Source organism: Rhea americana, unplaced genomic scaffold (assembly GCF_003343005.1).
Source record: "Rhea americana isolate MKP2758 unplaced genomic scaffold, rheAme1 scaffold_251, whole genome shotgun sequence".
Lineage (NCBI taxonomy): Eukaryota > Metazoa > Chordata > Aves > Rheiformes > Rheidae > Rhea > Rhea americana.
Window position 1 is genome coordinate 996,470 of NW_028186370.1, and position 71,807 is coordinate 1,068,276.

A 71,807-nucleotide genomic window follows, 5' to 3' on the forward strand; every position below is an offset into this window, starting at 1 on the left:
TTTAGCTCCGTAAAACGGCTCACTGCAGGAGTGTATGAACACAATGTTGCCACATAGGAAACAGTGGGAGAAAGTAGCTCAGGAATGAATAGACAAGGGAAATAAAATGAATTTTCCCTTCTCATAGGAGTTATGTCAGCTTAGTCATAAGATGTCAAAGCATGGTATGGCTCTGTGGCTTCACATAAATATGCAGGCCTGTTGAAAGGTGTGGTCACATTCATCCTTCTACAGTAGCTGTTCCTTTCTCCCCCTTTTCACGTGAATACCAGTGCTGGAACATTCATGTGATGAACTGGGTCAGGAAACTGATCCAACTGAAAACTGACCTAATATACACAAGGGTTTGGGTAGAGATACTTTAAAGTCTGGGTAAGACTCGACTTTAAAGAATATATTTGTGATACTTTCAACTAGACTGAGTCATGTTCGTATGAAGCTCCTGGGATGACAGACAGGTTAATTGAAGTTAATTCCCTGTTTGGCTGCTAAGGAGGTAATTACAAAGCAGTATTGTTTACTATAAGTTGGCAATATATAACAATTGTAATGTGGAGATGCTGCTTTCAAGGAAGAGATGTGTTAACTTAGAGATTCATTAAAATCCTTTTTTCTAGACTGCTGTTATGTAGGCTATATTATTTTGGTGGATGACTCAATAAGGACATGGACTGAAATCATCTCCCCTTCTCAATTAAGCTATTGCATAATAAAAGCTTTCTGTAGTTTTGGGGCTGGCCTTGAACTACTGATGAGACCTAAGCAATTTCATATTCAGCTATCAAAGACTTTGTTTTTCTGGTCTACTCTCCTTTGCCTAGACATTTTAAGTTATTCTTTGGAGACTTCTACAAAAAGCCGAAATAAGAGAAGAATCAGATGTAACTGAATTTCCTTGCATTGTTGTCATCAAGAGATATGATGACCTTTTCACCACCTCAAAAATGCAGTGGCTCATTGATGTGATACTGTGTCCCTAGTTCCACCTGTTTCAAATATTAAATAAGGAATCATTTATCATTGTAGTTGCTTCAGATAAGATTCTGCATGGTATATTGATCTTGGTTCTCCTTGGATAGGTTTACTTCATGAAAAATGTGTTTCCAGCCCTGATTTCCAGCAAGAAATAATATATTTAAAGGAATTAAATGTAATGGAAAACAACAGAGACTGAGCCATATGCAACTTCCCTATATTTTAATTATTTTCTTACTTGGGATTTTAAGCATTTGGTGAGGAGGAAGAAGAAGACATAGTGAAGATCTGGGACTTTTTCTCTGCTTTCTTTAATATTTCTGTATCTAACCAAGTTGAAACAACCTATACAAAGGGATTTTACATTCAATCTTTTATCATGTACAATTTTGTACAAAAATATTTACCAGTAGAACTCACTATGTCCATATGAGCTGAGCAAGGAATAAGAACTGCTTTTTCATGTTATTTCAGAGTTACAAAATAAGCATTTGGAACTGATTTTTTTTTTTAATTGAATTAAGTGTACATTATTGATCTTGGAGCAAATTAAAAAAAATGGTTATTTTTTTTATTTCCCATAAAAGCCTCTGCCAATTATGGTTCTCCCTCAGTTGCTCTATGTTTAATAGTACTTGATGGATTTTTCTTTCCTTTATTTTTCTATTTGCTTTTTGAATGCATGTAATCTGGTATGCTCAACATCCAATGTCAAGAGATTCTTCTGTTTAATTAACTGTTTTGTGTGAAAAATACAACCTTTTGTTGCCTGCTACTTAATTATTTCAGTTTTTCTGTTGCTTTTATATTATGATACATAATGAGCAGTTGTTTCATATTTCTTTTCAATGTACCCTGCATGATTTTTGATTTTCAGTTTTGTATCACATACTTTCTGTCATTCTTTTCCAAGCTGGAAAAACTTGCCTGCTTAAGTGAAATACACTATGGATTTTGTCATGCTTATTTTCATAATCGTCAGCCTTTTTACGGAATCTGAGCAGCTTTCTGCAGCATGATTTCTCTCTTCTCTGTTACATCATAGCTGTATATAAGTTGTATTCTATATTAGTTTTGAAATAATTGCCAGATAGGATCTGTGGACCTCTGTGGAATCTATTTAAACCAGCTGAATTTGTTTTGTTTTGTTCTGTTTTTTTTCCAACCTCCATTCCTCTGGTGGCAAGGCAGTTTCATTCTCAAAACTTTTATAATCTTTAATTTTCAGCAAAGCCTGCAAACTCTCTGGCAAGCTTTTTTCTAGAGATTTTTAATATTTACTGAAAACTTTAGAAAAATACTTCTTTATAAAAATAAATTATTTTTTCATAGCCTTTAAGTTATTTCTAAAGATTTTGTGGGGAGGCTTGTCTTACAGTTCTGGATTTCACTTCCCAGAATTTATCCATTTTCTGTTTCTTCTTTTGTGCATTTATTTTTAGCTTTTCCAAAATATCATCTTCTGATAGCCATTTTTATTCTGTTTTTTGTACAGATTTTGTGGGACCTTTTTTTCAATCTTATGAAGATTTGGCAAAAACACACAATACCTATCACTTTGGTATATTTACATATATGGCATGTGAGCATTTTTTTTCTGACAACTTCTTTCCTTTTTTAAYACATTTTTTCATTTTCAGGTAGCTCTAACTTTTGAAATAATATTACTGTGATGGATTTTGGAAGATGAGGGCTGTCTTTGCAAGAGCTTTGAGTTCACTCATCATAAGAGTTATGATAGCGATGATAGTTATTGGCAGCTTGTGCATTGTTTAGGACGAAGTCAAGACTTGTTCTTCCTCTTGTACATTCTCCAATTCGTTGGTCCAACAAGCAGCAGGAGTGTTTAAAAACTTTACATCAGCTTTAGTTCCTGGCATGATACTTAACTGTATTATGGCGACTTGAATTCTACAGTTAGTGTCAGTTTTCTGCCCTCGCTAGCTTTCCTATCTCCTTCAGCGTGTTAGAATCATAGAATCAGTAAGGTTGGAAGGGTCCTCTGGAGATCATCTAGTCCAACCTCCCTGCTCAGCAGGGTCACCTAGAGCACTGTCGTCCTAAATTAGTACACAGTAATTAGCCCTACTACTGCTACTATTCCTAATTAGTATGGAACTGCAATCCTTAGAGTGGAGTGCCTAATCACTTTATTTGACTCTAAGCTTTTCCTAATGTATAGCATGTCTTTCCACTAGTGCAGCTGGCTCCATCACTCCTAAAAATTTTATTCTCTGTTATTAGTGCTCCTCTGGTCATCTTCATTCCATCAGGTTTCTCACATGCCTACTGTGTCAGCGCTTTCTCACCCTTGTATTTCCTTTGTGTATCTTAAGAAGGCGGCTTTTAGTACTTAGAAATGTGTGATATAGATTCAGTTGCTTATTTTTGTATATTCTGTTCAAATAGCCTTTAATTATTCAGACTACTCTTTGCCACTTCCTTCTTGAATGTTGTCAATCTTTGCTCCATCTTCTAAAGATGCAGGCCTTTAATGACATCCTTCTGTCCGCCTGCCTGAAAATACAGCATTATCTTTAAGCTGTATCCACCTAATTTGATTTTTTGGCTTCTGTGGCGCCTGTGTTTCTTATACAGGCTTCATATACTCCATTTTTTTTCTCAGTTTCTAAATCCTTCCCTACACCTTTTTAACAACTGCAGGTTGCAACCTGTTTTTCTAATCCCACATTTGTCACTGGGAATATTTCAAAGTTAGTATTTATTCATCTTTAATTTTATTTCCTCCTCCTTCTTTTGTTGTTTGTTCTCATAGGGAATGATGGAAAGTAGTCAGTGATGATGATCCATAAGTGACTATTTATAGACAATTTTGGCCTCAAGCAATGTCACACCATGTGTTTCTCACAATTGATAAAAAATTTCTGCCTGCAGTCTTGTCTGTCTGCTACTCTAGCTTTTMTATCAGTTTGGGATCTTTTTCCCTAAAATAGGTATTGTAGGTGCAAAAGAGTATGTGGCCATCACCTGGTAAACACCTGGCGATTGGGAAAGCATCCATCTTCACCCAGGTTGATGTCTAACCAACCACAAAATTTTCCTTCTTTTAGGCAGTGCTGGAGATCTTAGCTTGGAGGTGAGACTGGTTTACCTTGTCCCAAGAAATCTCATCAAGGAAACTGTTATAGATTTAGGTTTCTCTCAGGAGTCTGTTATGATATAGTGTTAGTTTTCCCCTAGTAAGCATTTTTGTCACACAGTTTAGGTAAATAGTGAAGCAAAACTTCGTATCATGTGGTGCTTGGGATACTTCAAGCTGTCAGGTATATGAGAATACTGTAAACAGCTGGAAACCTGACCAACAAACCATCAAGTTTAGACTTAGCTGCTGGTCACATAGACTTGAGGGCATATGTAAGATCAGCAAGGTTTTCCTGATTATAAAATCATTGTCTGACATATCTGCCTTACGGAATTAGAAAGAGGATTAATTGAAAGAGATTGTGTTGGTCAGTACTGCAATCAAGAGATTATTTTTTAATGAAGAATTTTGTTTTTTCTGCATTCAAATGTTTAGTTTTTATTATGACAAATGAGGAAGACTCAAAAGAAATAAGATATCCACAGTCTAAAAAGTGTTGTTTATGTGGTTTTATTTATATAATGAAATACCAATTGGTATTTGAACAGGAAACCATAGGAATGTTCTATTTTTAGCTGCCTTGTATTCTTCTTTCTAGGCTAATAATCTTTTTACATGTTTTTGGCTTTAGTTAAGTAACTTTTTCCTATAAACTGTTTCTCTTTCCCCTTACCCTTCTTTCAGATATTTCTTCTGATTGTTTTCATGTGCATAACATTACTGATTGCCAGTCTTATCTGCCTTACATTACCAGGTAAGTCTGTTCCATAAAACTATATATTTTAAATTACCATTACCATAAAACTATATATATTAAAAAACAACAACAAAAAAACTAGACATTCTCTACAATAATAGATGTTTTGAAATCTTATCTTAAAGTTTAAAGAACAACATATGGAAAAGTAGTGTTTCATGTTTGATGAAACATCTTCATAATGTAGTAGCCTAAACCTGAAATGATAACCTTTATTGAAGCTGGAAATAATACCTGTACCTAAATTACAGCTCAGTAGAGAAGGGACTGGCATTTCCTTTGCTCTGTTGTAGATACTTTTTTTTCTTAAGGGGAGGGACCCAGGCTTTGAGGCAATCTCTGTAGTAGCAATAAGAGAATTAGTATTCTTGCACGTTTTACTGTTTAGAGAATGAAAATACATAGATAGCTAACAGTCTTCTATATTATATCTTTAAGTGAATACTTCTGAAATTGTATCATGACACCTCACTAGAGCCTTTCTAGCATAGCCTTTAGATGTGATACAGTATTGATACACATGCCAATGTCCAAATATGCATGAAYAACTACTTTAGCCAAATCAAAAGCACTTTGTAATGGTTTTTCAATTAATTGAAACAAATTAATGCATATAAATTTGCTTGAACGCTGTTGGCTAGGGAATTCTAAAATTTGACAACTCTAGGACCAGGTCGTCTTTGCCTCCTTGTTTTTAATGCTCCTAAAATCAATAATGTATTGAGGTCTGAGTTCTGAATCTTGTGATAGCTTTAATTTAGTACATACAAATAATTGTACTATAATTTCATTGAATAGAAACACTGTATTAAAAAATTAAATGTAGCAAATGAATGGGAGAGCTTCAGAAACCCCATCGGTGAGTCTTAAAGCATTATGTGAGACAGTGAAATTACTCAAACATAACACTTAAAATTTAAGTTCAAACTTATGCACTAATCTGTGATTGCCTTTGAGGTTCTGAAGATTAATATTTAGGCTCTAAATAGTGTATCATTCAGTGTTTTGCTTTGTTGTAGTTTAGATGACATCATTGTAATGTAATGAAATTTTAGAATAAATACTCTACATGCATATTGGCATTGTCTGCATAACTGTTTAGAGCCTCACACATTCATGCCTTATGAACACAGTACCAGGATGTTTTATGTTGAGTACTATTTGTGCATTAATAACTAACAGCAAATTTATAAATGTTTTCATGAGCATCTTTCCTTAATACATCAAAAACCATTACTCTATTTAACAGTGTTTGTGTTTTCAGTATTTGCTGGTCGATGGTTAATGTCATTTTGGACTGGGACCGCCAAAATCCATGAACTGTACACAGCCGCTTGTGGTCTTTACGTCTGTTGGCTAACTATTCGAGCAGTAACAGTGCTGGTTGCCTGGATGCCACAGGGTCGTAGAGTGATTTTTCAGAAGGTCAAAGAATGGTCCCTCATGGTGAGTGGGATTTTTTGTGGTTTTTGTTTGTTTGTTTTGTTTTTTTACTTTCAGATTACTCTGTAAACTATATTGCATTTTCCTTTAAGCCCATCCTGAAGTTTATATAGCATATGTTCTTATTTCATAGACCTTTGGAGACCATTTAGCAGAATATTAAGCAATCAGTGTAAACAAGCTTTTATGTATATGTTTAAATACACATGTATGTTTTTCTCTGTTCCTTTAAAAGTGAAAATGTTGCATTATATTTTCTCATACATTATGTGATCTCAATAAATATATTTACATTTTCCATATATATCTGGAAACTAAACTATTACTCGGTTAGTAAGTTGACATTATCAAATAAACTAATAAAACTGGTAGATGATGACAGATGTAATGTGTCTAAAAAAARGTTTGTGTATTTTCAAAAAGATCTGTGATTTGTCAGGTCTGTGTTGTTTAAATGAAATGTTTTTAAAGAAAAAAATCCTGTTATCATAAATTTGCTGTCATGGTGAAAATTTGAACTTACCTCACCCTTTTGTCTAGGTTTGGGTTGTGAGGATTTCTATAGTGTTTTTTTTGTTGTTGTTGTTTTGTTTTGTTTTGTTTTTTTGCCTAAATAGAGTAATTTTAAACATCCATGGCATAAATAGCATCTTGTGAAACACCTGCTTACAATASCTTTTTGTGAGACTATCACAGACAGAAGAGCAGTGTATGTGTGTGTGTGTTATATTTTATCCTTCTTTGAATATCTCATTCTCCATTTTCACTTAGGAAGTCTTAAACTTGCCTAGAGGAAATTGAGAGAAACTGTAATACTTGTCCTTTGTCCCTGTCATGTTGTTAGATTATACTACTTTTGTATATGGTTTTTGGTTAATGAATTCAAAGTAAAAGAATTCTAGAACAAAGAATGAAATTATTTTTGGGGCAGATATATAAATCAAAAATCTAGGTTTTTTTTTCCAGCTTTATCTATTTGAGTGCTTTAATTAAACAAAGATCATCTGACAATATGTTTAAACTTTAAAATGTAGTTGCATTTCTTGGCTTTTATTTATTTATTTATTTTAGATAATGAAGACACTGATAGTGGCTGTGCTGCTAGCTGGTGTGGTTCCACTTTTGCTTGGTCTTCTGTTTGAACTGGTAATCGTTGCACCTTTGAGAGTTCCTCTGGATCAGACACCTCTCTTCTATCCTTGGCAGGTCAGTTGCTCGGTGATTGGTATGTCAGGCTTTTCAGTGTTCTTGTTCTTCTGCTGTTGATGCACTCCTTTATGTAGGAGTAAGAGGATTCCAGGAATTCTGGTTTCTCATTGATTCAAGGCTTCAGAACATTTCATACAGATAAGTTTCCATGTAGTAAAGAAAAGACAGTCTGGATGTGAGTATTATTAGACCCAAAAGGTATGTTTGTTAATCTATGTGTGAAGAGCTGAGCTCTCTATGATAACCTTAGAGGATCTTTGCATTTCACTAATCAGATACACAGGGATTTTCAGTAGCTTAATATTCAAATTATGTACAGAAGTTAGTGTAGCTATATATATGCGTGTATGCACATGCATAACTCTTCAGACAGCTTTCTACCAACAGCTGGGCAGCAGGGAGTTTGGTTGCTTTTTTTTCCCCATACAAAGTTGTAATTCCCTGATGATACACACTATGAATGAAGTTTGATATGCTTTAAGATCATTCTAATTTAAACTGAGATGTCAAATCATTAATACAAGATTTTGAGATAGTAATATTTTGCTTTACTTCTTAAAAAAAAGTCTCATAGGCAGAGATATAAAGGAGTGCAAATGTCTTCCTGCTAATTTCAATGGAGGAAATGAAAATACTATATATTGAGTTGATAGATGCTTGTATCACTTTATACTTAAACTTGAAAGCTTTTAACTCAAGGAAACTTAATTGAGGGAACTCAGAAGACCTAGGAAGTATATTACTAAATAACAAGAAAGTGTTCGAAGACACTCAATTTCTAAGCTGTATACAAACAAGCTTTTATTAGCTTTAAGTATTCACGTGTCTTATATAGAGAAGAATTTGTCTACCAATTGAAATCTTCCCTTATTTCTTAACGCGTGCATTCTTTAGTGGTGTCAGTTCCTAAGTAAGTTACTAGTAATCAGGACATCGTATCACTGCAGCACTAGMAGATTGTAATTTTCAAACCTTTTTGGAAAGAATGTGTAATGCTAGAGATTACCTACAAAATCTTAATTTGTCCATGTTAGTTCTGTAGAAGTTTGGAATTGAGTACAGTGGAGGGGTTTATTTTCATGTGGTAGAGCTTCCTCAAAATATCAGATTAGAGAGAATTCAGGCTTATTCTAAAATAACAAGAGTTATTGAATGGGGAACTTGAGTTTAGAAGGTTTATGTGCTTTAGCAAACATAAAATGTACTTTAAAACAATGTTAACATCTTTTTTGTAATGAGTTTTTAAAATTTTGAACACAGATTATCAACAAACTGTCTTTAAAATAACTGAATTAAAAGAAAATATGCTTTCCCAGCAGTTTAATGATTTATACTGTGTGGGTTTTGTTCGTTTGTTTTAAATCAAGAGTCTCCTGTAAATGTGTGCAACTAATCTGGAAAGAATTGAATCATTTTGTGAGGTCTTTAGTAAAGACTCGTAGTTGTTCTTTTTTTTTTTTTCCTCCAAAGTTCCATGCTGTAATGGTTGCACTGTACCTTAGAGTAAACTTTTCACTAGATTGTATGACATCCTCCTGTAAATAGCACTGCAATGCTTTGTTTAGCAGTGCTCACATCAGGTAAGTTTTTGTGAACAATTAAAATTTAAAAGGGAAAAAACAGGCAAGAAAAAAACTTGTTTCYTGGCTTGTGAGAGGATCTTTATATCTTGTATTTTTTTTTTTAAGGAATTAAAATAACTTGTTTCTGCTTACATGTTAATTAACCATTGTTAATTAGTTTGTACCAGAGTACTGGTCAGTTTCTGTAAGTAAGTGTAATGCTTTTATTTTGTTTTTGCCTTTGGTTTAATACTATGTTCATGGTTCCAGGCACATCAGTATTTTACAAATAGCAGTTAAACATGAGAGCATCCTCTCTCTTTAAGAATTTGCTTAATTTGCTGTCTCCTTTGGAACAGTTTCCCTTGGGAGAAAAAAAGAGTTTTCTAAATTATACATTTCTAAGTAATATTAACAAATTGCTCTAAAAAGTTTTGCTATAAAAGTATTTTGTAAAGTTGATACGTCTGTTTTTACAAAATCAGGACTGGGCTCTTGGAGTTCTGCATGCCAAAATAATTGCTGCCATAACTCTGATGGGTCCCCAGTGGTGGTTGAAAACTGTTATTGAACAGGTAAGAAAGAATTGTCCATGTGAATTACCTGTATAATGCTTTTACATGCATTTTTTTAACACGTTAGAAAATGGACTTCCTGTTGTAATATCAGCACAGCTAGTTTTATAGAATCCTTTTAAATTATGTAATCTAATCCATTAATCTACATTTAACAGTAAAACAAAAATAAACCCCATTCCGAGCCATCCTTACAACTGTTTGCAGCCAAGCTGTGGGTCAGAGATCATTCTCCAGCTGTATTTGCCAGCCATTAGAAATCAGTCTTTTCCATGATTAGTCTAGCTGTGTTGCTACCTCTCAGCTCCTGGTAGTAATTACAGATACTCAAGAATTGTAGAGTCCCAGTCTTCAGCCACAGACCCACAAAGAGGGGCTCTCGTCTGCCCAGCCAAGGCAGATTGTTCTGTTTTCTGTAAGTGTTATTTTAAATGCTAGCATCCACAGGATCCTCTTTAAGCTAGTCTTCAGCAAGTTAACAGAACAAAACAATTCCATGTTACCAACAAAACTCCCTTCTACAGCTTTAATGATCTTTCAGCGACCCTCTTGTATTCCTGCTGCCAAATCCCAACACTATTCCATATTAAGTTTTTCTCCTGAGCACTACTTGCATGATTTTCTGGAACCATCATGACACAGAACATTGCAGAAAGATTTCCCTTCTTAGACTGTGGTCATTGTATTTTTCATCAAGTTAGGAATTCCCTTTGCCTCTGAGGAGAGATGTGTAAAACCTTGTAATGATTCCTGTAAGCATAGAGCATGCCTTTCTTGATTGATCTTTTCTACTTCTAACTTGTTCTTCTTAGGTATATGCAAATGGGATTCGTAACATTGATTTACACTTCATAATTCGTAAACTGGCGGCACCCGTAATCTCTGTTCTGTTACTTTCCCTGTGTGTACCTTACATCCTAGCTTCTGGTGTTGTACCTTTATTAGGTATGTAAACATTTGGAATATTTGTTTATCATCTGATGGTTGTATTTGTGTAAATAAAACTTGAAGTTCTAGGTTATTAGAAAAAGAAACACTATTCTGCCAGTAAATTTAAAAGCTTAGTTATTGCTGTTTTTTTCTTAAACTTCAGGGGTGAGAAATAGAATAGGTTATTCTGAGTGGATGTCTAATAAATTAAAGTGCAGAATAAAAATATGAGACAAAATAATATCTAACAGCAGAAATGTAGGTATCTAATGAGCCTGGGAAATATATGTCTGGTTAGTTATCCTGACAGTCAATTTTTAACTTTATTCTTTTTTTTTTTTTTAAGAGGTATATTAAGCTGAGGATTTCTTTTTTTGACTTCAGCATTTTAGCTTATATTACGGTCCTGCTCTGTTTTGCAGGAGTTACTGCTGAGATGCAAAACCTAGTTCAGCGTCGAATTTATCCTTTTCTGCTCATGGTTGTGGTTTTGATGGGAATCCTTTCCTTCCAAGTCCGCCAGTTCAAGCGCCTTTATGAACATATTAAAAATGACAAGTGAGTATATATTAGGGTTTTAAATTATTTTTCTATTGTAAATTGTGGTAACAGCCTCAGGTTGAGTGAATTCAGATGTTATAGAAACTTAGCACTAAAAGGAAGTGCACTAATAAACACTAGTAAGAAGCTTACTAGACAAACGACTGTCAGAGGCAGTTCTAAGGTGTTTTTGGCAAATGTTTGTTTTGCCTGTTCAGATAAACAAGCATAGGGACAGGCTGTCTTTATAAATGGAAGACTTTTCATTATGTCTCACTTAAATCTTCTCTGCCACAAAAGCAGCTAGTTACACCTTTGTCTCCCTATCTGTAGTCTTGAAGGACAAGTTAATATATTATGTATTTGAAGGTTAAATCTCATGCTGATCTGCTGCTTACAAAAACATATCTTCAGTGTTTTCTGTACTTTTTTAGACCTTTAAAAAAAAAATCAGAAAAGCATTATGTAAAGGTCAGTTGAATGGATGCGCATTGTTCTTACCAAATTTTTGGTCATTTTCTTTGTTTTTCAAAATTATTAGTATTTTTTTTCAGATCAACTGTCTGATGAAAGCACTAATTTTCCCATTGTTTTTCTGGTTATGGTGATTAATTTCAAAGTGTGTATGTATGGTGTTCTTACTACTTATGTTCAGAATGCTTGCCATTCCCAAATCCTGTAAAACAAAGTCTTTTCTTGAAGTTGATCTTGCTTCAGATATTAGTAAGGAACTGTCCCAACGCATGCTGGAGTACATGTGATTTAGTCTTTTAGATTTGAATGCGGCTAACTGATTAAAATACTCAATATGCTTTTTCCCTCCCCTTTAGTTTGGGGAAATCCCCTTTTCAGATTTTTAATCTACTCCCTTCTGTTCATAATATTTATTCTTCATTTTTTAAAAATACATCTGATTATCTGAATTTTCTTAATGTTTTTCTGAAGTTGAAAACACCAAGACATCAGATGTTTAAGAATTTTCAGCAAACATGTCTGCTCAGTTAATCTGTTAAGTACAGAAACTATCATTTGTCATGTTTCTCACACTTCTATATATTTATAGGGCCTTTTTATTACTGCCTTTTATGTCTCTTCCTATGTAGTGTGGGGTACAGGTCTACTACTGTGGGGGTTATTTGGAAAAGTTAATTTTAGACCCTAGCTGCTAGTATTCCTAAGTTTTTCTGTATTGGAAAGAAACAAGTTATTCTGTGTAATATTCATACCCTGAATTACCCTAGAACAGTTTTTCTTTCCACTACTTAAAAGGAGTCTAACCTCAAGCCTAAAATAGACTTTTCTGAATCTTCTCTGTGCCTTCCTTCAATATTAGAAAGGTATTGATAAATTAAAAGTGTGCTTGGGACAAATGTGGAAACTTATAGAATCTAGAAATTAAATTAAAATTATAACCTGAGAAACCCCATTTGATACTTTAGCTCCTTTTACTCTATCGGTTGATTTAAATGCTGTTCCCCCCCACCTTTATAATATGCTGTCGTAATTGTAGCTGGTATTTATCTTGGCAGGTGGATTCTGAGGTAAATGTTAATATCTTTCAGGCAGAATGTAGCTTGAATTGCAACTTGGATTAAGATTTTGAATTGTTTTCTTTTGTAAAATATGTCATGTAAACTGTAAACACAAAGGTATAAAAATATTTGTAAGTGGAAATTACTTTGATATTAAATTATTATTAAAGAAAGTATTGTAACTCTACAAGGATGGTTATCCTTATAGAAAAGAAACTTGTACRTTACAACTTAAGTTAATGGTCAGATTGCAATGAGCAAGTAAACATAGTTATTCTACCCAGTGGAAATTTGTAGTCTAAAATTAGTATGCTTAATTAAGTCTTTCATGTAACAGATCTCAAAAGTTTGAGTGAGTTTTGTGACAGTCAAAATTTGCCAAAATATGTAATAGTTGTTTTGGTCACAGTAAAGAAAGAAAAGGAGTGGCARTGAAGAAATACCTAAAGGAAATAGTAGGTTTCAGATGAGGAATTCATAGCAGTATATGGCTGTTCTGCATAAGTTATTTGGTTTACTTAGAAAATCAGTTAAATGGGTCTTTTGTTGTTTTAGTCTGTATGCATACGTATGCTGTCATCATCATTAAAAATCAGCTTAGCTTAAGGTGGTGCTTTTGTATGCGTACATATATTGTCATTGCTAATGTTGTAGTCTTAAAACATGGTAAGACATTTCCCTGCTAAGGGGCTGGAAATACAAATATTCAAGCAAACAAAATATGCAAGCATTTCATTTTTAAAAAATTCAGATTACACATATCTGAATTGCATGACCCTGGAGTTAAGGCTGTAGACACAAACTTGTAATGCCTGTATTTCATTCTCAGCTCCCTGAAAGTTGGGGGTGGGGGGGAATATAAGGGTTGAAGACAGCCATTTTAAGTGGTTCATATGTAGATTAACAAGTTTTATTGAAATAAAGAAGCTACTCCTGCAATAAAGGCAATACAGTGAATTTATGTTACATTATTGTAGTAACTTTGTTAATTGCTTGCTGTTTTCATAGGTATCTTGTTGGGCAACGACTTGTGAATTATGAACGAAAGTCTGGTAAACAAGGCACATCAACAGCTCCACCTCAGTCTTCGCAAGAATAGAATGGTCATGTTAAGCATCCTGACCTTCCCTTTGCCTTTACGTGTCCTTTTTCATAGACATGTCTTCAATCTTTGGATATCTTTCCCAATAATAATCTCAGCAGTGTTTTTGGCTTCTGTTTGTAGCATCCAGATAGCAGTTAAGGCTCTGTTCCTTTATCTGCATTTTCTGATGTTATCAATGCTGTCTGAGGTCTGTATATGTGTAAATAGAAGTATCCTGACACCCTAAAACCTTGGATTAAAAAGAATGTGCATTGTACATCTTTAAAAAAAGTATATTAATTTATTAAATCTAGCTGTCACTTTATTTTGGACTGCTGTTCTGTTGACAATGTGCCACAAAGCAATAGCGCGAAGAGGCAAGATGTTTTTATAAAATTTGGAGATTACTTTATGGTGTTCATAACAGTTCTTATTACAGTAATATAGTATGATTTTTCTTGAGTAGAAAGGCCACACAAAGAATATGAGAAATAACTGTCTTACAGTAAGCAGTGAAGTGGCTGTGATGAGAATATAATGAACTATGTATCTTGCTGTCAAGTCTTTTTTATTATTTTGTATAACACCAAAGCTGTTGTACATTTTCTATTGCCTGATTGTTTTTCATGTGTCTCGGTTTGTAATATTGTACAGTATCAAGAAATATTTCCTCTTCTGAGAATTCAGACTGTACTTGTTGAGGCTCAGTTGGGTTTTTCTGGTTGTTTTGGGGGTTTTGTGGTTCTGGGAATCGGAAGTTCCTGCACTAAAACAGTAAGTTAAAAACAGACTAAAGCTAGGTATAGAAGTGTTTAAAGATACTGAGGAAAGTTGGACAGATTCACAAATTTTAGCCCATTTCCTATCAAAGGTAGAATTTTTTAGGCCGTCAAGGGACAGGATGAAGCTTGTCTGATGTGTCTGCACTGGAACAAAGAGAGCAGATTGTACGTAATAATTGTGTGACCTGGTCCTTAACTAAAGAGGTAAAAGACTTTTCTTCTGTAAGCTRCCAAAGCTGCAAATTATAGTGAGAATTTTATATTACACAATTATGTTAAACAAGAACAACAAAATCTAATTACTTTCAGACTGAGTCACTGAAATTTTTTTACGGAAGTAATCCTGAAAAAGTTTTTGACCACACACCATGTATTACCTACGGGGAGGGGAAAGGAAATCTATGTATGCTATTAAACAGGAAAGGAAAAGTTAGCTGATTTCTTTTCACACAGTCAAAGAAGAGCCACCAAATCAAGCTAAATAAATTGTGGTATTTCTATATGTAGATACATTTTTTTTCTTTTTTTTTTTATGTAGATGTATTAAAAAAAATACATAGCAGTAACATAAAGCTTTAAGTAGAGTCAAACCACATGCTTAGAATGCAGTACCTTTTCTACGATTATATGGGGGAAATACGAGTATCCATTACAGTAATCAGAAAGCTGATAGAACAATTAACTTGCTACTGAATACATTCTCCTTCAGTATTCTGCACTTACTGTATGTGTGTGCAGATTAATAATGTGAGAATCCGGCATGTGATGGCTGTGATGGTGGTAGTGCATTTTGGTGTCTAGACTCTTACGTTAGTAGGCAATGAGCACGTGCCAAATGCGTAGGAATCAGCGGCAGGAGGATTGGGCTATCACTATCAGAAGGCCAGAAATTACTGTTTTACAGAATTACTATTTTTCTGATAGTTTTGAACTACAAATACTACACTTTGGAGTAATTACTAGGAAATTTCCAGTAAAATGGAGTCATAGCAAAATAGTCCAAACATTTCTCTCACTATTACTGACTAAAGGCTAAGTTGAGAATTCATACCTGATATTTTTGATGCGCATATATTTTGCATTTGAATATTTATAGTGGTGTATATTGTGGGACAAATATTTTTTCCACTAGTTTAAGTTCACTGATAAAGCATTCTTATTTATGCCAAAATTCTGTCCTCTACATATCTTTGGTTTAAAAAGAAGAAAAAAGAAAAAAAGAAAAGCTCCAAAACAGTCTTACCCCTCAGATATTGCCAGCACTATTGTGCTTCATGTAGAATTTGCAGTAGTGCAGTTTCTTGTAACTTTGTGTTTTTATCCAGACAAACTGGTCTTAATATTAAAATTTATTAAGAAAAAGCCTTTGTGCTGTTTCTTACTACTGTTATTTTACAAATCATAACAGAACAAAACTAATTTGGGTCAGTCACGTAAGCTACGTTAAAAGAACTGCAGTTCACATTACATTATTTATGCTTGTTCTTTATTAATGAGAACTGACTTCAAATCAAACTGTTGTACTTGCTTTTGCACTGCTTTACAGATGATGTTCGTTGCTGAAACTGTCTACTCTAAACTTTCAAAAAACCTTATCTCTTGATCTCCTTATTTTTAAGCTTGTCTTGGGAAAGAAGGTGAAGACTGTATAGAACAAGAATGAAGTAATGCTACTACTTTATTTTAGTCTGTATTATTGTGTTGTGTGTTCCCCTCTGGGATAGAAACTTGACAGTAAGCAGGTTAACTCTTTCCTATTAAGACAGCTGACGAGCTCTGTACCAGTGGCTTTCAGCTGTGCTAGAGTAATACAGCATGCAGTGGTCTCATACTTCTCTTCAAGTGGGAATAAGCAGTGTGGCTTTTACCACAGTTTGTGTTAACCTTAGATCTTGGATGGACATCCCCTTTGTGGTGTTGAGTATCTAATGCTGTTTAGCAGTTCTACAAGCCTTTATCAAAAACCTTCAAAACCTTCAGGTGGCTTTGTAGCTATATTTTGCATACTAAGAAAAGAGTTAATTGCAGCATGACTTTGATTGTTCATACTCAAATATTTTGTATTGATTAAAACTCTGCATCTTCTTTCTGCCCCCCCCCCAAAAAAAAAGTGTGTGTATATATATATATATATATATATATATATATATATATATATATATATATATATATATAAAAAACTAATTTCTGGCACTTCCATAGTAAGATGCCAGCTCCATCAAGGATTGCAATGTTAGTATCACTTTTCAGTTGATCACATTATTTCTTTCCTTGCTTTCACCCCCAGCTTCAGCAAAGGTCCTCACAAAAATCTGCACAACAAAGGCAGTATTCTTCAGGCAAGTGTAAAAGTTCTTTGCCTACCAAAAAAAAGAGAAGAGAGAGAGAAAAGACARTGGTGGCTTGATTCTACTGCTTAGCGTGCTGATTAGTATCATTTTGTTTCCTTGATCCTCACGATGTATGCATTGATTTGTCAAGATTGTAAGTTTTTTCTGGCAGAGTCAGTGTTTCTGTTCTGCTTGCTCTGTGAATAGGCCCTGTATGGTCTTAACTGGGGTTCATAGGAGAAATGATGATGCAATGACACAAATAATAAAAACATTAAACAGGCAACTGAATCTTGATAGTGTAATGTAGTTTAGGAAACAAGCTCTGCTGAAACAGATGAGGTAAGTTAGAGTTCTCTTTTATTTTGGTTTTACAATTCTTAATTGTATTCACTGGAACTAAAAAGTTGAATATAAGYAATGTTTCTGTTTTAAATTCTATGTTTAGAAGTTAGCATATTATTTCTAAATTTATGGTGTAATCAAAGTTTACCTAACAGTGGAAGTTGTAGAAGATGGTATTTCCAGCTGCTCAAACATTAGTCCAGATTCAATTTAATGTTTTAAGTACAATATAATACTGAGGGATGGAGCAGTAACAAGATTATTGCACAGCTGTATGTATCAGTTTCTCTGCTCAGATGCTTGCTTGCTGTTATCACTTACCTGTTGAGTAGTGGCTGATGTTAAAGCTGCACAAGCTGTGGGTTTTTTTTGTTGTTGTTTGTTTGTTTTCCCTCCTGTAAGAGAAATTTGACCTATTTGGAGTTGTTCCACATGAGATGGTAGGTCGAGGGGACTGTGCCTTGTTTATGTGATTTGTGCTAATTTACTTGGCTTTCAAGGAGCGATTCAGTTTCTGGAAAACAACTTTAGTTCTACCTAAAGGGAACGGACTTCCTTATTGCTTCCATAAACAACACTGCAAAGCTCAGTATTTRCTTATATTGAATACAGTTTATGTATTGAAACCTAGATAGTGAAGTGTAATCCTGAGTTTCCTTAAACAGCCTATCATTAACCCATGTATAATTAGGAACTGTTATACTGCAAGCCCTTGAAACTGAGCAGTCTCCCTCTGTCACTTACCAGCTGGTATTAATTTTACTCACTGGCTGACTCTAAAGTCATTCCAGTCTTCATTCTTTGTTATGCTGTCTTCATCCTCTTTTTCCTTTTATGCGTCTATGAATTACAGTCCTCTTTAGGTAGATGTTTTAATATAATTACATGAAAAAGGATCTTATTTTTAGCTAAAAATATTAGTTCCCTTAAGTATAAAAAGAAGTGGCTAGCCTTAAAAAGGATTCAGCAGTACCCCCAACATGCCAAACTTAAAACAACATGAGTAATGATGAACTGTCATAGGCAACAAACAGGAGACATGAGCAGAAAATGTCCAGTATACTTGGGTCTGATTATAAAACAGGAGACTATGTAATAAGAATGATTGTAACTTGTGTAACGTTTTTTTCTGTCCATCTCCTCCCATGACTTAAATATGACCCTTGACCAGCCTGGGTCATGTAGTAGAATGAGCAATGTCTGCATTCTTCCTCTATCTGCAGAGAGTTTTTTTTTTTTTTTTTCCCTTCTTCCTTGGGTGGGGGGTTATATATGTAATTATACAAAGATTGCTTTATTGACCCCTTTATCTATAAAGCAGTGTTCTGGAGCAGCATGTGATGAATTGGTCTCATGTTTTGTAATTATTTTTTGTTCTTGTAGGACAGTTTTAGCTTTTTGCACCCCCCCCTCCAATTTCCAATGTATCTAAAAATAACTTTTTTTAAGAATACACAGTTTGCAATGAAATATTCATAGAAAATCTCTCCCCTTACATGCTACTATATCCCATAACATGATCTGGCAGCTTTATGCATTGACTTCACTGCACTGGACCCAATAATTGGAAGAATTCAGGGCATTACATTTGTATTGCTGGAATGTTCCTTTTGCAGAAATGAACTTCAATTAACTTCTCTGCTAATCTTGGGGATCTTYTGGGACTGGGGATGATAGAGAATATGAAACTTATGCTGTTTACCCATTATACTTCTGCAAAACTCCATTGTGAAATTAAATTCCATTTTTGCTTGTAAATGCCAGCAGGATAATGTTTGGTACAGGTATCAGTAGGTAAGAGTTTTGGAAGCATCTGTCCATTGAATGAAAAGAGCTGTCACGACCAGAAGTTTGTTTTTATGTAGTTGTAGGAATCTCCGAAGTATTTTGAGGCCCCAACTTGGCTGTAGTCTATGCAGAGCATTATGTTTATGAACTGTGTTTTATGAAAAGATTATACAATTTACTAAAATGGGTGAGGTTTTGTTTGGAGGCCACCACTTTATTACTGATCTTTGCACTGTTTGGCCTTAATGAAGTCCTCATCAGTGGAGGCATGGTATGGATCAAGAAGGGCTTGGGGCTTTGGGTGTTTCCCCCACCACCACCAAGTAAGATTGCATTCTTTTTCAGAAATGGATTGGCCTGCTTCAGGCATGCTGAGCATGTATTTCCGTGGAGTGAAGGCAATCTGGAGTGAATAATCCTATTACCGAGTTCATCTGAGTGCTCAGGCTGCTCAAGAAGAGGCACTGCTTTATAATCAATATATCAGATGCACCAGCCACTTCACAGAGGGCACCAAAGGGGAAATCCTGCTTAACCAATCTGAGAGCCTTCTATGATGAAATGACTGGCTGGGCAGATGAGAGAAGAGCAGTGGACATTGTGTACCTTGACTTCAGCAAGGCTTTTGACACTATCTCCCATAATATCCTCCTACATAAGGTCAGCAAGTGTGGGTTAGATGAGTGGACAGTGAGGTGGATGGAGAACTGGCTGAAAGGCAGAGCTCAGAGAGTTGTCATCAGTGGTGCATAGTCTAGTTGGAGGCCTGTGGCTAGTGGAGTCCCCCAGGGCTCAGTACTGGGTCCCATCCTGTTCAACTTAATCTATGACCTGGATGAGGGGATGGAGTGCCTCCTCAGCAAGTTTGCTGATGATCCCAAGCTGGGAGGAGTGGCTGAGACACCTGAGGGCTGTGGTGCCATTCAGAGAGACCTGGACAGGCTGGAGAGATGCGCAGAGAGGAACCTCMTGAGGTTCAACAAGGGCAAGTGCAGAGTCCTGCACCTACGGAGGAATAACCCCATGCACCAGCACAGGCTGAGGGCTGACCTTGTGGAGAGCAGCTCTGCAGAGAAGGACCTGGGAGTGCTGGTGGATGACAAGTTGAGCATGAGCCAGCAATGTGCCCTTGTAGCCAAGAAAGCCAATGGTCTCCTGGGGTGCATTAGGAAGAGTGTTTCCAGCAGGTGGAGGGAGGTGATCCTGACCCTCTCCTCAGCCCTGGGGAGGCCTCATCTTGAGTACTGCATCCAGTTCTGGGATCCCCAGTGCAAGAGAAACATGGAGCTACTGGAGAGAGTCCAGCGTAGGGCTACAAAGATGATCAGAGGGCTGGAGCACCTGCCCTGTGAGGAACGGCTGCAAGAGCTGGGCCTCTTTTGCCTGAGGAAGAGAAGATTGAGGGGGAATCTTATCAATGTGTCTAAGTACCTGAAGGTAGGGTGCCAAGGGGACAGACACAAACTCTTCCTGTCCTTGTGACAGGACAAGAGGTAATGCGAAGAAATTGAAGCACAGGAAGTTCCTCCTGAATGTGAGGGGGAATTTTCTTCCCTGTGACAAAGCGCTGGACCAGGTTGCCCAGAGAGGTTGTGGAGTCTCCTTCTCTGGAGATACTCAAAGTCTGCCTGGATGCAACCCTGTCTAACATGCTCTAGGTGACCCTACTTGAGCAGGGGGGTTGGACTAGATGATCCCCAGAGGTCCCTTCCAACCTCACCCATTTTGTGATTCTGTGATTCAGGTGGTCTCTGTTGCTGGTTTCAGCYGCAGGAGTAAGAACAAAGGTCTCCAAGTCCTCTGGGGAGGGCTCTGAAATGGGTAGCTTTGGCTCCTTGGTAGTCTGCAGCCACGCTGAATCAGCCAGATGCAGCTCTGCTCTGCGAGGTGGCAAAGAGCACCTGCTTGGCTATAGGCATAGTTGGGATGGGTAAGGGGTATTTCTGTCCCAAACTTTCAGAACTGTGGAGCCTGACTCCTGCCAAGATGGTTCCTCTGTGCGCCCTGAGGAGCCGGGCAGTCATTTGAAGCAGCAGCTATGTAAAGTTACAACTTCAGAGAACGACTTGTCCCATGTGTACTTTGCAGCATAGACAAGGCTTGTTAAAGTGCCCCCCGAGCCTGGAAAGGAGGAATGGCAGAATCGAGGCCGGGACGTGCCTTGCCACAGCGTGGCTACCCCAGAGAGTCCGAGTTGGTGCTGTCAGTGGGTCGCCTGCATGGCCAGTAGGTCCTGGAGGACCGCGGCGAGCGACCTGCTCTCTGCTTGCCCTGCCCGGGACGTCCTTAGGACGGTTCCAGCCCTGCTGGGGCGCCCCCGCCCGTAAGAAGCGCCGCCGCGTTGCCAGGAGACAGCGGCGGCGCGGGAGACGGCGGCGGCGCAGGCCGAGGTGAGGGGCGCCCGGGGGGCCTGGGGGGCAGGGTGGGGCGCGTAACGGCCGCGTGTTGCTATGGCAGCGGCCGCCGCAGGCGGCGCCGCCCGCGCGGGTGCRTCGCGGGTCTGTGGGAAGGCGGCTGCGCCCAACGTGCCGGCGGGTCCGGGGTCGGCGCTGCCCGCTGTYCTCCCGTGGGCGCTGGGCCCCCAACACCTGTCAGTCCTCTGGCGAAAGCTGCGTACTTCAAAAGCATGTGACAAATGTGGTAATTAAATACAAGCTCTGCAGTCTGTCTGTGAAACCGATTTGCGAGAGRTTTGGAGAAAACACTACCGTGCTGGCATTACTCCAGCAATGAGGTTTTAAGTGTGACTTGATCCTGGAAGCAGGCTTTGATGACAGCGATTCCATTCCTCTGTCGCTGTTTGGTAAAGGAAGAATCACGATAGGGTGGGAAAAAATTCACCTGCCAGGTACTATTTTTCCTTTGTGTGAAACACAACAAATACGCACCCTTTTCTCACCAAAAGGGATAAATGATGCTGCTAATATTGATTCCTCTCTTGATACTCTTGCTGCCCTTCCCTCCTGCAAATGGCTGACATGTTTTCCACTGCTGTCACTGAAGAAACTTAAGTTCTAGTTTGTCCTCAAAACGAGGAGTGTGCTTTGATCTCCCATAAGTGCACTCATGGTGTAATGGGATAAGGGGCAGACAGTAACCTTTAATGTCCCTTCTTTTGGACCTCGGGGARTAGGATTCCTTGCAACAAATACGTGATGTTCTGAATGAGTCGAATTTATCTGTAGCGCTTCGTGAGCAAAGTACAATGCCTAATTGCAGCATATGTGAGTATTTTGGTCATCATTGTAGTTTCCTGTTGTAAAGTCTGCCCAGAGTGCAAATTGGTAACATTCTGCTACAGTATTTTTAAAAATGTGTGGACATGGCAGAAATTTGCTAAGCTGCATACTTAAGTTTCAATACAAAAATGACAAGTTTTTCCTTGACTTGCAATGGTTAGTTGTCAGCATAGCTAGCTTCCATGTTTGCTAGTGTGATTTGGCTGAACTGTGATTTCTATAAACAGATATATTATAAAAAGTTTGAGAGAAAAATCCATTAAAATTATGTAAAGATAGCTGTTGAAGTGTTACATTACTATGGTTTTGTTATTAGGGTGTATTGCCTTACATGTAAAAGGAGTTGGTTTTAATCTGTCTTCTTCCTACCCAGAAAATCTCTGACTAGCGTTTGGAGATTAATCTGGGGTTAAAACCAGGGTAGTTCACCTTATACGGAGCTACAGTTGGAGTCCAATTTTCAGTTAAGTGTTTTGCCTGGTGTTCTCATCAAGTTGAAGGTTCTTAGATACTTTCAGTGCTTGTCTGTTTGTCCTTCTGAGGTTAGTAAAGTGCCTGCTAGCCCCAATAACTGAATATGGAAGGATCCTAGAGAGTTTTGGTACAAGCCTACCCCCAAACACCTCTAGTTTCATTTGCATTCTCCATCTATCAATTGCTGTTTTATTATTAGTTCTTTCAGGTTCTTGCAGCCAAACTTGAAAGGACCATGCCTCTTCCAGAGACCATGTTTTGTGCTCAGCAAATCAAAATACCCCCAGAGCTACCAGATATTTTGAAGCAGTTTACCAAAGCTGCTATTAGGACTCAACCTCATGATRTTTTGCAGTGGGCAGCTGGGTAAGTATAGCATTCTCGTAGTGATGTAGCAGTATGTACACGTACACAAAAAAATCTCGCTGCTTCTGACTGTTATGCAACTGAATTGACATAGATGTTTAACCAATTTGTATATCACGCACATGCTTCTGTGCRTGACTGTAGCCTGTCAGCAAGTTAAAAACAATGTGTTTGATTTACTTTATCAGTGCAGTTTAGATCTGGCGTATCTGTGGAACAGTTTAAGTTCCATGCAGAAAATTGCCTTTTTCCCCCTCCTTTTTGGGGGTTAACAGCTCTGTCTTGAAGACTGAAGTTTTTTTTCTCATGTAAGACTTACCAGAATTTAAAGGAAATGAGGTGAGGTAATTTTCTAATTCCTAAGCTTGCTTAGGGTTTTGTGTGTTTGTTTCCTGGAACAATCTCCTTAAACATTAACAAAATAAGAAAAGAGCCTGAAAAGTTGTGACTTTTAGATGATAGTCCACATCATAGAAAAAAAAGATCTCTCAATAGATGATGTAGTTGCTTTAAGATGCTCTGTTTCTCTTTGTGTGTATTTATTTTTACCTCAACTGCTTGTGCTCAGTTTTTCTAGTTCTGCAGTTTGTGTGGCCAAGAGCAGTAGTTGTGAAGATATGCTCAATTGGGGAATGGTGGAATGAAAAATGTGTATAGGTGGGCAGAGGGGAGATTGGCAAGCTGATAACTAATCTTGTTTTGAGTTGTTAGCACTTGCTAGTCCAGTTAAGAAAAAAACAAGCACAGCTGAATCACTGCAGCTGTGGAGTTGAAGAACAATGGGAACTTTTTTAAATTGTGTGTTGCTTTTAGGAATATGATRCATGTGGTGTGTGATGGATGAGCTTCCTGGTTTGAGGAGAGTGTGGAGTACTTGCTAAACCAAGTAGTCAGGATCAGCTGCTTCCAGGTTTCTTAGGCCTGATGAGATGCAGCTTTCTAGTGCTGTCTTAGCAGATTGGTCAGTGACTATTGCTCATTGTACACTCCTCTTCTTTGAAATATGTTCTTATGTAAGAGTATCTGAAGTAGGATCAGGCCTAGATTTGGGAACTGAATAAATCAGAAGATGGCTGTGGTTTCACTTGCCATGCTAGTGTTGATTAAGCAGCTTGGTTTTGTCACATGCTGTAGTGTTTAGCYATGTGAGTAATCAGACCAGGAAACTGGTCAGGCTGAAAAGTAGCCCAGGTGTTACAGATGCATACATATAATGTATTTCTTTTTATATACTTAAGCTAGTTCAGTCTGCAGTGCTGTATGCCATGCATCTTTGCAAGTACTTGCACAGTATGAGATTGCCTAGAAGTGGGTTTGAGTGACCTAGGCAGAWGAGGGAGGAAGATAGCCAAAATGTTTAAGTCAGACCTCCCACTGACAGAATGAAAACTAAGTTTTTCTTGCACATTTTAGATTATTAACTAGCTATGACAGAAATGGTAGAGATCCAGAGATAGCTCTCTCAAGGCCGTGGCAGCCTTACAATTAAAATGGATGTGCATCCAATTCCAGTTCTGCTGTGTTTGTTGAATTTTATTTTACAGTGGACAGAAGGTAGGCCGTGGGTAGAATGTTAAAACAGTCGGCCTTAAGGTGCTAGTTAGTCTCCTGGAAAAAGTTTGCACTTTGCCTTTCCAAGCATGCTCTGTTAATAAATCACTTGCCTTTGACAAAAAAGATTTAATACATTGTGCACGATACAAATTAAATACCTTAAGAATTATTGGAGTATCACAGAAAGGAGTAGGTAAAATTTAAAGATTGCGGCTTCCAGAAGAAGCATGGACTCTGGGCATGGGGCAGGGTAGGAATTCTAGCATTAGACATCTTGCTGAATGCTGCTGCTTCTATTGAGGAGCACATAGATTCATTTATAAAATTGTAAGAGCTTATACTTCTGTGTAGCTTGTAATCATCATTGGCACTGAAATGTGTTACTGTTTCCATTTACTTAGTTACTTCTCAGCATTGTCAAAAGGCRAGCCCCTTCCTGTAAAGGAGAGGATTGAAATGCCTGTGGCAACACAAAAAACAGACACCGGTTTGACCCTAGGACTCCTTAAAATCTTGCACAAACAGGTACAAAACAGCCTTTATCAAATACATAATGCCATTTAGGAATGCTAGTGTGTTAGACAAAAAACATAATTGGGTCCTAGAGGTTGTCTGTTGAGTATTTGGTGTATTTTGGAGAGGGACTGTATTATTAGCTTCATTCTGGCTCTCAGAATTCTGAATGTGGTCCTATGATTTTGTTTAAAGCTTGCTCCAAAAGCCTTGGTGAATGTTGCAGAGCTCAAAGAAAAATGGAAACACTTGTGCTTGCCAGAGGAACAACTGAAAGCTATTCTACAATTGGACAACTTCASTGAAGAGGTGGAATGGATGAAAATTCTGGCTCTTGGGTGTAGTGTGCTTGGTGGGGTACGTTCACAACAGCAGCCTTCATAAACAGAAGTAAATGATTATATATTCAGTAGACCACAGAATAATTAATGTGAAGGGACTCTGGGGTTAGATAGTATAGTGGTGCTTTTGTGTCTGCATTTTATGTATGTATTTTGTATCTGCAAGCAACAACTGGCAGAGTAGCCTGCATGCTTGCTTGTGCTCTCAGTCAGCTTTAGTCAGGAAAGMACAACTGGAAAGGAGGATTTTGATGTCCGTACTGCTGTGGCAGTAGAGTGGCAAGAATGTCCACAAGGAGCTGGGATTGTGGAAAATATGATCACAGAATAGCAGAATAGTTGAGGTTGGAAGGGTCACCTTCCTTAAGCTGCYTGAGCCAGGTYGCCTAGAGCAGGTTGCCCCGGACTGTGTCTAGATGGCTTTTGAGCATCTCCAGCAGTGGAGACTCCAGAATCTCCCTAGGTGATTTGTTTCAGTGCTTAATTACTCTCACATGCAAAAAAGTTATTTCTTATATTAAGATAAGGAGYTTTGTGTTTCACTCTGTACCTTTTGCTGCTCATCCTGTCACTGGACACCACTGAAAACAGCTTGGTCCCATCCTCTTTACACCCTCACTTCAGGTACTGATAAGATCTCTCTGAGCCTTCTGTTATCTGGCCTTAAGAGTCCCGGCTCTCTCAGCCTTTCCTCGTAGGAGAGATGTTCCAATTTCTTAATCATCTTAGTAGCCCTTTGCTGGACTCTTTCTCCAGGAGTGCCATGTCTCTCTTGTGCTGAGGAGCCCAAAATTGGACACTACTCTAGATGKGGCCTCACCAGGGCTGAATAGAGGGGAGGGTCACTTCCCTCGACTTGCTGGCAATGTTATGCCTAATGCACCCGAGGATGTTCTTGGAGGCAAGGGCGCATTGCTGGCTCCTGGTCAACTTGTCCACCAGGACTTTCAGGTGCTTCATCAGCCTGCCTGTAAGGATGTTATGTCAAAAGCCTTACTGAATTCAAGGTAGACAACATCCACTGCTCTCCCCTCATCTCTCCAGTCAGTCACTCCATCACAGAAGGTTCTCAGGTTTCTTAAGCAGGATTTCCCCTTTGTGAATCCATGCCTGACTACTCCCAATCACCTTCTTGTCCTTCCTGTGCCTGGAAATGGTATCTACGATTAGCTGCTCCATCATCTTACAAAGGATCAAGGTGAGTCTGATTGGCCTATAGTTCCCTGGGTCCTCCTCCTTGCCTTTTTGGAAGACTGGAGTGACACTGGCTTTCTTCCAGTCTTTAGGCACCTCCACTGTTTGCTGTGATCTTTCAAAGATGATGGAGAGTGGCCTTGCAATGACATCTGCCAGCTTCCTGAGCACTTTCGGGTACATTCCATCAGGACCTGTGGACTTCCTTTCTCCAGACTTTCTCCTTGGGCTCTGGCCTGGGAGTTCTGAAAGCTGGTCTTAATAGTAAATAGTAAGGCAAAAAAGGCATTCAGTATCTCAGYCTTTTCTGTGTCCTTTGTCACCAATTCAGTAGCAAGCCCACACTTCTAGTCTTCCTTTTACTGATGTATTTATAGAAGCACTTCTTGTTGTCCTTGATATCTCTCACCAGATTAAACTACAGGTGATGTTTGGCTTTTCTAGCTCCATCCCTGCATATGTGGGCAGCATACATATTTTCCTCCCAGGTGACCTGTCTCTGCTTCCACCTTCTGTACACTTCCTTCTTTGAGTTTTACCAGGAACTCCTTGTTCATACTTGCAGGTCTCCTGCCCACTTTGCTCAGCTTTCTGCTCATTGGGATGGGCTGTTCTTGAGCTTGGAGGAGGTGATCCTTGAATATCAACCAGCTTTCTCAGACTCCTCTTCCCTCTAGGGCCCTACCCTGTGAGATTCTTCCAAGCGTGTACCTGAACAGGCCAAAGTCTGGTCTGTTGAAGTGCAGGACTGTGATCCTGCTTTTTGCCCTGCTTCTTCCTCACAGGATCCTGAACTCCTCCATTTAATGGTCACTGCAGCCAATGTTTGTACCCACCAACCAGCCCTTCCTTGTTTCTAAGTGTGAGATCCAGCAGAGCACCTCTCCTCGTTGGCGTCTCTATCACCTGTCTCAGGAAATTGTCATCAGTACTCTTCAGGAACCTCTTGGATTGCTTGTGCCTTGCTGTGTTGTCCCTCCAGCAGATATCAGGGTGGTTGAAGTCCCGGACCTTCATTTACTACTACTTCTTGATCGAGTGGCCTGTAGCAAAAGCCCACAACTGTGTCAGCCGTGCTAGTTTGCCCCTTAATCCTTACCCATAAGCCTTTAGTCAGACCATCGCCCACCCGTAGGCTGAGCTCCATGCATCCCAGCTGCTCTCGCACACAAAGGGCAACTTCTCCTCATCACCTGTCCTGCCTGAAGAGCCTGTAGCCACCCATGGCAGCATTCCAGCCAGGCGAGCTGGCGCACCACCTCTCCGTAACTGCAATGAGTTCATAACCCTGTGACTGCGCACAGATCTCTAATTCSCTGTGCTGCCTGCATTTGTGTACAGGCACTTCAGAGAGGCAACCCAGAGAAAACCATTTGGGCCCCCATGCCACTGACAGCTGACCCCAGAGCTCTGTATTTAAGTTTGATATTTCCCAAGTTGCCCTTGACAGTATTCATTGGTGCCCACCTGGTCAGAGGAACAGACAAGCCTCGGCAGTCTCTCCACAACATTCCAGATCTGAGCCTCCTGCAAGCCTCTTTAGATGACAGATCAGGTCAGCAATCTGTGTCTGTTGGCTGTGTCTGTTAACTGTGCTGTCATGATGAGGATGATAAAGGAGTGATGCTTATAGCATCAATGTAAATGTCTCTGGAGAAGAGCTGGAGGGAGAAATGAAAACATCAATTATTAATTGATTATGTAGCTGATTAAATTTTCATAGAAGCAGTTAATATTACTAAATCTATGTTTTCTTTTAATGACATTAATAAAGTTACAAGAGCATTTTACAATAGAATGAGAGATTCTAAGTCTTGCACTAAACTGATGTTCTTATGAATACGAGATAACATTTTTCATGACTTCTACAGTGGGAGGGAAAAGGACTAGTGAGACAAAAATATATGTTAAATATTGTTTCAAGGATGCTTTAGTATCTGGAAGCTCTAAATGTGGGATTGCATTGGCAATGCAATCATTGTGTTTTTTTCTGTTTAAACAATCCATTTCTCAATTCCAGCTACCCCTGACCCCAACTACTGCCATAGTGCTTTTTCTACTACCTGTTAAAATGATAACATAATTGCAAGGAAGAAAGCTAATGAATATCAGCATTCGTAAAAATCAAACAGTATCATACCAATTATACCAGCAATAGATATACCAGGCCTTGAGCAATATGGCGTGCAATTCAGCTGTATCAGAGATAGGGCTTAGACTAGCCCTTGCAATCTTTAAGTATTGTAGGATTCTTCTGAATCTTTTTTTTTTTTTTAAAAAAAACCTCTCATTTCTACTAGAACTTCATTACTGTTTCCATCCCTAGACCTGCGCCTGGAGATTAATTTGGTGTAGAAAGCTACATAATGATAGAACCTAACCTTAATTTCACTTGCACTCATTTTCAGTAGCTTACGGGCTGTATTTTGTCATGGTATATAAAGCACGTTCATGGCTCTGATACTGTTCTTCTCATTTCTTGATTGGAATCCTTACAGTCCTTACTGAGTTCCATGAAATATGCCTGTGAAATTTTAACAACTGACCCAGATGGAGGACCAGCTCGCATTGCATTTGAAACCTTCTCATTCCTTTACTCATATTTGGCCGGTATAGATGGAGATATACCAGAGGAGAAAACTGAAGCTTTCCTCCTCGCCATTAAAAAACAAGCGTAAGTAAAAATTTAAACATGAAATTTTAATATGTAGATTACTAAATTCTAAGATTCTTGAAGTTCTGTAGTATTACCTATGGTATGTTGTCCCTCTTGAAGTTGTCTTGGCCTTTAGTGGGTATGAAGGACAAAGGCTACAGGTCATCTGACCTGCACTGTTCTTCCTTTCTTGGTGTAATTCGTACTGATTTGGGGAGGTTAAGTATATTTCCAGTTTGTTCTTTTTGCTGGCTTTATAGAGTGGTATTAGTCTTTTCAACATGCCATGAACTGGTGCAGTTCTTGACAGCAGGAGATATGTAGATTGCAGGTTAAGTGAAAACTCACTGCTCAGCAGTTCTCCTATCAAGGTGTGGCTATCAAGGCCAGCTGTGTTGTTCAGATCTTTCAGGTGCTGTTGTGTCATCTTTAGCTTTCTTTGTAATAAAGAGGCAGCCTCTTGACTTCGTGTAGTGCAGTTTATCAAGATATGATGAAACTCTGAATGACATGTCTCATATATCAAGACAAAGTAATTATTTATTAGTGTCGTATCAAAGGTCTAGTTGCTAAATAGCACACAATACTTTATGGGGCAGGTGGCATAAGTGGGATTGGACATTAAGATGGCTCTGAATGCTAATACAGTCATGAGGTTTCCCTGTTTTTTTTTTTTTTTTGTGTGTGTGTGTGTGTGTTTGTGTACTCTGGTTACGCCCAGTATTCTTAAGTGTCCTTCTTACAGGTTTGGGTAGAAAATACCTTGTACATGATCAGTCTATTCAAAATGCAATGCCATTTTCTGATTTGCTTTCATCATTGTTGGTACTCACCATTTGTGGTTCTGGACTCTTTTAAACATTTGCACTTCTTGATGATCAGCAGGTTATTTGCATAGTTAAGCTATCTGTTTTCTTGAGCACACCAAAACTAGTCTGTTTCAAACAGGTTGTTGATCATATTTTGTCTAATACTATAGCAAAAAGTAAGATAAAATGTTTTGGCTTATGTAAACACCTACGCTAACTAGGCTTAATTCATGCTAAATGCTACAGCTGAAAAGCTCATCTCCATTGCACCCAGATTAGTTATTTGAATTCTTGTGCCCACATGAGTTGGTGGCAAAATCTCTAACTTTTAAACAGATGGAGGCAAGGATACATTCATGAAATTGCATATATTCCTGCTAGACACAGCTGTATAAGACTGATCATGTGTTCAACCCGGCTTTCAGTGAAACTGCCACTAATTTATCCAGTTTCCTACTACTGTTTCCTACTATCTATCTGGAATTAGTCTCTCTGTCTTAGCTGCGTGCACATGGGAATTCATAAATGCAGAGGGACCAAATGAACTGGATGATCTTTTTGTGATTACAGATACCAGGGTACCAATTTTTAATAATTCTTTTCATAATAGCTCTTCTTTATTATTAATATAACCCTCATTTCAGAAAAAAAGTATTTCATCTTTTTGTTAGTCTCATTTGCCTCCCACTTCCTCTCCAATCATACAATTGTAGAATCAGTAAGGTTGGAAGGGACCTCTGGGGATCATCTAGTCCAACCTCCCTGCTCAACCCTCCCATGCTCTAGGGAGGGTTAGACATGTTAGACATGGGTTAGACATGTTAGACAGGGTTGCATCTGGGAAGGCCTTGAATATCTCCAGAGAAGGAGACTGCACAACCTCTCTGGGCAATGTGGGCCAGGGCTGTGCCACTCTCACAGGGAAGAAATTCCTCCTCGTGTTCAGGCGGAACTTCCTGTGCTTCAATTTCTGCCCATTGTCCCATGTGACAGGACAGGAGGCAATTGAAAAGAGTTCGTCCCCGTCCCCTTGACACCCTCTCTTAAAGGTATTTGTAGACATTGATAAGATCCCTCCTCAGCCTTCTCTTCCTCAGGCAAAAGAGGCCCAGCTCTTGCAGCCGTTCCTCACAGGGCAGGTGCTCCAGCCCTCTGATCATCTTTGTAGCCCTACGCTGGACTCTCTCCAGTAGCTCCATGTTTCTCTTGCACTGGGGATCCCAAAACTGGATGCAGTACTCCAGATGAGGCCTCCCCAGGGCTGAGGAGAGGGTCAGGATCACCTCCCTCCACCTGCTGGAAACACTCTTCCTAATGCACCCCAGGAGACCATTGGCTTTCTTGGCTACAAGGGCACATTGCTGGCTCATGCTCAACTTGTCATCCACCAGCACTCCCAGGTCCTTCTCTGCAGAGCTGCTCTCCACAAGGTCAGCCCTCAGCCTGTGCTGGTGCATGGGGTTATTCCTCCGTAGGTGCAGGACTCTGCACTTGCCCTTGTTGAACCTCAGGAGGTTCCTCTCTGCGCATCTCTCCAGCCTGTCCAGGTCTCTCTGAATGGCACCACAGCCCTCAGGTGTCTCAGCCACTCCTCCCAGCTTGGGATCATCAGCAAACTTGCTGAGGAGGCACTCTGTCCCCTCATCCAGGTCATAGATGAAGAAGTTGAACAGGATGGGACCCAGTACTGAGCCCTGGGGGACGCCACTAGCTACAGGACAGTAAATGCAGATTCATGTCTGAAACTCTCACAAGGTTTCAGGAACTGAAGTGTACTTGGTAGTACAAAAGTACAGAGATTTCAGAATTGGTAACAGTCTGGGGGATGTGAGACCACAGTGAGATTTCCTTTCACCTGCTGCAGTCAAGGAAAAAGCCCGAAGGGCACAGAAACATAGAGCTCCTATTCCAAATTTATCTACCACTGGCAAGAGTAGTAAATTGATCATCCTTGATGTATAGCCTAACTCGGTTTAAAAATGTTGCAGCAGGCAGTCTGTAACTTCATGCTTTCCTTGAGAAGTGGAGCAATTCTCTGAAAAAATAACTCACTTCTTATCTTTTAAAATGAAGAGAAAGTTGATGAAGCCTTCTATAGACAGCTGGAAGTAGCCTCAGGTTCACAAGCCCTGATTCTCATGGGGCACTTCAGCCACCCTGACATCTGCTGTAGGGACTACACAGCAAGGCACAAGCAGTCCAGGAGGCTCCTGCAACGCATCGATGAAAACGTCTTGTCACAAATGGTGGAGGAGCCTACGAGGAAGAGTGTTCTGCTGGATCTTGTCCTTACCAAAAGAGGAGGACTGGTTAGAGATGTGACAGTTGAGGGCAGCCTTGGCTGCAGTGACCATGAGATGGTGGAGTTCAGGATCCTGCAGGAAAGAAGTAAGCGCAACAAGCAGGATTGCAACCCTGGTCTTCAGGAGAGCGGACTTTGGCATCTTCAGAGACCTAATTGGTGGAATCTCATGGGTTAAGGCCCTAGAAGGAAGGGGGGGGSCAGGAGAGCTAGCTGGTATTCAAGCATCACTTCCTCCAAGCTCAAGAGCGGTGTATCCCTATGAGTAAGAAGTGCAGCAAAAGGGACAGGAGACCTGCATGAGTGAGCAAGGAGCTCTTGGCCAAATTTAGACAGAAGAAGAAAATCCACAGAATGTGGAAGAGGAAGAGACCTGGACAGGCTGGAGAGATGCACAGAGAGGAACCTTCTGAGGTTCAACAAGGGCAAGTGCAGGGTCCTACACCTAGGGAGGAATAACCCCATGCACCAGTATAGGCTGGGAGCTGAGCTGCTGGAGCTGCAGGAAAGCAGCACTGTGGAGAAGTACCTGGGAGTCCTGGTGAATAAGCTGACTATGAGCCAGCAATGTGCTCTTGTGGCCAGGAAGGCCAATGGTCTCCTGGGGTGCGTTAGGAAGAGTGTTGCCAGCAGGTGGAGGGAGGTGATCCTGCCCCTCTACTCAGCCCTGGTGAAGCCATATCTGGAGTACTGCATCCAGTCCTGGGCTCCCCAGTGCAAGAGAGACATGGAGCTACTGGAGAGAGTCCAGCATAGGGCTACAAAGATGATCAGAAGGCTGGAGCATCTGCCCTGTGAGAAACAGCTGACAGAGCTGGGCCTGTTTTGCCTGAAGAAGGCTCAGGAGGGATCTTATCAATGTCTACAAATACCTTTAAGAGAGGATGTCAAGGGGACGGGGACAAACTCTTTTCAGTTGTCCCGTGTGACAGGGCAAGAGGCAAGGGGCAGAAACTGAACCACAGGAAGTTCTGCCTGAATGTGAGGGGCAAATTTCTTCCCTGTGAGAGTGACAGGGCAYTGGACCAGGTTGCCCAGAGAGGTTGTGGAGTCTCCTTCTCTGGAGATATTCAAAACCCACCTAGATGTTATCCTGTCTAACATGCTCTGGGTGACCCTGCTTGATCAGGGGGGAGGGGGGTTTGGACTAGATGATCCCCAGAGGTCCCTTCCAACCTCAACCATTCTGTGATTCAGCAACAAAGGTTTATGGCAAAAAAAAAGGAAAGGGCTTTACCAGGAATTAAATGCTACTAGGCTGGAGGAGAAACTCTATAGTTTTCAGTTAAATTCAGTAACTTCAGTTAAAATAGATGCCTTTTAAAATAACTCTTTTTCCCAGATGCCTCTCTCTTTCCTGTCTATTAAACCTCAGATCCCAGACCATTTAGGTCTTTACATAAAACCAAACAGCAGCTCGACTGAGCAGGCAGAACAGAAAAGACTAGCTGTGTAGCTGGAGTTTCTTAGTGGTAGTTTAATAAAACTTCTTAAATTTAAAGGAAGTACTTATATCTTTATATATTGCGTAATTAATTTTGCCAAAATTGTCACTGCAGGATATTCTATTACTGAGGTAGACTGTTCAGCAAGACAGGACTGAAGCTGCTCAGGAAGAGAAACCATCTCAACAATTCCATCAAAGTTACCACTTTAGTGTCTCAGGAATTTTTTTTTCCCACTCATGTAACATTTAGTAAGATCTTTCCTGTAATGCAGTTGCATTTGGTATGCATTTGGACCTATGCCTCCTTTATTCAGATACATATTCCTAAATGGAAGAAGGAGAAGTGGTTAGGACTTGCTTCAAAGTACTCAGCATAAATTTTTATGTTAGAACAAGGGCAATACTGCATCTATGCCTTTATTCTTTTTTTATCTTCTACTTCAGCTTTAGACTATATTTGTATTCCAGCAGGTCATTTCAATTCTGACCTTCTGATAGAAGCATTATGTGRGGATAGTTTAAAAGGTAGTAAAAAATCAAATACTTGCTCTATCATCTCTCTCTTCTGCGAGGACTATGTATGCTCATTTGGGAAAGACTTGATGCTGCCCATTTGTTCAATGTTTGTGTCTTACCAGCACACTAGACTTTACAATATTAAAGTGCTGTTCTAAAACATTTGATTTATTCCTTTCCAGTGACCAGCAAGATGGCATGGTGCAGCTCAGAAACTTTCTGACTCAGCCTTCAACACTGTCTTTATCAAAGCTACCGTTCAGTACCACGTGAGGGAAAAGAATGGAATAAATATGTGAAATTATTTTTATTCAAACAAAAAAACAACTTACAAATGACAAAAGGAAATCATCCTCTTCTCTGGCACTCTCTTTTCTTCCTTGATCCTACTCCTGAAATTGTTTTACTGGATGTTAGTTGAATGCATGGTTATACAGTTCTCCAATCTGTCCACACTTTGGGAGTTTTCACTCATTTGTTTATACTGAGTAAAATGTATTTTACTAGGGATCTTTCTAACTATATTTTAATTTTAGGAAAATAAAATAAATTTTACTTAGAAAAGTCTGGACTGTTACACTGAGTGCATTTCTCATTATGCTTCTGCATAGCTCTGACTTTTGACTCTTGCACAAATAGAGTGTGTCTTTTGACCACTGAGTCTACATGAATAAGCTCTATAAAACAAGCAGTTTTATCAAGCACTACTCAACATGAACCCTGTGGCTGAGGTGATGAAAAAAACAACTATATGAAGGACTGCATCTCTACCACCTATTTTTCCTCATCATTAGGACCCTTTGAGAACTTAAAAGGTATCTTTTTACATTCTTAGATGGACTTTCTAATTAATGACTAATTTTAAAATAGTATGTCTTGTTTTCTGATAAGGAAAGGTATGTCTTCTAGATCTTAACTGTTCTAAACATCTAATACTTAGATGTTAGTCTGCAGGAAGCTTTTTCTAGTTACTTCTGGAAGGAAATTGATATATTCCCAGTGTTTAAAAAGCCAACCTGGTACCTTCCAGCTAGTTTCTTTGGAGAGCTTTATGATGAGCAGTTAGCTTATTCATAAAATCTTTGCCGCATTACATTGGTCTTAAGTTTCTTTAGACATGAGCATAGAAGCAATTACTTTCCCCAATTGTCTTTTTGTCATTTTTCAACTACTAAAAGCAACAACTGCAGTTGAAGATACTTAGGTTGCTAGAGAACTGTGAAATCTGCATTATACCCTCTGGCATATGCCATAAACAGCTCTGCTTTCAGTCCTTCTGAAACACTATTCCCAGAGGTGACAAAGGTCAGGTGGGAGGGGAGTTGTTTCCATGCTTTTTAATTGTAATTGAGCCTAGTCTGTGAACATGTGTACTGCCCTGCTTCAGATCCACCTTTTGGATATGTTATTTATAGGCCAGGAAAGCAAAGTAATACAGTTTCTCTCAGTTTCTGCTGTCAGCCTACACTCAAATGGACAAGAGACAGCTAGCTAACATTATTTAGATGCATTAGTATTGCACACTTGCTGATATCTACACCTTGCATCCTGGCAAGACCTGAGACTTTCATTTTGTATCCAAGCGCAGCTGTTTGTTAGGCAATCCCAGTATTGTGTGTCCTTGGCACACACACAGTAGTAATAACACTTCCCGTGGAAGTAGTTTTTTTAAACAGCTGACAAACACCACTGTCATGTTCTTGCTTCTACTTTCTTCTTTTATGGCTGTGATGCTTGTCTTCTTCCCTGAAACAAGAAACAATCATCATGTGTCCTGTTAGGCTTACACTGGCAGAATCTGAACAATGAGAAAACATTCAGTTTCAGAAACTGGAAAGCTTTTGTTAACAGTTTACTTTTTTTTCCCCAACTTAGAAGAGGATTTCTCATGCTCTTTCAATGCCATATCACGCAATTCCACAATGGCAGTTAGTGCTGCAGTACATTCTAAACTATGTATTGAAACCAGTTTTGAGACAAGTAGTTGTTCCTAGCCATGCATATCATTCAACATTTCTTCCATAGATGTTAGGGACAATGCACTTCCTTCCAGCATCACAGTCTTTGTTCAAGCACAAGTCCTGTGGACCTATAGTCTTGTAGGTAAGCAAGAGTGCTTTTGTTGACAGCATTATAGGATCTGGCCTATATGTGTTTGCTTCTACCTAAAAGCATGACCAAAACTACAAAAAAAGCAACAGCACTGGATGCTTCAGAACAATTTGGAAAAGCTAGTCAAGGGAGTGTATATACACATTAGTGAAACAAATAGTCCAATCTGTTAAGCCTCAGTGCAAATCCTGACAGAAGTCTGCATTAGACTTGACAAGCACATGTCATAATCAGTACTACCATGGGGACAGATGGTCCAATTAAGAAAAAAAAATACCCTGACACAGCATAGAACTAATCCTGCAGCATGCTGTTAAAAGTATCATCTTTCAGATGAGAGTAAATGCTAAAATTTGGATCACTCTTTATATCACAGAAAATTGTTTTATTAGTGTTACTAACCTCATGCCACTGGCTTGGTATAACTATATGAGATTATCCTAGCTTTTTATTTGGACTGAATATTATAATTCTTTGCACTAAATTCTTATGGGCGTATCGGTACTGCTACCCGATTCAGAAGCAGAAGTCATTTGATACTATCTAGGCTCACCTTTCTCTTTTTCTCCGAGAATCTCTGTCTTTGCCTCTTTCACGACTCTTTTTTCGTTTGCTTGGACTCCTGCTGGTCTCTCTCCTATGTCTTGTGCGATCAGTATCCTTACAGCTTCCACCAGACTGCCGTGAATCCACAGAAGCTGACCGCCTGTCTTCCCTTCTGAAAAACAGAAGGTTACTGGTTTTATTCAATAAAAAAGTTTTACCATCACTATTGTTTTCAGTAACATTTTTTTGTAATATAATGACCTAATAATGGTAATAAGAGGGAGGGAATCTCTATTATAAAGTCTGGGGATCTCCCCCCAAAATACAATAAATGCTTCCCAAAAGAAGAGCCCGAGTCCATGTTCCTACATGCACGTTTTCATACAGTTGTTATTCTATACAACCATAGTATTAGAACAGCCTTGAGAGGCACCTCTGCTTATGAAACAGGAGACTGTAGAAGTTCAGAGTCTAGCTCTAAATCCTTCACTCTGTAACTGCCTGCCTTAAGCTACTACCTGCAGTTGGAGAACCCAACTGATCTTCTATTTCATTTACCTTTATTTTAATGCTAAAAACGAACACTTACAGAAACTACTTCAACAGTATTTTCATCTCAAAGCACTCTTCAAGAAATGCAACAAAATAGACTTTTAGCAGGTAATAAAAATGGAACCATGGCAAATGCATGGTAGAGTGTGTAGTGTTGCTTAACAGACAAAATATGCATGTGTAAAACACTATTGTGTTAGCAAACCATTTCCTGCAGTTTGGTGAAGAGGGGAAGAAATTGTGCACATGTGTTTCCAGGTGTTTTTCCATCCCTAGCTATCATACAGATGGACATTTGCACACAGGGGAGCAATATTAATTCCCCAGCTCTAGCAAAACTATCTGTTCACATGGATCACTTAAAACTCAGCTCTTTACCCATGAAAGGAAGTTGACAATTCACTTTCTCCCCATTCTTCACGGAGACAGAGCTTCTCGAGCAGGAGCTTAATAGAACTAGTATAAGATAAACTGTTTGTGCGTGTCACACAAGGTTTGTATGTGTTATTATGAAGAGATAATAAGCTAGCATTACAGGCTCTCAGAGTGCTGATGATCCCACAGAAAGCATTTTAGCGTTCATTAGGAATTTGCTAACTGTGGCATACCTTCCCGAAGATTTTGACTTCCCGCCTTCACATATTTCTGCATTATCCAACCTATTCTCCTCCTGCCAGTGATTGCTGAGTTCTTCCATATGCACACCAATCACATCCCGAATCACCTAAAGATTATGAAAAAAGGATGCATTAAAAAAAAAAAAAAGTAGCATGTCATGGTAGTGGCTTGAAGTAGCAACTAGATGGGAGGTTATACTGCTTGAAAAAGCTGTACATATGTTTAAATGGATAGTTGTTTTTTTCAGAAATAAAAATCCAGCATAACTTTAATAGCATCATTTTATAACAGACAGTAACTGTATTTTGTTGGCAATTTCACACAAATTCCATAGAACTCAATCTTGACAGAAATGCTGCTGTTATTTGCAACTTGCTGCAACAAACATTTTTTTGATTTGACTAAAAAAATTTCTCTGTGGTTTGCAACTCTAATAAGGGAGGATGCAAGCACAAGAGAGACATTTTCCTTGACTGAACAGGCATATTATTGTTTATGCTAAGATAAAATAAATACTTGTGTGCAAAAAGCCTCATCATAGCTTCCTCTTTAGATGCTCACCTCAGTGTAAGACTTCTTTGTTATATGAACATTCTTAGCCCTGTATGACTGTCGTCGCCTTTTGTAGTCTCGCATTTCAGCCAGAATCTCAAGATGTGACTTTGGACCTTTTTGACTATCATCTAACAAAAAATTAGAAGTACAGCAAATGGTCAAGAGCAGGACATCAGCACCTGTAGGTACATAATTCTGCTGCTTAATAGTCTGAAACACAAAGTGTTGTGTCACTTTTGAACAGAAGTTTCTCCAGTAGTTTCTACAGAAACTATCATGAAACAAGGTTTAGCACATGCGTCCTCTCCAACTGTCTTGCTAGATGTTTACACAAGACTAGAAAATCTACCATGCAAAAGTTATTAGGTGATCTCAGTCTTCTAACAGTGATCCAAATCAATGTATCCAAAATACAGACCATCTTTTCAAAGCCAGTATTATTACAGGACAAAGACTGAGAAAAACAAATTTTGTAAAGCATTTATATGTGTAGGTGGCAAACACTATTCTACCTCCTAGGCATAGCAGGGCCCAAGAGTAACACACACGTTTCAGCTGATACAAATACAAACTGGCATGACTCAGTAGTGCTAAGAAGCCTGGTCTGACATACCATTTATATATTGCTCTAGAACTCTACCAGATGACTGCCAACCTCTCGTTAGGCTTTTACTCTTAAATGTCTTTAATTTCATCGTCTCTTGCAGCAAATACTGTTCCTTCAGCTTCACAGTAAGTTGTTAATATTAAGTAACCTGAAGTCAGTTACGGCAAAGACAAAAGTGCCTCCCTTCCACCGAGATGCATACAATATATGTGCTGAAAAAAAAGAGCATTGAGGCTTCATACAGTGAAAGTTCTGAGCAACAAACTCAACAATAGGCTGTTTTTCAAACCTTGAGTGATCTTTGCTGCTAAATCCACAAAGAGATCACTGTCATTTTCTGTGATTTGGGACCGAGACCTCTGTTTCTTTGTTTCATCAACAACATAATCATAAAGAGCAAGGCGATCAGCTTGGGTCAGGTCACAGGTGAAACGCTTGTGATTTTGAGGAACTTCCACAGGCAATGATGAGTAAGATCCTGAAAGTTGACCAGAGAATTGTTTTTAATAGGACAGAAAGACAATATAGAAAAACACTGGGAAACTCAGCAAGCAAACGATGCAGGCAACACTCATGTTGTTTTCATCCTCTCTATGTAAAACTGTATGGAGTTCCATTTTTCTTAATTTGAAAGGATAAAAATTGCTTAAAGAAAACAGAAACCCCAGTCCCGCCAAACCACAGAGATTCTATAACCTCCCTCCATCGTTTATACTGTAGTTACGAGTTTTCATATGTTTCRAAGAGAACACATTAGGTCAGATTAAAAAATGTAAGTTCCCCTAAAATGTTTCCAGTTAAGCTCTGTATATTGTCCCAACCTCAGCTTTTAGCTTACAAGCTAAAACAAGAAAGATGAATTTCCAGTCTAAGCAGCTCTAACTTAAGAGTGAATCTTACTCCTAAAATTTTCTGTGAAGTACTAGCTGCAAATTATTTGTTGTTCTGTCAACAAGAGCCAAAGTGTCTAGGAGACTACATAACTGAATGTTGCTCACGCAAATCAGTCACATTGCCATTTTCTCTTCAGAGTTTTTAAAACAGACTATCATAGACAGTTATAGCTAAAAAGGCTACAAAAGTATTTCCAAGATCAAAACAACCTCACTGCCTGCTAACTCTTCTTTCCCTGAATTAAGATTAGTCTGGTACTTTGTCTTCCTATTCCCTGGTTAAAACATACATCCTCCAGAACAAGCAGTAAATCCACTCTCAATCCATTGTACCAGCAGCAAAGTGACTTCCCTGAAAACGCAGGATACAGCATTCTACGATATTGCCTGCAGAAAAGTGTTTTACTTGAGAACATTCAAATTCCTAGTAACCATTGACCTGACCCTCATAATCCTGCTCCCTACAATCAAGCCTTGTCCCTGTAAGGCACAACAAACCATAAGGCAATCCCACACAGACCCATACATTTTCAAGAAGAAAGAAGAGCCAACACTTATCTTCACAATAGCAAAGCAACTGCTTCTCTAGATTATGTAAAGAAGGACTTAACTGGAAGCTGGACAATCTTTCATATCATGCTTGAAACAAACTAAAGTCACAAAACAGGGGGAGGGACTTTCCACTTTCATGTTAAATGACTAAATACAAATATACAAATACTGGCATTTTATTTTTAGAATCCACTGTTCTTCCAGGGTCACGGAAGTCCATAAAAGTGCCCTAATAGCTATATGCTTGTGATTTTACAAGACTCCCACAGCTTGTTATCAAGATCAGTCTTCCTTTCCCATTATATAGTTATTTTAAATATGGTTAGAAGCTTTTTTAAAAGAAATTTAAAAACCTTCCTTTGATACAGTTAGTCAAAAGGAAATATTCAATGAATAATGCTTTCTATTTGTCCCTTTATTGTYGAAGACTTTAAATTAAGCAAATAATTCCAAGTCAGTAAATCTTAATGTAAGTCAAGAAAACATTCAATATCGCACCAGCACTCTCTTCAAATAAATGCAAGATTGCAACAAAAACCGGATAGCAAACACTGGCATCTAGTGGCTCAGAGATATATCTTTGCAATTCACCACTTGGTATAAGGTTTATCTGTTTCCTCTCTACTTGAATGTACTTGCATCAAATTGCTAAATTACCACCACTCTCTAGTGAAAATACACCCGATATGCCCCAAATATGGTGCCAAGCAAACAAAACTTCTTCCCAAGCAACTGACTGTTAAAATTCCTTTTGCTAAGCTGAGAAAACAAAGACAATATGAAAAATCTATGCCTGAAATGGTGCTACTGTATTTGACAGTAAAGTCAGAAAAGCGGAACAAATGCACTTTTCCTCCTGCACAGACAGTAAATACTGCACAGACAGTAAATACTGTATCTTTCAGGCGTTGCACTAATTTCTAAAGCATATGTTGCAGCACTACAGTGGTTTTTGTAAGTAGCCACACTTTTCTGCTCTATCTCGGTCTCAGCTCCCAAAGAGAAGCCTAAATTAGTTTTCACCTATACCCTAGACTGGTCACAAAACTCACTGAAAAATGAGACAGAGAAACTATTTGATGAGAGCAGGAAAGGACAGCATCAAATTTGCTGAGGTAGCAGCATATTTATTACACCACTTCTTAGCAGGGTCTTGAAATAATTCCACATAATAAAAGTACACTTTTTTTTGTTTCTGATCTGAGGAGAGGTGGAAAGCACATATAGCTCATGGCTAACAATGAATCTTTAAACCAAATAAAACACACAGTCCCTCCTTTGCTCCCCAGCCATTCCATGAAGAACAAGATTGGAGCCAGCCTGGGAAGCAACTGGGCCCCAAAGGGCAGAGGATAATTCCAGGAAATGCAGGCAAGAAGATAATTGTAGGCAGAGGGATGGGAAGTGAGCAATGAATGCTCTAGAAATTTTCCTGAATTTTGCAGTGATGATTTTCCAGTCCTGATGAGAACTATGGGTTTGGGCACTAAAGACTCACATTCCGTCATTTGGCTGCCCTGAGTAGAGAAGGTAATTATGCTCCAAAATATACAAGGGAAGGAATATTAAAATAAATAAATAAAGAAAGAATCCTAACAGCAATTCACAAATTAAATCAATGAAGCTGGCAGGGGGAAGAGGTAAGAGCAGCTCTCTACAGATGAGCTCTCTTCATATCTATGTTCTAGTTACCTTGGCTGTAGCCTACACCTTCTTTTGCACTTTCAGCTCTAGCTTGCTGAACAATGTGAAACAGTAGATCTTTATCTGCAGAAAGAGAAAATAAAATATCACAGAACTTTTACATCAAGAATGCAGTATGGAATAGTCTTTATTCTACAACCTCTATTATGAGACTTATGGTATTTTACTGAACATTAGCAGTTTATTTGTCCATAGCCAGAGTATGAACTAAAATGCTATTTAAATTTATTCCACTTTTTAATTGAAGTGACAAAAAAGAAGGATTTCTGGGTTACACAGATATGAAAAAAAAAAGAATATATGTATATCTATGTGTATCTGGTGTGTGCATATATGTATATATATATATATATATATATATGTATGTACAGCAACTTTGTTCTACACCATTACTACACCCCTAAACTTTAAAGACAGCTTTTCTGCCTTCTAAGAATGTATTTTAATACAAACACACTTTCTGCACTTGTATAGGTTCTTGCTATGTACTCCTTACATCAACATAAGAAAAAAAAATCCTCCTTGGATTTGAAGATGAAAAAGGTCAATTGTTCTACAGAGCAGAATTACACAGTGACAGAATTGTGGTATCTGTAAAGTAAGGTAAAGTATCACAACAAGACAAAACAGATTTAAGTGATGTAAATACTCAATTTCTCTAGTACATCTTAGGAAGCTACAAATGGCATTACAATGTGCTATTGCGAAGAGCTGGATTCTGCCACCCTGGGAGTGTCCCCGGTGGTCATCTGCCCCTATCCTGCAGCTACAAGGACCGAGTCTTCACGCAAAGGCCCAGGGTTCCCTCAGCCAGCTGCACACTTACCCATGGTGACAGTGGGTATCTTCAGCTTCTCATAGAAAAAGCTGGAGTCATACATTTTATCCTGCAAGACAAGTCATTCAGGCAGAACACCACCACACAAGTGACAGCAACCGCCGCAGGCCTCTGCAGCCCCCTGTGCGGGAATGCCTGTCCCGGGGGGATTACGAGGAAGCGGCTTCTCCTTCTCGCCGAGCCCCCCAAGCACCGGGAACCGCTCAGACAACCGGACCATTCTCGAAAGAGCTCAGCGTGGGGATTCACCCTCCAACTGGCTCATTTCAGCAGAAAAGGCGAAAAATCCCCAAAGAAAAATACCAGTTACGACATTCCCCCTCCACACACACCATCTCCAAGCCGCCAGCAAGCAGCGCCCGCAGGCGGGCGGCGGCCCGGCGCGGCACCCACCTCCTCCTCCTTGGAGTAGCCCATCCTGCGGAGCCGGCAGGACGCCGCGTGCCTCTGCAGCGACGACGGCGGCACAAGGTGGTGGGCGTCGTAGGGGCAGGCCACCCGCTCCGCCTGCAGCAGGCCACAGGTCAGTGCTGCCGCCGCCCTCCCCCCATACCCTGTCCCCCTTCCCCGCGGGCCACCCAACCGCTCCGGCCAGGCGCTACCTGGTCCCCGAACCACAGCGCGCAGGGAGCCGCCATTGCCGCTGAGGGCGAGACAGCCGCAGCAGCCCCCGGAAGCGGAAGAAGGCGCCAGGGTCATGTTTACTCAGGGCACTCTGGCTTACGCAGATAGGGCGGCCATCTTGCCGCAGCGGCGATCTGGCTCTGGCCCCGGCCCCGGCCCCGGCCCCGGCCTCGCTCCGCGCAACGCAGCGCGGCGGCCATTTTCTGTCAGGAGGGGCGCGCTGCCTGCGAGCTCCGGACCTCCGCGGTGCTCCCTCTGTTAAGGGAGAGGAGCCCCCCGCGGAGGACGGACTAAACGTAAAGAAGCGCCGAAGCTGACAGACGGCACCCAGAGTGCAGCATCTGCGCGCTAACGGTCACTTTGAGACAGGCAGCCGCGAGGGCAGCCGCCAGAAGCGCAAAGAAGCCCCGCGAAACACAGAGCGGAAGCGTGGCAAGAGCGCCCGCAGCGGCGCAGAGCCATAGAGCCGTGAGGGGGGAGCGGGCACTATCTAGCGGCGGGAAGCCGTAACGGTTGTATGCCACTCCCCCGCTGCGCTTACCCGAGGGTCGTTGACGTCCCACGTTATAGTGCACATATGGTTGAAGGGTCACACGTTATGGTGCACATACAGTTCAAGGGTTGCACGTTATAGTGCACATATAGTCTAAAAACCCCYAGCTGCCCTTGCAGCTTCCTCCATGCTGTACTAGCGTGTGCTAGCTGWCCTCAGTGCCTTTTTCATAACTGCTGATTCTCTCTGCTAGAAAATGCTTTTTGTTCAAAACTACTAAAAGTCGAGTTCGACACAACGCCCCATTTTTTTTTTAACAGTAGTTTGGTAAGTTTTTTTTTAACTTGTAAACTAAACTGATAATTTAAAATCAAAATCAGAACATTTTGCTCTACTAAACTAGAACATTTTGAATGGTTCAAAATGATTTCTAGGTCTCCTTTTTTTTTCCCCCCAAAAAACATACATTCCTTGGTTCATGTAACAATACAAGAATATTGCTTTGCTTTGCTTTTGTAGGGGAGGAAGAGCCAAGTCACAGTCCTGCGATATCATAAATGCAATCATAAGGCAGCTAGTGCTAAGRCATCTGATCATCTCAGCATCCAGTTAACATTTCAACTTTAGCAGCACAGTTGTGCCTTGACTAATCAAAACAGGGCCATCATGCAGAGACCTGGTGTTCAGCAGAGTTTAGCTCCTTGTCTGTGACCCAGACAGAGGTACTGAAGGTACTCAGGCCCCAGGGTAGGAGTAGAGGCCCTCTTCGGGGCACTAAGAACTGACACATAACTGCTTTAATTAGCACAGACCTCAGCAGGGCCTGCAACAGCACAGGGCCAAGATAAAGCTTCTGAAATCAGTTTGCAAGAAAATCAAAGAAGCAATAGATGAACCAAGGCCTTCCAATATGCAAGATACTATGAAGCAACTCCATTATATCCCAAGTCAGAATGCAGCTGTGACAGGGATCTTCCGCAGCAGCACCACAAGCTGTCCCTCAAGAGTTCTTCACCTCTTTGACAACTGAAATGATGACAACACACTGGGAGGGGAGACCACAGCACGACAAGATAGGACTCTTAAGGGCCGGATGACAAGATCTTAGATTCATAGATGCCTTGAAAGGTGGCCACAACCATGATGCATCCTAGTGATGACCCCAAGGCAGCTGTGAAAGTCTGCTATGGCTGTTGCTGCATTTGTTACTTGCGGGCACAAGAAGGTAAGACTCTCCCATGAGCCACTTTACCACCATCTATTCCAGCTGCAAACTTCCCAGGAGTAAACTGACTGGCAGCAGAAAAAGGCTGTTAGCTTACAAAAATTCATTTCCTTACAGGCAGTGGCAGACTTGGGTTGTTTTCCCATCAATTAAAGGGTGAACTTAGTACCGATTTTCAATAGCATCATCTTTCCTAGTTGATTCTCTCAAGTTTGCAATAAACCAAATACCTGCACCATAGCACCATGCTGGTTGCAGGCCAGCAACTTCATGACTTAGTCATCAAACAGCATGCTTAATAATGTACTGTCAGCTTTAACACATTTCACTCTCTGTGGGCCCTTCTGAGAAGGGAAAGAGAAAACTGCAGCTGCATTTCTGCTTTGCAGAGCTGCTGCTAGCTTGCAGCTTTCCAGAAGGGGAGAGTGAATATGCCCAGTCCCTTTGCAGTGCTGAATATGTTGGTATTGTTGTGCTTTCCTAGGAGCTTTTTCTGGCCAATACTGATCTCCAGAGAAGGAGGGAATGTCTCGGTGGGAACCAGCTACAAATCTCCCATCTCCAAGCAATGCAACAGGACAATCCAAAACTGAAGGGTATTGCCAGAAGGAGTGCTAAACAACCTCAAACTGCAGCACTCCCAGGGAATTCAGTAAATGTACAATCTTGTGTTTAGGCCTCCTCCAGGTCAAAATTACACTGCTAGATAATTTAGCTGTTTTCACATCTGATGCTACAAAGTTTGGAACCACACCGTAAGGCGGTCAGTGATCCTGACCCAACAAAGCTGCTCAGTGCCCACCCAGAGTGCCAGGCTGAAATCACACTGCTTTTACAAGTTGAATATTGCTGGTTATGCACCAGGATTCTTATTTTGGAGTGGGAGGCTCATTCTGGGCAGCACAACCCTTCCCAGCATAGATCATATGTACACTATAGGCAGGGAAGAGCATCCAGCATCCATGGTTTCGAATTTTTGTCTTTTGCTGATAATCTTGCAGGCTTTCTGCAACCACTTAAATTTTGATTTAGAAGCATATTTACTTATTTTTTTTTCTAAAGGGAAAGTATATTAACATTATAACTTTATAATTATTCTCTCACGCCTCACCATGTTGGACGTGCCCATTTCTGGACAGAGAAAGGGCAAGGCAGTGGAGGAAAACGAAAGGACAAAAAGAAATTTCTTGGTACTGCCCAAAATGGAAACGACCTACTTCAAAGCCATGCAGACTTGGCAACTCAAAAAGACAGCTTTTGACGTGCAACTACAGTAGATTTCTTCAGGACCCCACCCCAAAATATTCTGCAAGGTTGCAACTCAGTTCTCAGAGTCCAGTCTGGCAGAAGGCATGGAGTAGGAAGCTTTGCCTGGCAGATAACCAACTTTGTCCTGAAGCAGGGGATTATTCCACTGGGGTGCACACAGGGCAAAAAAGCACCGCATCCCTAGATGGGCTTAAATCATCCTGACTTGGTTAACACCCAGTGAGCTCACATGTTGCACTACAGAAATGGGAACAATTGACTAGGGCGGCTGGAGGACATGGCACCTTAGTGATAAGATTGAGTGTACTCATCTCAGAGCAGCTCTGCTACTTTGCCTGTATAGTGATACTGGCTCTTCTCCCTTGTCCGTAGAGTCCACATGTCAAATTCATTTTCTCCAGGTGAAGACACACGATAACTAGGCTGATAGCATAGGCTTCACTCAGTTAAAGCTACTGAACTAGACAGAGATTTTGTAAAGATAAAGCACAAAGGCAATTCAATTCCAGTTTTGTCATTGCTGCTATTACTCCCTGCTATCTTAAGACTTCAACTAAGACTCCACWCTCAAAATCTGTAGCACAGATTCAGCTGAATCAGCTATGTTATCTTTAGAGACATGAGATGAATTTCTCTAGCACACATGAATCAAATTACAGAAACATTCTTTGTGGCATGGGCAGATTTTAAAAATTTGCATAGTCAGAGCCTTTACCAGAGCACAATTTTCATCATTTACTTTCTGAATTCTAGTTTCCTCCCCTTCCAGGTCGTCCCAAAGTTCTGGCTGTGGAGCAGTACAGGTGCTAATGGTAACCACAGAAGTCAAAGATTGCTCTAAGACCTCCCCTTTTCCTCTGCTTAGGGAATTCAGCTGGTTTGTTCATTTAGCCTCATACCACTCAGAGCCTGCTGCAGGCCTTTGGCTCCTGCATCTTAATCTTATTGTTTTCTAGCTTAGTCCAGTTTACAATTATGGCCCAAGGCATATCTACAAACTGCACTGCACTGGACACTTCTGAATTGATTCACAGTCCAGAATCTCTGTTAATGCCTTACTGATTCTTTAGCATGCTCTTTCTATGTCGCTGTGTGATGTCTTGCAGAGGTGTGATCATACTAGTTTATCAGATCAATACCTTTAAAAATAAATTGATCTCTTGGTGTTGCCCCATGTCAGAGTTGTACGGAGCCTATATAATGGGCTGTGTTTAGACACAGTGACAAGAAGTATCACTGCAGGAATACTGATAGAAAACAGTCTCACTGGGTAGAGCTGGAAGTTYACCTAAACAGTCAGAAATAAATCCAGTGTCCTCTTAAAAAAAATGAAGCTTTAATATGTGTATTTTTGAATTTGCATGGATTTTTCTGCTTGAGCCCTAGTGCCTTCACAGTTGCTTTACCACAATCTTTGATCCTTTGTCTGCTCCCTCTATTCTTTCGCTGTTCAGAGCTTTCCAGCAGCTTTTACAACCAATCCCTGTTGGCTGCTCAGAGCTGAGATTCCTCACCTGTCTTTTCCTCTTGGATTGCTAATGGCCTGGCAGACCATGGCCTAGCAGTCTCAGCACACTCATTTATTTAATACTCATTGTGATTAATGATAATATGCAAGAGAGAGCCAGTTTCACATTTTTTGTCATAATTACTGCTGAAACAGAAACAAACTAAACCAAAATGTGACTGAAATTCATTAACTGTGGAAACTGGCAGCTTCTAGCCAGTGACTCAGCCTCTGCCTCCTGTTCAGCTGTGCCAATGCCCTGTGCACTTGAGGTGTGGATACGTCTCTAACACTGGGCTGCCTGTGCTCCTGTCTAGGGAGGACAGAAGAGTGTGCAGTTTTCTTTTAAAATCACACAGTTGACATCCAGTTGATTTCTGCTTCCACAGAAATCAAGAGCTCAACGATTTACTGCTTGCAGTTTCCTTCTATAAGTCTTCTTGGGGAAATTTTCCAGCTTGGTGTTTGCAGTGAGGCTTTGTACTGTATCCTAGCCAGAGGCAAGGGCTCTGCCAKAGTTCATGTTGATTGCTCCCCACTACTGAGTGTGGGCTGAGTGTGAAAGAGTCCTTGCGTGCCAAGCACCATGCCACATTGGAGCTGCTGCACTGTGCGCATTGGAGCTGTTAAGCCATCCCACAGGATATGTCAGCTGGCTCAAATGAAGAGGCCACCTGACGCTATGCATAATCCAGTATAAATATGCAGCGAGGAGTGCAAGAGGAACATTTCTTCTGGCAGTACCTGCAGCTACTCGGGATTACACACAGCTCTAAAAGCATCAGCATTAGGGTGGGTATAATGGGTTTGGGGGAGTTGTGAGAAAGGCTACAGTGGAGCCTTTAGTGTCAATGTCATAAATCATGATTTTAGACTAAGGTACTGACTGTATTCATCAGAGGTATTGTCTTAATAGTGTTATTCCTGTGGGAATGGTGGGTSCTCAACATGTACAAATCTCAGGGCATTGGTGTCGGGTGGGGCAGAGGACAGCAGAAGCACTAATAATATGCTGAAATATCCTGAAAAAGTATGCTTTACTGCCTCTTAGATTCATTTTCCCTACAAGTAGCAGCTCCCCACCCAAGAGCAACAGCTAATGAATTAAATATTTTTAAATTTATCATCTGACTGAAAGATGTTACCCAGATGAAGAGTTCAGTGTATTTTCTTCCCTATGTGAATATATCTAAGAGTTCAGCAACAGAGTAACATTGCTACGTGTGCTGCTGTCACAGCTTCATGCCAGGCCTTTGTTCTTGGGTCACTGATGTCTGTGCCTGATGTACGTTAATAGGATTTTATTTCCCAACATGGGGAACTTGCCCAGCTGATCAGCTGCCAAAAATCAACTAGGGTGTGTAGAGTCCTTGCTAACCACATAACCCTTTGGTAATGGACACACAAAAGTGCTTTCTAGGGAGGGACACCATCACTCTGCCTGTAACCTCTGAAGCACCTCATTCAGGAGGGTAAGCCAGGTTCAGATTATTGCACTACATCCAGCTGGAGCCCTTCCATACTCCGGCAAATGAACTGCCACTCCAGGGCAAGGCAACAGGGAGTTGAAACAGCACAGATGTGAGCACACTCACAGCCCTTACAACACTGCAAAAGCTCTGGAGCAGCGCAGAAATCGTGTGTCAGCTGGCCATTTCAGCTAGTGCGAAAGTCCCCCTCACATCTGCATATCCTCAGTATGCCTTGCTCTGTGGGGATGCAAGGAACCTAGGTGCCTAACTTGGGGACCATGTGTATGCCACAGTCTCCAGGCAATTCCTACCTGCATGGAGCCAACAATAAGTCAAAGGTCATGTCTGGACATGTCTGGACATTTTGTCAGATCTGCAGACTTGTATGGCTTTAGAGGTCGTTTTGAAAATGTGGCCTGTTATCCTCAGCACTATTAGTGCAGTGAATAATGATAGCTGTCTCTAGGTGTTGCCATTTCTTTTCATAAGGATGTGTGAACCAAGTGATATTATTTTAAGCTGAAGCAACATTTCAAAGGAAGTCCTCAGGAAGGAGAAACTCAGTCACCCACAACAATTCCTTTGGAAACAAGAGTCAGCAGACACAATGACAGGCCAGGTTTTATAAGAAGCTTTATATTATGGGTGGGGATTTGCAAGTGCTGCCTATAAGCAGCCTTCCTCTTGCAGGAGGATTAGCACAGTGAATTACAGATGCCCTTTGAAGAGACTGGCATATGCTCAGATGGTCACACCATCTCAAATTTTCCAGGCATATGGGGCAGTGAAGGAGAAAGCAAGCACAAGAGAGAACAGAGGTCCTTCTAAATAGTTGCCAGTGGGGAAACACAATTGGCTTTAGCTCTCCCAATGTCCCATAATTCAAATCACTATATTTGCTGAGCTCATCAGTGATGGAATTTCATCAGACTCAGCACAGAAACAACAGTGCAGGATCCGCCAGCTGCATCACATTTGGAAGAACAACCTCTCAGCTGAGATATAAAACTCTACTCCTATTTGCTTGTGGTCAGAAACAAGCCATGGGCATTTGTGCATGTGTGAATTACAGTTCCAGATTCTATGTCCTGACCAATTTCTCTTGACATACGCATGGGAGTCAGTCTGCAGTTAAAGAACTGAGCTCACCACTCACATGCAGCAGCATCACTCACATGCACTCACATGCATCACTCATGTCAGCAGCTGCATGTTCCCAGCTCTTTCTTATTCTCTTCACTGGTATTCAAAATCTTCACTGAAAATTAGAAATTGATCCACTGAGATGTAAATACATTACATTCAAACAAAAAATGTTCCCAAGCCAAGCAAAACAGCGCATTTTGTTCAGCCCATCATTATTTCTATACCTCATGCTGCCATACTGTTGCATATTCCCTAACAGACATTTTTTCTCCTACACCAAGTCACAGATTGCACAGGAAACAGTGGCCTAACTGTAGTAGGAAGAAAAAGCAAGCATCCTCACCCACTTCACTGATTATGTTGGTACCATCTTCCCTTCCAGCCCCCTTGGACAGTACTCTGGCGTGCGCTTCCATGCAAGTGTGTTAAAGCTGCAGCATGAAGAATAAAGCTATTTTCTCTTAATGGTTGTTTACTCCACTTCTCAGATATTCAGGCAGAATCTCAGGTCTACTGCTCTTTTTGGCCATCAAATACACTCTGCAGTGAAATGCCCCACAGTTAAGTGCCTCACCTCATCTCAGATATATCTCTCGCCCACCAAAGCAGGAGTACAGTATAGAAACACTAATAAAACATACCTTAGGACAACATCTCCAATCATATAAGCAAAAACTGTCAGCAAAGGAAAAGCATGTCAATAATTAATCCAGGGTCCATGTAATACATATGCACAATCACAAGCTGTTACAAGAGCTACTTTAAAACTGTGCTATTTAACCTGGAAACTCAAATATAAGAAAAGCCAGATTCGTAGCTGAAGGGCCAAGCTGAGTACTTCAGCCTCACGTATGTGTGGCGTGCACTGTGAACAACATAGTGAGTGAGCAGGAGATCCTACTGCTACATATTGTATGAGCAATTCTCAGAGAGGATGAGCTAATTTAAGATGTCACACGCAGGGCTGTGAATTGTACAACGCTCGGTAAGGCTGCCGGGCACCCAGATTACTGCGGTCTATTCCTGGCTCGGGAAGCAGAGTATTAATGGCTACGGCTGTGATTACAAACAGGATAATCAAGTGCACAGTGTTGGGAGGTGTCTCTCTGAAAAACTGTGACTGACTCAGGAGGGTTTTGGAGCTGCTCTACTGCAAGCCGTGCCTCTATTCAAAAGCCTGCTAGTGACTCCCTTCTCAGTACAGTAATAAGGTTATCTGCCTCTCTTACAGGACTGGAGATGTACCATGGCGCAGTAGGGGTTGGGAAGTCTCTAGTAATATCAGCAGCACCTGAGCAAAGTCGCAATACTTAAACTCAGTCTTGCCTTTTCTAGGCTGTAGGTGGCTATATAGGAAACCCAAAGAGGCAGGTGGAAACACTGATTTAAAGCACACACTAGTGCTAGGCATACTATCATTGTCTCAGCTGTATTAAAGTTCCTTACCTGGTATTGGAAACTAGCAACCTGTACTTAGTACCATTGAATCATGCGAGATCCTGTAAGCCAGGCTGTGCTTTTTGTTTGCACACCTAAACCCAGTGCTGAAGATTCAGGATCCCATGAATCATCCCCAAAACCTGGGCTCCCCTGGCTCTTCCCTGGCTTGCCCAGGAGCTGCTGATTAAAGCARTCAGGCAGCAGCCATAGAGCGGAAGGAGCTTCTTGCCCACCTCTCCTCTCTCTTCAACATCGCATATGTAGGGCCAACCATGCAGCAAGTTGTAAACCCTTATATAACCAGTAAAAAATCTCAGCCCTGACACCACTTGCTTGTAGGAAGCAAGTCTGATTAACTGGATCAATGCTATTTTATACCACACGACCCGTTGGTGCAGAAGCACGCTTCAGGTTGCACCCAGGGTTTGCCGCTGCTCACGTTAAGAGGACTACCCAGGGACACAATACATACTGCTTACGTCTGAGCAGCCTGAGCACACTGATGAACAAGGAGGCCACCATCAATTTCCTTCAATAAACAATATTTGGCTTAAGAGCCAAATGTCGATTGCTCCTTTCTTCACCGGCTGCAGAATTCCCCTTGTTACTGAGAGGGTACCTGTAGGGTTATCCCCCCCACTTTCCTCCCCCCGCCTCGCAAGCCGATTAACCCTACCCGAGAAGGTATTTCAGAAACTGTTCACAGCAAAGCAGTTTGCATTAAGCTCACAGAGGAGTAGAAAGGAGAGAAGCTCTGTATCCGGCTCCTGTAAGGAACGTGAACAGCTCTGGAAATGTTTTCATGGCTATGGCCTGACACCAGGTGGAGCTATATAAAGCTAAAGCAAAGCCCCACAACGCTTTGCTGCAGTCGCACAGCACACCGGCGCGCTCCCTTTCTTCAAACAAAATGTCTGCTACATTTTCTTAGGGYTCTTGTTCTTCCTTCTCACAGTCCTGCCTGCTGCATGCATCTAATGTACTTGGACAAAGGGGTCGTGCAGAAAAATTATTCCTCCCTAACATACATGCTGTAAGGTGACTAAAACACGCTGCATTTACAGTCTTTTGATGTGAAGTTGCATGTTACTTGCTAGACCCCCTACAGATACATGACGTGTTCAGCAAGACTTTGCTAGCACCCGTTACTCGATTTCTGCATCAGAGATCCATCAGCCTCTAGCAAGCTCCCACTGTCCCCCACCTCCACCCCCTCCACCTGCCACCTCTGCTTGTGGTGCGTGGGCCTCCTCCACGTGGTGGTGGAGTGGAGAGAGGAGCAGGTTTCCACTGAAGGAGTTTGTGCCAAACGCAGAGTGAAGCCACAGCAAAACAGGACAAAGTGCCAAATTCAGGCAGGCTGCACAGCAGTGATGCGCTCCTGCCTGCTGCAGACAACGAGTGGACTTTTTGGYTTTGAAAATTAAGATCTCAAATGAATTCAGACTGCTTCTGTTCTCACCCATGGTTTATCCTGTTGCAACACTGTTTCACACAACATGGAGATTATTAGAGCTTGTTAGACATTCCTTGATCTTTCTTTTTCTTCAGTTTGAAATGCCAGTTGGTTAAAACCCGAAGGATTTCTCAGGACTCTGTATCTTATAAAAAAATGATGATGGAAGTGAGGCAAGATTCCTTCAGCTTGGCATTTCAGAACTACTACTGCTTAGTAACTGTTCTTCAATCTAGCATTCTCTAGCTCTTGCTCAGAGTTCAAAATTAAAAGAAAACAATTTTGCAGAAACTAAGTAGGCTTCCAAGTTCTTCTCTATGGACACATTTTTCAAAAAGATCTTAAGAATTTTCCAGTATTTCTTCTTTTCTGCTATAGTTCTTCAAATTTACTTAYGACCTGTGTGAGTTGGAAGCTATAGAGTTTTTCTTTTAATTATGGAGAAAATTCCCAAGGAAACAAGTCAGATTTTTATATTATATAAATATATTTAAAATTTATATAGATATCTTTCATATATATATAAAGATCAGCAGCGTATGTGTGTATATAAACAGAAACATACAGGAAAGAGCAAAGTACTAGTAAGGAACGTGGGTCTCTCTTGATCTTTTTAGCCGTTCTATCTAATTTAAATTTGCTAGAAGTTACCTAGCATGGCACTAAAGGATTATAATCACTACTATATTCCGTTGGGTTTAGCGGCTTATCTGTAGAGCCTTGTAGATTTTGACAAAATCTACCCATACACCCTTTTCCCACTAAGCTTGATAAATTCAGTAGCATTTTTTTATCACAGGGTGTTTTCAATTTAATTAGTAAGGAAAGCAGCCAAAGATTACAGTATTATTTTCTCCAGACTGCGCTCCTGCAAAATGAACTAAAGAGGCTCTTCGTGTGAAACCAAGCAAGAAGAAAAAGCAAGATGGATAACAGATGGTCATACAGTTAAAGGAAGCTCTTGGAAAGGAGCTCAACCAAACTAAGCTGCTAGAGGTTTCCAAACAAATGGACCAAAATATCCATTGCTAAATACTGGAATCATTATCAAAAATACAATTCTTCCTATAAATGAAATAATGTTTTTACTAAAAGCAAGCCTGTAAAAAGTTCAGCCTTCTTATTCTATATATTTACTGTGAGTGCCTTTATTAAAAATATGGATTGTTGTCTGTTTAAATGCCAATAACAAACTTTTATAACATACTTCTCTTGGTCCCATCAACCCAATACAGCTGTGGAAGCAAACTTTTTATTCCAGTATTTACATATCATCTAAAGATTGATTAAAGCAAAGTGCAAAATACATATTTAGGTTCAAGCAGGCTTTGACTTAAAGTTTCAGTGACTTCAAATCAATGGGAATAGACATGTGCTGACAGTGCATGTTTGCATGCTTTGCTGGATTTGGGTACTGAATGCAACCAGCCCAACTGTCCATTCTCTGACATCTGTATAGGTCTTCTGGAGGGTATCAGATTGCACAGGGGCAGAAACTGGATTTTGCTATTTTTAATTTTGCAAAAGGCTGAATTTTCAGATTTTCAATGAATTTTGGAGTGACTGCTTTTCAAAGCAAACATAGTACAGAGTCAGTGCAACATGATAAGCCTTGAATTCTTTTCATGTTGCCTTTTTTACCTCTTTTCTAAGGATATAAGGTTAATGTTACTTTATTCTGTACGTCTCTACTCTACCTCCCACCTCCAAAAACTCTGAGGATAGGATCTGAATTTAAAGATGACAAATTGGAGAAACAGACTGCAAAAAGTAAGGATGAAATTCTGCAAAGGCGAGTGCAAAGCACTACACTTGGGCAAGAATAATCAATTTCATGAGTACAAATTGAGACCAAATAGCTAGGAAGTGTTGTAGAAAAGCCTCTAGGGATTACATAAAATCATAAACTGAACATGAGCCTATGACACACTGTGCTGTGAAATAGGTATAACCAAGAGCACAGCCAACAAGACTTACAAGTAATTCCACGAGTATTTCTTCTATTCKGTTGCATTCTGGTGGGGCCTCTCTGTTGGAGGCACTGCCCTTCAAAAATGGAAAAGGTATGGAATAAGCTGTCAGAGAGAGTGTGGAAACTTCAGTCATGCAAACTTGTAAAACAGATTAGCTAAATACTAAGCTGACAGCATGAGGACATTTGCTCCTGTGTTTGCGCAGATGACCTCTTGGGGTTTGTGTCACCTCTGTAGTGACSAACTATAAAACATATTGACAGGACAACGGCTTCATGCACTCTGGCTAAACATGCAGCTCCTTGCTTTAGSCAATGGTCAGAACACATTGTACCTATGTGTTTAAACTTCAGAAGACAGCATTATTCAGGTAACTAGCATCACTGTACCCACGTTAAAGGGATCAGAGAATCCCCTAACTGCAAGAGAAAAATCCTGAGAGGGAGAAAAAGCACAACTGCCAAAGATCTTGTAGCTCCCTGGAGAAACCTGGGAGCAGCATCAGAGAAGAATCATGTGGAAAAAGAAACTAACACCTTAAATCATCTCGACACCTTTTTACAGTGTTAATTCACCAAAACCCTCTAGACAGTAAAAGCCTGCTATGGCAGGCCCCTGTCAGTGCTCCTTTCTCTATTTCACAGGTGATGATTTGTAGACATTAAGGAAGATAACCTTGCAGCTTCTCTGCAAAGACATTGATGCGAGTGGCCTTTCGTGTGTTCCCAGTTGCAAAGGTTTCTGTGTTCCTCCAAAAAATACTGTGTAGGACAAATGCAAAGGTGCAGTAATATGTATTAGCTAATGGGATTATACTCTTGGTTTTCCTAATGGAGAAGGATTTTGGCTGATGGTGTCCAGGGAGATCAAAGATGTTACTGCCTAACCACACGTTGCTGAAGAGAGATTTCCACAAAACCAACAAAACAGTTTCCTAACAGCATGCCACCTGAGTCCTTTACAGACATGCTTGACTTTATCCTTCTAATCTTACTAGGAAGTAAGAAAGTCTGATTTCGATTAATCATACTTGACAAATAGAAAATGGAGCCAGAAAGACAAAAGGGCTTGCTGAAAGCATTGATGTTGCTCAGTGGCAGAGCCAGGAGGAGAAGTCAAGCTTCCCTTCCTGGGATTCCTCTGGTGAGCATCACTTCATGTGCAGACAAATTTTATCTCCCAGTGTGGCTGCCAATACAAATGCTGTAACAGTCCATAAGGAAAGCATGCTTGATTTTTTAATTACTTGCTCACTTTAGCACTAGTCAGTGTTCTTACCACTTTTGCAAAAGAGTACAATTCTACATTATGTATTGTGTTACGGTGCTGTTGATGTCCATTTTTCCCACACAGCCACACACTGTGCAGTGCTCTAGCTGTCTCACACTGAAAAAGAGATACTTTTGTAGTAAGGATGAGCAAACAACGCTGTTGCTGTGTGCAGCCGGCTGGACTAGGGATAAGGAGCAAAGTGGACAGAGGGGAAAATATAAGCCTTTACTGCACAGTGTGAGTTTGAGTCTGGGATCTCATCTCCTATATATGCAGCTGTAAAAATCACTTCTAAATGCTGGCATGAGGGAAAAGTATTCTCATATACATACATACATATTCATAGAAAGAATCTGAGAAACAAATATGACCACATTGTCCAAATTAAATTAGACTATATACTTAAGTAGAGTTCCAGAGGAAACATGGAGATGAGTTTTTATACATATACTTTTATTGAAAAGACTACAAAGGGACAGACTATTTAACTGTTCATCTGTTTAGCCTCTTAACTTGTTGTTCTTTTTCTTTTAAACACTCATAAGTTTTGAGCTGCTACATACACTGCTTTATGTACATTTAACTGTTAGTGTTAAAAGGTAAACTTTTCATAGAATAATTGATTCTATTACCTATAAGTAAGGCGAAGGTTAATGCAAACATTTCTTTTCCTATTAAGCTTTATGTGATGGCTAATATGATAGCATTTTCTATAACATTGTTTTAATGGGTTTGCTATTTCAAAATATGTTTGACTACTTTGCTCTCTTGTTTTGAAGCTAGTTATTTCCCAGCTAGGGAGGTAGCAGACTGTAGGCTGAAGTAGCTGGTAGATGAACAGACAGGAAGAACTGCCATCCTGCAATGGGCTACACCCACACTTGCTGGGGAATTACTTTCCTCAAAGCACTGCCCCAATTTAGGTTAGCTGGCAGCTATTCATTTTTGATGAAGTCATATGATAGCCAGCATTAAAAGAAATATAGTCAGCGTTCTACAATGTATTGCTACATCTCACCTCTAGAGCAGCGGAAATATGATACATGATAGATAAAGAACAATTCTCTCTCAAATGAAGACATTGACTATTTTCCCTCCACACTTTATTTTCCTCTTCAGCCTTAAGTACTGGCCATTAAAAACTAATGGAAAAACCCACAATTCTGATTTTCCTTTTGGTTTTGGAATGATGGATGCATCAAATGCTTATTACAGTGGAAATACCAATTACTCCAGTCAAGGTTTTTGAGGGAAAAAAAAGGAAGTCCAAGTGCACTGTTTTAGAAGTCTAAGAAAATAATTCAGTATGGATGTTTGAGTGGTAAGACATGGGGATTCCCAAGGGCTGTCATAACCCATGCTGTCTACAGCAATGGCAATGCAGAGAGTTTATTCTGATCTACTTAAGGGAATATGTGACTATGCAGCTTGGAAAATAGATGAGTTTCGTGGTGCGTATGTTCTCTATATTCCAAATTATACAATGAAGTGGTCACAGTGCATTTGGGATTTCACTGTACAGTCTTTACACAGCAGCAAAGCCCTGGAATGCCCTGGTTTGCAGGAAGAGGACCACAAGGCTGAGCCAGAAACACTGCTGTTGAACATTTTTTGGCTGAAGCTCAGAGGCCTGAAGGAGACATCCTACCTAGCTCAGAAAGGACTCCACCCATCCCCTCCTCATTCAACTGTTGTCAAATTGTGGTGGGAGCCAGGAGGACTGTGGCTGCAAAATTAAAAGCAAGCAAGTAAAAGGTAAGATCACACATGACAAAGTCCCCCTTTTACTACCATTTACTATGAAAGAAATGCAAACTGCTGTGCCTTCATGGGTGTTAGCCACTGTGAATGAAAAATATTCATGACTTCTCTTAGACATTTCTGCTGTGGTAAAGTTGGCATTACTAAATGATGGCGATTATTTACTAATGGCATTTTCTAGACTACCAGTAAGATCASTGATTTCGGGGCTTTTGTCTGTTATATCAGAGGGTAGAAACTACAGGCACTTGAGGAGAGTTGTTCATTTCTCCACAGTCTCAGTGCTGCTTCTGGCTGTAAATAACTGTTTCCAAATTAAGGGAGAGACACAATATGTCCAGGAGACCTTCTGGAATTTACAGAGACTCATCACAACAATATTAACCTGGCAATTACAGTGAATTATTGGAGTTGTCCAGCGCTGCACTGCATTACTCTTTCTGAAGCAAAAGCTGTCTCGGCTCTGCAAGACAATAAAACGTATTAGCTAAATTCCAAAACTGAGCACTGGCTCCTCCCAGGCAATTTTCAGTTCTGCTCTAGGAAGGCCATAATCCTATAACTGACTGCTCCTGCGCAACACTCTGCCTTGGCATTGCATACTGATGAGGAGATGCACTCAAATATTGTAAATTACTGGACTAGAGCCTTAGACTGTAAATCCTTTAGGACAGGAGACCCCTTTTAGCTGTGACTGTATACAACACATGATAATAGCCCTATGCCTGGGATAATAATGGCCTACTTATGTCTACTCGTTATTACTGATGATCCTATTATAGTATTATTAACAATTTGCTTTATGTCAGAATTTCTCCTGAAGGCAGCTGGATAGTAGAAGGCACTAAAAAGTTTTCCTTCACTGTCCTGATCTGCAGCATGAATATAGAACGTGAAAACCCCATAAAAAGGGAAAAGACAGACATTCTTCATTCTCCTATTAAAAGCCACTTTCGTAGCAGGAGGTTAATTATTTAACAAGCTATTTAATTCTCCTCATCAACCCACTTTGCTCAGTCTGGTCAGACTTCTGTTGCTGGCTGCTCCAGGCTGCTGTGTTTGCTCCCATACTGCTGGCTCTGTGCATTTGTAGCCTCCCTGGCCCTCCAGCTATGACAATAAACCGAACAGCTCCAGCACATGAGCCTGGGCACTGTCCTGCCTGTACCATGATGTTGCTGGYGCAGTCCTGACTGCAGGTCTTGGTAGTGCCAGCTAGCAGTCTGCCACACCACTCCCAGGCGTAGTGCAGGAGTCCACGTGAGGCAGGGACTGCTCCTGGTGGACAGCCTGGAGGTGACCGCAGAGGTAGGAGAGGAGATCTCTATGGATGCAAGCTGTACCATGCCTCTTAGCCTCTGAAAACAGGACTTGACCTGTTTTGGTGAATACCACAGATGTAACCTATGGGTCTCAGCACACTGCAGCATTCTTGCCTTTATCCTCTTTGACTGTGAACACACTGCATTTCAAACACTGGCCTATACCCTCACTGGAGCCCTCATCTTCCCAGACATCCAGATGTGGGACACAAGACTACATTATGTATGTATTTCAGCTTTCCTTCAAGTGCAGCAGAGGAGAAAACTCAAGTCTGCTGTATGTCTCCTTGAATGGCCACAAGCAAACTCCTTACTGCAGAACTGGGGGAACAGAGACAGGTATGGCTGCATGCATCTCATCTGGATCTACTGTCAGCAGCCCTTCTAGGAACATGACACAGCCAAAGTTTGCAGACAGGAGGGCTGTAGGGTCCCTAGCAGAAATGGATCTATTATGAGGTTGAGAATTTCCTGCCGATGCAGTCTTGCAGTCATATAATATAGTAACAGATGCAGGAACATAGCCACTTTGGGACTGCATCTGTTCTTGCTTTCTAGAAAAGCCCAAGAAAATATGTTTGTGTGTTACTGGAACCTACCTACAGTGGATGTCTGAGCCTGAGCTGTCCTCCAAAAAATACAGGGCCAACACATCCTTACAGGCATCAGAGAGTCAATCACATGGACAAATAAAGCAACAAAACAGCAACAGCATGGAGCATGTTTCTGGGGCATGGCCTGTCTTTGGGGAATTGGAGCTCTGCGCCCCAAGTGAATACTTGCAGCAGCTGCTCTTATTTTAAAATGGTTAAAAAAAAGATCCACAAAGTAAAGCAGCACCTTCTTTTGCCTTCCGAGGCCTCTCTACCATATGGCTTCTTCACTGTTCACTCTGTGAGCGTTGGTGTTCCAGTTCAGAAAGGAGTAAAACAACAGACCGGACAAAGAACTTTCTATGAAAATGAAGCCTGTGGTTTGAAACAGATAAATATTGGGGCCATCCAAGACCAAATATTTCCTAAGCTAGGCATAAACAGATTCTCTAAGCCAATGTACTATATTCTACTCCTAAACATACTGTAAAAACTATGAAATAGGAAAAGTGCTTGAAATGGCCATTGCAGACTGTTAAGCGTACTTTAGCAAGCCAGTATTATGTCTAAAAGACAACCAGAGGCCTGTGAAAAGACAACCAGAGACCAAGGGAAAAATTAACAGCACCAATAAGAAAACTCRCTGCTGTGGAAATTGGTCATTAGCAATATGGCAGTATTGCAGCAGTTCAATAAAACAGTCCAATTTGATTGTCATCCTGCTGGTTGTGACCATTTGCGGGAGGCTGAYGGTTGTAACAACTCACAATTTCTTTCTTAAGACTGCAGGTGTTTTACTGATCGTTCTTAATTTCTATTACCAGTAAAGAAATATCATACGTGAATATTAAAAATAAACTGTTACTCATAAGGTGTCAAGAGGGATCTCTATATTATTTAGTAACATTTTCAATGGAATCATAAGTTAAGGCTTATATGAAGATTTTAAATAAAAGTATGCTGATGCTATTAACTACCAGATGATCAGAACATTTGTTCAAGCTTAGTGAATGTCTAATGGACTTGTCTGATCTGTACTTTGCTGAAATAGTCACTTTAATCACAAACTGCATATCAATTGTTTTAATATAACAAAGATCAGGAGAAAAGGAGATACCCTGATTGATTATTATCAGCATTCAAAGTTTGCTTGCTTCTGTCCTATGAACTTTGCTTCTGCACAGTAAGKTGTTTTTTGGCTCCTAATCCTGACGTTATTTTCTCAAGGAGCTAGTGGAAAGATCTGATCTGTATTCCAAAATGGACCATAAATATATTGCGTGAGGGAACTCAATATGCTCTTAGTTGCTTCACTTTCCTCAAAGAAATTCAATACAGCCTTTACTCTTACTTTACTGTAGGGATTATTTCCTCAATACCTGTAAGATATGGAAATCTTCAATGGAAGATAAGAACAAAGTACTATTTCTTTTCTTTTTAGAAATTTTTTGAAACATAATGATGTGCAATTAAATTCAAAACACATTTTGTAATTTTGTTTATGGGYGAGACACATTTTCTTGGCATGACTCTATTTGCTGATGTTGAGACCATGTATCAGCCCCAAATTAAAGTAAATCCACTGCACCATTGACAGCATGCTACCTCTATTTTGAGGACGACTGTGTACAGTTAGCATGCWAAGTTAGCCACACATAAGGTAAACTTCCCTTCTAGCTGCTGAGTTCATCAAAAATGCAAGTATAACACCTGGAGATGGAGTCTATCAGTCCTCTAACAGAGGCCAAGACACTGCAACTACTGTGCATCCATCCATCTGATGAAGGGTAGCACCTCTGGCGCACTACAGATGAGGCTGCACCACCGTGTTAGTTGCTCAGCTTGCATTGTAATTTGCCAAAGGGTTTTAAATGCTCTAAGGATTATTTTTCAAACACTCTCCTTGCTGTACAACTAATGGGCTCAGACAGCTCCATCTGTAACGAGCATATTCTCACCAGAATATTGTCTCAAGGTAACATTCAGCAAATTACCTTTTCTGATACAGGCAGAATTTTGAAATGAAATCAAAATGTAAAATATCGCACTACAGTTTAATGCATTTCTATTCTTATCATCAGAAAGGGAATAGGAAGAATATATTATTAAAACCCCCAGGTGCTCGTTCTTAGAGACCCTAGTGTGCTCCGTAGATTTTAATTCAAGCATGCACTCAGTCTGTGTGAATAACCTTCAAATACATTATAGATACTTTCCAAATCTTTTTTAGGCTCCTTTTTCTACTGGGGCATGGGCAGCCTAAGTCACTGATCAGCCTCTCTGGTAAGTTCAGCTGATACTCATCAGCGCTAGCACAGTGCATGTGGAGAAATTCCATCGTTGTTAGAATTCAAAGTCTCTGCCCTCTCAATAAAAATGTGAGAATAGAAATCACCAGATAAATCTCTTAGGTTTCCTTCATGTTGAAGTCTACAGAAAACCCCAAAGAACTCTAGACTGAAGTTTACACACGTTTTCTGAGGTTAAAACGGAACAATGAGGATTTTGTTAAATAAGAACAGGAAAACTTTTCAAGTTTCTTTCTCACATAATAAAGAAATAAAAAAGGCAGGAATTCAATATCTTWTAAGAGAACAGCAGGTGAATTTTTAAAAATGGTCCAGTTCCAAAAAAAAATATGTTGGCAGAAAGAGCATTATTGGTATTCCACTTTTCTTGCCTTTTAGATATTTGTCTATGAAAATTTCCTGGTCTCACTTCCTACCAGCCCAGAAAACTTATTCCAAAAATTGAAAGTTCAAACTATAATCTTTGTGATCTATGATGTCCAGTCACTCAATTGTTCAATGAATAGAATTTCTGTCCCACAGCAAAATTCTGGCCTTTTCAACTTTTAAAAGTTTATACTTTACAATGTAACACCTAATAAATTAATAGAAAAAATACATTCCAATATTTTAATACCACATATAATTTAAAATGGAATAAATTAAAATGGCAGAGTGAGAGAAAAATGTATCTTGTTTTTGTGTCTAATAATTTTTTTTGTTAATTATTGAAATATTTTGGTGAGATAAGGAAAGTCATCATGTAGATTTGCCACCATCCAACATATTAAAAGTGCTGTACTATTGCAAAACATCTAAAAGCCTTGCATTTGTAGTGGGAAACAGCTCTTTCCAAAAAATTGCGTACAGTTCAAATCACCAGCAATAAAGATCTTTTAAGCCTAATGCATTCAGTTGTACTYGACCAGTCTCAGAGTTTGCAGTTATGTATTTCCAGCAAAATCTTTATCAAGTGCAGTTAATGAATAGACAAAAAGACCAACAGACATAGCTATAAATTACTTTTACACTAATCCTCCATAACTAGGGTTTGGGGCATTCACTGGAAAGCTAATACTCCCCARAGTTGATCAACTGTGATCCTGTCTGGTCATGAGGAAGAGCAAGTAACCACACGTTTGGATTAATTCCATGTCTGTGCTACTTTGACATTACCATCTCGCTAGGAGTGGTAGCATTTCTCTTATTATAATTTAAAGACTTGGTTGTAGTGAGTTACTAGGAACATTACCGACAGCAGGACAGCCAGGAAAAAAGCCCAAACCTTGAGGATTGTCCATAAAGACATCACAGTTACCTTTTCCAGATGTAATCTATAGGATGAATGGCAGACTGCAGGTGGGATAATCACATTCCCAGGCTGATCCGTTTGCTGCACAGTTCATGTAGTGTTTCTACCTGCTTTCAGATATAAATCCTAATGGTAGCAACTGTCCCTCTACTTAGAATAGGTTTTGCAAGGCTAACATTACTTCCAGAGTAATTCTCAGTAATCATGACATTTACTTGATGAATTTGGCCTCCCATGAACTGCAGTGTCAAAAAAAAAAAAAAAAAAAAAAAAACCTCAAAAAAAAAACCTCCAAAAAACTTGTACGTCATTGCAACAATTTAGTACATATTTTGAGCTCTATTTTGCCTCAAGCTGCTTGCAGAAGCTGAAATACGCCTCTTGGCACTAAATCTAAGTCAGCTCTGGTTGGAATTCTGAAATTGTGGGAGGCTGCAGGCTGCCAACTCTGAGTTTGACCCCTGCTCTGAGCAGCTCCTTAACATGAGCTGTCAAGTCTGGATAGAAATTGTTACTCTCTTAAATGGAATATGCAAACATCCTACCAGAGAAAGCCCTTCATTTAGCAAACCATTATTGGCTGCTGGAAGAGACTCACCTATCTTTGATGATGTTTTTTAGGTTCCACATTTAGGTYCCACTCAGATTGCTTGAGAGAACACCAGTAATTCAAAAGGACAATTGATTGCTGCTTGTCTGATGTCTTTTGCAAAYGAGGTGGAGTTGGACCAATACACAAGACAGCATGGCCTGCCAAGCTGCAACGTTACCATTCCCTGTCTCTTTTCAAAATAGAGACTTACAGAGGTTTGTCCAGCTGAAGCAGAGGTGATCCTGGGGGAGAATAAAAGACACAAGTTTGCTGAGGTTGATGTCTCCTTCAGCTGCCCAAGACAAGATACTCATCCTGTATCAGAGGGACATGCATGCTAGAGAAGTCRGGGAAAGAAAGGGTCCACTGGTGAGGGAAGGGGTATAAGTCACTTATTTCATTTCTTTTTGGTTGGAATAATTTCTCTCAGAATGTAAATGAAAACCTGGCTCACCRCCATGATTTGGAAAGAAATTTAAGGATTGCCTTCCTGTTTTCCCTGCCACACTTCCATAATTTTTGCCATCTCTTCTACCTTTTCTGCCTATGGGAGCTGAGTCACGGATCATGGGTCCCCTGACTAATGAGCTGTTCCATCACTTCTTTTGCTACCTTATTCTCTAACAAAAACTGATGCATTTTTTTAATGGTAAGGGAATTAGTAACCCAATTAAACAGAACATTTTAACCTTGTGGGGATCATGCTGTTCCAAGACAGTATTTTTGTTTGAAAAATAATTAACCTCTGCGGAGCACAGAAAGCACAGATCCTATGCCTGGAAGCCCTACTTGGCTGCAAGGTACTTGATTTTTTACAGCCCTTAGCCCTCAGTGCACTTTGCTATATGTTGACCCCTCTAACAGCACTATTCTGAGACCCATGGGGTGTTAGTACTAACATAGCTGTGCCTTAACACAGCCTGTACAATGAAGAAACAAGATGTCAAGTCCCCAGGAGTATAATCTGCTGAAAGACATAACACGTTGTATAGCAGGATACCCCTGCAACATTCACCTCCATCCAGATTTAGGCTGACCTTTTCAGAAGAAAAAGGGCAATACACATTCTTTGGTAAAAAACTATTAGAGTGAGATATTTCAAATCATGGCTTTGGCCTTACTCTGCTCAAACAGAGACTCATGGCAAAACTACTTTTGGTAGGAGGCCAGATATTCTGGGTGCATATTTGCACAACGRTTGAAGTGATCTAAGCACATAGTATGCAATGAAAGTGTGCTCTGTAAGTGGTTTAGACAATTTCTTTAAACTGTCTTTTAAATTATTTTTTAAATGAGGGATGCTCTGAGGGACCACTTTTTACTCCTATCTCAAGACCACAGGTGAATCCTGACACCAAAAGTACTCAGTCTTCCTAGATGTTATGATAAAGGTGTAGTAAGTATACACTTGCTGTTCTCCAGAGTGCACTATAGTGGCTAGCAGCATTACCAGACCTCCCTCTTGTATAAATCGGAAGCCATGGGTTAAGTTATATTAACCTTGAGTCAAGCTATCACCATCACTTGAGAAACTGCACAGTTATTTTTAAATGTTTTGTGTGGTCTTCCTTCTTCTGGAAAGAGATTTTATTTTCTTAGCTCACCCCATGGCTGATATAATTCTATAAAAGCCTGGAATAATATGGTCCTTACTAAGTTTGTCATGTTATACCCTCAACCGCATTGCATTAGATCAATATCCGGTTTTTCTCATTTATCCTCACTAAACTGTACCTTTGGTTAAATTGTGTCTTTCATCATTCACTGTTTGATAATGGTAACTTTATTCCCCACACTGAGAAAAAGAATTATTTTATTTAGCCCTTATGTAGCAAATATCCCGGAGAATTATTCCTAAGTTAAGCTTTGGGAAAGATTGTAATGAAAGCTCGTGGTTCATTGGATGCCTAATTACCCGTGTTGGGGATGCTAAACAAATACAGCGATGGAGTAATTCCCCTCCGGACATGCCAGGTACACTTCTATAATGAGTAAAATCAGCTGAGACCCTCTTGGTCAAAATGTCATTAATGACATTAAGAAAATGCCACTGCTTGCTGATTTATGTGGTCAAAGCCCAGGAACTCATCAGAACCAGAGAAATCATTTCCTGCAGATTTTAAGTCTATCAAAAATAGAATTTCATATATTTTTTACAAGTATTTTTATCCTTCCCACCCTTTGCCCTAAACCAAAAAAACCTTACCATGATTTCTTACTTGATTCATCCACTGAACCACGAATCCAATTATTTGCATTGGAATAATGGATTTCTCACGATAAGGTTGCTAGAAGATTAAATAATTGACGTGTTTTTTTCTTTCTTTTTTTTTTTAATCCTGTGTGACCCTACAGGGAATTCTTAGTCATACCAGTCTCACCAGGTTTTTTCACAGTTCATGTACATACTCTGWACCACCTTTTTCCCCTGCTCTTAGATGAACACTGCACAGTTCAGAGCAACAGCAATCTCCAAATAATTTGTACAGCATGTATGTAATTCTCTCTCTTTTGTGCCATTTAGTTCTGCAGCACCATCAGAGCCGTGATACTCAAGCTAACAGCTASGAACCTAGCTAGGATTTTTCTTCCTTAATTTCGGGTGCCCGCAGTGCCAGTTACGGGATCCGTTTAATGCAGGCAGTGGAGTGTAATTGCACCTCGTCGCCACTGACTGTACTCACKCGCCTCGGCTGACTGCATCTGAGCCCATGTAGCTGTCTCAGATGTAGATGTAAGTACCTAGAGCCATTGTGAACATAGCAGAGAAGCCCACCTGACCTTCAGCTGCTGTGTTGGAGAGGCACAGTTACACTGTAGGCCCTGCATCATGTCTGCTAACCCACAGTGGAGAACTCAGATACCTGATGGAGTCCGGAAAGGCACTAGATGCCTTTATGCTATGTTTACTCTAGCATTTTGTTTCAGAGCAGTGGTGCTGCTTTGAAGTAAATCTCCCTGGCATTGCCCGCTCTCACACTGCATTGGTTCATCTGCAGAGTGGTTATCATATGTGAGAACWGGATTCCCTTCAGAAAAAAATAAACTGGAAGCTCCTGGTCACATGCCTCAATTACATATGCCAATCTGTCTTAGAGATTTAAAGGTCCAAACCAAGACTGGTCCTTCAAGAAGCTGTGAACAACAYACATGGTGGGGACACGGGGGACTAGGCTAAATGTCATCTGATGTAAAAATCCCAAGCTTCGTACAGCATAGATATCAGGAACACAACACCACTTAGATTACTGACCTATAGTAGTAGTACAACACCTTGCAATGTAGACGTAGCCTATGCTGATGCATCTAAATTGTTTCCTTGAAGTTAAGCAAAAAGAATCCCAATCACTTCTGCTCTGTTGGTCCTATCAATCATATATAGCCACTGAGCAAGCTAGAAAGATTTTTGTCATCTGCCATTGGAGTTGATTTCTCTGTGTGATATAACAGTAGTGGAAATGCTGCATATGCCCTACCCTCACTAAAATGTATCTGTTTACCAGAAGGGAAAACTGAATCCGAAGCATATTCCCAAAGTGTAATCAGCTCCTGCACAGTGCCATGCCACGGGAGCACTGAAGCGACTTGCCTGTGTGCCCCCTGGTCCTGCACAGCGAAGTGGGGTGCAAGCCACATAACATGCATGGCAGCAGGCTCCTGAGTCCGCAGGGCTCTGCCCAGGAGGTGCAGCAACCCTTGAGGGACTCCAAATCAGCCAAAGCGCTCCTAGCCTCTTCCGGAAATCCTTGTGACTCCTTCTCTAACTTAACATTTGATGGTTTTCCGTGGTTGTCTTCATGTCATGGCTTTCTGCTCTACATCCAGATGCTGTTTCTGTTCTTCCTGCATTTCTTTACTTGTTTCTAGATTGACTGTGGAATGTCTGATGATACTGTTCCCACAATTATCCACCCCCTGGACTTGCAGGATCACATCTAAGCACCCATGCAGCCCATGCACCCAAGTTCCTTTCTACAGATACCAGAGCAGTTTCTGTAGAAAACACCAGTGGAAAAACAGGAAAAAGCTGGTGCAGGCCAGATCCCCATTCTGACCCCCATTGGTCATTCACCCGAATCCAAAACTTTGAAATCCTTCACTGAGCTGAAATTTGCTGTTTCAGTTCTGGGAAGCCTGGAAGCTTTTCCTCAAGAACTGGATGCAAAAGGATAGCAACAGAGTAAGCAAATGTCATTTACAGACACCTTTCAAAGGAGCACTGTCTCTCCAAACAAATTTATATTATCTAAAAATCAAGAAGAGACACAACATAGCAACTCACACACAAAGAAAAATAATTTGGAAGAGTATTACCAGCAGCACTGCCAGGCCGTATTTGTCTTAGCGGCATTGACTTCTCATCTGTTCCTGAATCACTTTTTGTTTATATCACAGAATCTGGAATGACTGAATATCCTTGTAAATCTGTGACCATTTCCCTCAGTTCTTACAGTTTTTTATTATCAAAAAACAAACAAACAAACAAAACACTTCTATTGAGCTCCTGAAACTCTAAACAAAGGATCTGCTCTTCTTTTCTTGTTTAATTTTCAAATGTCACGTACTCATGATTCTGTTAGGAATAAAGCACAGTTAAATAAATGAATCTCTTTTGCTTGTGGTTAATAAAAGTAAAATTAATATAATTGAGATGGGAGTTTCAAATCCAACCTGCCTTTCAATTTCTTTCAGTTATGTTTCATTAAATACCCCATGTCAAACAGTAACACGTCCGGTTTATATGTTAAGAAGACAACCCAGCTTCAAATGACAGTTTTCTGCCATACAAAACCACATTTCTGTAACTACCTTTATAAGCATCTAGTTTATTATTCATCAGACTGCAAAATTTTGTGCCACTGCTGACTAAATGCATTTGTTCTTCCTTAACAGAACTCTTGGATATGGCACTCGGTTTGAACACAATTTTCTTATACCGTTTTGATTTATAATCAATAGCCCTCTACATTTTTGTATTTAAATTAGATGCTATTTTCAGGATACAGACTGGAACTGCACATCACTTAATTCTGGACTAGTCACCTTGACAAAACACATGCAAGTCTGATCAAGATAGATTAATGTGGTTGATACTTTTTGTCTTTCAGGTTGTTTACACTTTTATTTAAATCTCTCTTTAACTAGTTAACAAAAGTTATAGCTAGGAAGACTGTATGCACATGGAATGAGTGTTTATTCTATTGTTTTTTTCTGGTTTTATCACCTACATCCTATTTCCTCTGAATYTTGTCATTTTCTAGCTTGGCTTTCCTGCAATGTAGTTTTTCTCTTTTAAATACTTCCTTCTCTCAACACAACACAAAGACATCACTGAAAAGATTAATACAGAGCAGCTTTGCAAGCGACTCTGAGAAAAACTCTGAAGATGATCCAAAAATCCAGTGAGTACTGTGAAAAAACCTCCCTCTTGGTGGTCTTTGGAAAARGTCCCAAGTGAGGCAGAATTACGTGCTGTACTTTTGTGCCAAACTTCCCCCACAAAAGCAAAGCAAAAGTGACCTGGCTTCAGGTTTTGTTCCTGGWGCAAAACACTAGAAGGTACATGGTAACACCTCTGCTTCTCACTCACCCTGTCCAACTTAGCAGTCCACTACTTTTATATAGGAAAAAACATGAGCTCTTACAAGCCAGCCACATTCTTAAAGACTCTCACTGCAGGAAAATGAGAAAATAAACTACTTAACTGTACAAGTAATTTCAGTGGGAGCCGATTATCCATCTGCTAATACAGTGCAGCCAGGAAGCTTTGCCAATGACAGATTAAGGTCAAACAAATGATCATTCCTAGGAGATACACCCTTTTTCTAAATGTATTTTTCTTTCAATGTGTTGTTCTACAGTGAAGTCCTTATCAAAAAGCRTTTAATAATGTTACATTATATTAGCATAAATTTCTTACACTGAAGCTAAAGCAAGTTTTAAAATAACGCTGGGGTCCAGACAAGCCAGACAGTGTGCATATGAGACAGACTCTGGTCTAAAGAGCTTATAGGCTGAAAAAGTGAAAAATAGGAAAAACTGCAGAAAAAAAAGGTGTTATTTTCATTGTACCAGGGCAGAAGTAAAGCAGAGGCTTTTGAGGGAATGGAGCATATTAGGTGTGCAGACACTTAAACGAATAATAGCAACTTTAATGCCTATGTGCAGTGCCAGAACTCCTCAATGATATGCATAACAGTAAAAATATTTTCTCCTAACTTCAGTCTATGCTCACTTGTTTTTGCAGAAGCACTTTTGCCAGAAGATTTTTAAAGATCAGCGTGAGGCAGCATTGAAAAATTCAGCCTGAACACTTGTGCACATATACAAACCATATGCAACTAAGGACTAAGTCTTCAGTCTTAAGATGAAAAGTATTAAGCAACCTGAATTACAAGTGCTGCTAGCTATGTTGCCCAAAATTTAAGAAGTTGGAGGGAAATTTTCCCCACTAAAGTCCCTTTTGGCATGAATTATCTACCATTCACAGACTATACAGATAGCCGGGTAATTCAATTTTATGACTGAGAGATTAAACAAAGGTAATTCAGGCATGTCTCAGGCTAGGATACAGATCTGAAGTACTAAATAAGTATGTCTCATTTGCTCGGGCACTTTGCTTTTTAACTCAAGTGGTTTAAATCTTTGTACAGGCTGTCTGATCTTTTACCACTTCTCTGACCACTAGCAAATGCTCTTTTCTCGCAGCCAGAAATAGA

General features: G+C 40.1%; 3 protein-coding genes across 5 annotated transcripts in view; 2 read left to right on the forward strand and 1 right to left on the reverse strand.

The window, feature by feature from the left end:
• Positions 1–15,959, forward strand: part of MARCHF6 (membrane associated ring-CH-type finger 6) — a 55,903-nt gene extending 39,944 nt beyond the window's left edge. The window contains exons 20-26 of one of the 2 annotated variants that reach the window (XM_085307067.1): positions 4,763–4,832; positions 6,085–6,281; positions 7,350–7,484; positions 9,535–9,624; positions 10,437–10,569; positions 10,977–11,112; positions 13,635–15,959. In XM_085307067.1, coding sequence (XP_085163193.1) covers positions 4,763–4,832; positions 6,085–6,281; positions 7,350–7,484; positions 9,535–9,624; positions 10,437–10,569; positions 10,977–11,112; positions 13,635–13,725 — 852 coding nt within the window. In that variant the 3' untranslated portion in view covers positions 13,726–15,959. The remainder of the gene's footprint in view (positions 1–4,762; positions 4,833–6,084; positions 6,282–7,349; positions 7,485–9,534; positions 9,625–10,436; positions 10,570–10,976; positions 11,113–13,634) is intronic. The other variant, XM_085307068.1, reaches the window with a different exon arrangement.
• A 6,929-nt stretch (positions 15,960–22,888) lies between these two features.
• Positions 22,889–34,648, forward strand: ROPN1L (rhophilin associated tail protein 1 like). Its single transcript, XM_085307071.1, has 5 exons — positions 22,889–23,034; positions 24,990–25,113; positions 25,297–25,458; positions 29,135–29,310; positions 34,549–34,648. Exons 1-5 carry the CDS (start codon positions 22,904–22,906, stop codon positions 34,637–34,639), a joined length of 684 nt encoding a protein of 227 aa, XP_085163197.1. The 5' UTR covers positions 22,889–22,903; the 3' UTR covers positions 34,640–34,648.
• Positions 34,649–34,654: 6 nt separating this feature from the next.
• SNRNP48 (small nuclear ribonucleoprotein U11/U12 subunit 48) lies at positions 34,655–44,077 on the reverse strand. Of its 2 annotated transcripts, none has more exons than XM_085307070.1 (9): positions 43,946–44,077; positions 43,737–43,850; positions 43,332–43,392; positions 42,494–42,568; positions 39,646–39,834; positions 38,756–38,877; positions 38,185–38,300; positions 37,032–37,193; positions 34,655–36,112 (listed from the first exon to the last, which is right to left on the reverse strand). In XM_085307070.1, exons 1-9 carry the CDS (start codon positions 43,979–43,981, stop codon positions 36,073–36,075), a joined length of 915 nt encoding a protein of 304 aa, XP_085163196.1. In that variant the 5' UTR covers positions 43,982–44,077; the 3' UTR covers positions 34,655–36,072. The 2 variants fall into 2 exon arrangements, with proteins under 2 accessions (XP_085163196.1, XP_085163195.1); XM_085307069.1 differs by having other exon boundaries at positions 37,032–37,196; positions 43,946–44,073.
• Positions 44,078–71,807: the final 27,730 nt, after the last annotated feature.

What these genes read in the sequence shown, in the direction of transcription:
- SNRNP48 (XM_085307069.1), bottom strand. Translation starts at nt 43,981, where the DNA reads ATGGCGGCTCCCTGCGCGCTGTGGTTCGGGGACCAG. An exon ending in AAGTCAAAATCTTCGGGAAG is followed by an intron (nt 37,197 to 38,184) that starts GTATGCCACAGT and finishes TCTGTTTTTCAG; the next exon opens with AAGGGAAGACAGGCGGTCAG. An exon ending in TCTCGGAGAAAAAGAGAAAG is followed by an intron (nt 36,113 to 37,031) that starts GTGAGCCTAGAT and finishes TTCTTGTTTCAG; the next exon opens with GGAAGAAGACAAGCATCACA.